Genomic DNA, 72,089 nt, shown 5'->3' on the forward strand with positions numbered 1-72,089 from the left:
CCTTCACCCATGGTTGATTTTCAATAAATCATCAATTAATTAATCAGCAATTGATCAAAATTAGGGTTTTAATCCAAAGCTCATAATTATGAGAAGGTTCAAACACTAATACTCTTACGTTGATCCTGTGATCACATTTTAATTATTATACTCGGCCCAGATGCCAGTATCTTAAATTAATATTTTTATTTGGTCCCGCTACAAATAATCATCAACGAGCAACATTTGCTCAGATGAGGCAATATTTTCCCAGACTAAGGAATTGTTTCAACTATCAATATCAACAATTCATCAAATGAGCACATTTTCTCACCTTAACTATCAACACTCATTCGACAATTACATCTCTGTCTCAACAAACACGTTCAATTCATGAGTCCTAGAACATTTGCAGATCGCGTTGACTCAGCAATACAAAGACTCGTCGTCTCATTAAGTCACAACTGACTAACTAAATACATGTCTGCCTTGCAGACTCCACAATCACGAGACATCAATCGTGTCACATGGGAGATATCAATTAGGGTTTTGGTCTGGCGGCCTACGACACGTGTGTTCATCCACGACGAGAATGTGACTAAGTCGTGCAAGAAGTTGAAGGATTTAAAGAAGTAGTGGGTGGACAATCATCCAAGTCTTTGCATGATGTGTGACTGGTTTTTACACGATTTCCACTTTCTCACTCCTTGACTTCAGCAACCGTCACACTTACTGGGATCAATGTGTCTACTAGTTCTTGCAATATAAATAAGTCTATGTACCCATGATTAAAACGACATAAGAATTCTATCCGAGCATTCATTCTCAAGAATTCGATCAATAAACCAGAACTTATTCGAACTCAAAAGTTCGTCAAACTTGCAGAAACCTAAAACACATTCACAATCCTTGATTACCATTGATCTCACACATTTCTCAGCTTCCCTCCTACAGATCGACCCATCCTATCTTGTGACCAAATTGAATCTGGAACGGCCATTGTCTTGGTTTAGGCCGGAGTCTTACATATTGATCTCTCGAATTCAAGCACTCCCTTTGCAGTGCATTTGTGTGAGGTTAAGCAGTTTGATCGGTTCGAGGAGTCTCCTCCGCACGGTCGTCTCCTCAATTACTTAAAATACAACAAATCGTTGTTCCCCGTCTACAAGAGATCTCAGCATTAACAGGACCAGCAGCAGTTATACTATAAATTCTATGTCTTTTTCCAAGTCTGTTATCTTCATCAGTATCATGATATTCTTTATTGAGCAAAGAATCCAAGTTAACCTTTTCTCCATCTTTAGGTGGCAAAGACAGCTGTTTTAAGAAATTTCTTTTGATTATTCTTAACAGCATGAGCAGCATCCCTAGTAGTAATTGAAATGGTTTTGCGAATGTTGTTGAGGTTGCCAACAAAGTGAGGCTCATCATGAGCTTTGTTAAGAAAAATGGCAGCTTCCTTGCAGACCCCTTTGGAATGATTGATGATATAACATTCAGTGCATATATTGTTTGGTTGACGCTCATAGAAGAACTTCTGCCATTTTGTAGTACCAACATTTATAGACTCCTCTTATTAAAGGCATGGAGAGATCCACATTCACACAAACTTTCACAGGGTCGCTTCCTATTGGAATGGCATCCTTTGGTCAATTGCAACTACTTCTCCCATTATTTCCCTATTTGAACATGTGAATATGCGGACGAAATGGGCGTTGCATGCTTAGCGTTTCAATCTACTTCCTCGCCCAGTAGATGGATCCAGATACACAAGTAGCATCACAACTGTTACATTGTTATCACAAGAAGATCGATTATTCGCACATCCCATGTATACATGCCGCGGTAACGATACTACCCACGTTAGTGACACCCTTTTGGTGTGAGTAAGAGGATATCAAAGCGTCACCCTTCAAAACGTCAGATCTCCTTATATTAATTATTTATTATTAGCCTTTAGATTTAGCAATATCCTAAAAAAAATTATGTCATAAAAAGAATCTTGTTACAAACTATTGTCTTGCGCCGTTGGATCATTAGATTATTTTTCTTTTATCGACCATCAGATTTTGAAGGAGTGCTATAAAACATAGTTACAAGGATTTAAATGTAAACAGATTAAAAACTACTCGTAATATTTATGAAAATGTCGCTTTTATAAAAATAAAGATAAATATTCAAGAGCTTCATATCTTTCAAACTATACTTTGGAGTTTTTGTAAATTTTAAATATTTGGAAACCTTTGAATTATCTACACAACGAGAATAAATAATAATATCAAATCTTTGTTTTCATCATTTTCTTTTTATTGTATTTCTCCAAATTTTTGTATGTTTTTTCTTAAAAGCTAGACATAATTTAAAATTAAATAATGTTGTCCATGTGCAATGTAATTTCTCATTTCTTGTAGCTTTTAAGCTATGTAACCATACTTATCCATTCAAGATCGTCTGTACCCAAACATAAAACTCTTAATAAAACAGATGCCAAAATTCTATTGGCGGGCCCAGAAGGCACACGCACATAGGTCTGGGTACGAGCGATCTATTAAAGCTATGGATCCGTTTTGGCAGCGATTTCAACCCTCCTACAGAAGTTTCCCGAGAAAATATATGTGATGCAAAGGGAGGCCGAGAACTATTCAACACTTACGTAAGTAGGAACAAGCCCTAAGGTATTGAGCCATATGAGGCGATTGAGTCACTCATATACCGAAGATGTGGATGAACCAATAAACCGCAAGCATACTGCTATTGGTAGACCATCAAGAAAATTGTCAAGAAAAAAAAAAGAAATCAAGAAACAAGCGAGTGAAGGTGAGGATATATAGTAAAAAAAAAATCGATCCAGTTTTGAGATATCCAAAGTGAGGTATGATGAAACACCGATTTCAAAGAAAAGGGAAAGTCGAAGAAGGAAGATGGTAAATTAAGTGAACTGCGACAAGATGAGAATTATGAAGCTATAACTAAAGGCACAAGTTCCAAAAAAAAGGAAAGGACCGAGAAAGGAAATTTATCATATAGTTATCTTCTTGGTGGGTTCTTGTTTATTATATGGTCTTTCTATTCTGATATAAGACCATCATGTCTTTGAAGATTGATTCTTGCATATCTAAGTGATTGTAGATATGTGAGATAAAATTACTGATTTGCCAACGTTAACAGACTCCGTTCTCTGAGAAAAATCATTGGTTGGAATCAAGTGCAAGTTATTACTATTGAAGAAAGTTATTACTATTGAAGGTTAAGAATATTGAAGAATTTGAAGACTTGAAGTTCTACTGTGTTTGTGATCTTGGTGTGATTATCTGGGACAAATTAAACGAGTTGTTTATCTTTGATAAACATAAAGCTTGTGGACAACGATAGGTTTTTTGCTTGCAAACTTGACTTGTAGAATCAAGATTTATTATTTCGATAATCAACATCTTGGTTAATTTATCAAGGAATTTCGAATCTATCATATCTTATTATCTTGATATCTTAGATCTAGAAGGAAGATCCTTGGCTCTAATTTAATATATAATATCTTTGCTATTTGTTTGATTCTTTTTTTTAATCCAAGCATGCGTGGAAGTCTATTCCAGAAGCAGTAGTTACTGTTGATCATGGGTTAAATGTTTTTGATAATAAGTCGAATGATCAACCTGAAAGAGAAACTGAGATTAGGCTCCACATTAGGGGTGAAGCAGTGAAGTACTTTGACGAAACTAGATTCAGAGCGAGCACTCATAATTTTACGTTTTTTTATATATTAACCTTTGCTCCTTGGTGTGATAGCGATTATATCCTATGAGTTGGCTTGTGCTCGGTGCCTTTGATTCCAGCTATTGACAGAAGAAATGAAATACTACATCATCTTCCTCATATCCTTATGGGAGGATAATGATCAAAGTGATGTTAATTGAGAGGAATTTCATAATTCCTAGCCGATATGGCTCTGCCTTCACAAGGATGTGAAGGAAACACAATATATAAACTTCTGATAATTCCCCTCTAAGGCAAATCGTTGTTATTTTGAAATTTGTTTGACTTTGTTTCTATAGGGTTGTGATTAATTCTAACTTAAATTGTTTATTCAATGTTTTGGTGGATACTAATGTGAAGTTTATCGATGTCTCTGATGAGAGGACTGAACTTCATAAAGATTTGAACAATAAGATAATGTTGAGCCAGTGGATGGAAACTCTGAACACTGAACACATTGATTCTATTAGGTTTGTGGACAATGGAATTGATGGTCTACCGGTTGTTGAGAGACATAGTTTAGTAAATCTACGTAACATTAAAAAAATCCATTTATTAAGAAGATGCATGACGACATATCTCTACAGATCCTCATGTACGAGCCACACGATCATTATTATAGAATAAAATAACTATTTATGACTTGCTATTTAGCCATAGATTTTATCATCCAAATAGAAGAGTTTAATTATAATTCTCATCAATATTTGTAAATTATAGATGTTTGCAACTAATTGCGAATTTATTAACATGTATCACCAACCATGTATTATACTAGATGACAGCTATCACGGTGGAACGGCCGATCGAGAAAATCGGCGCGAAAGTATCATTTTTCTGACACGGCGCAAAAATATCATTTTTCGTGACACTGCGGGAAAGTATCATTTTTCCTGACACAACGTGAAAATATCATTTTTCTTAACACGGGGTGAAAGTATTACTTTTCCTGAAACGGAAAATTAGCCGATGCATAAACCAAAATATGGCTGCATAATGTGTTATGCAGACTTTGTGGTGATTTGCATAATGGCCATGCATTCAATTTTCGAAAATTGTGCCTAAACTGAAAGTATCACTTTTCTTGAAATGGAGGGAGTACATCCTTTTATTAATTGCAGTGGAAAATAAGTTGATGCATAAACCAAAAGAGGGAGGATCCCCTCACACTCTTATTTTTACAACATCTCACACTTTTGACGACATTTTTCATAATAAAACTTATACCATAGCATATTTGAAGCTAATATTTAGGGAAGATGCTCGTTTTACAAGGCTCTACATACTCGCGAAAAATGAGCGCATTCCGAAATACTAAACCTCACCATTTACCAGTCTTAATTTTAATGATTGAAAATTAGGTGATTTTCGACGGTTGATTTTCAAAGTAGTAGATGATGGAGTTATACATTTCGGAATGTGGTCATTTTTTATGTGCATTTAGATCTTGGTAAGGAAGACATATCCCCAGAATGTTAGCTTCAAATATGATACCATTTATATTTTGTAAAAAAATTAACGCCAAATGTGTGAGATAGTGATAAGAGTGTGAAGGGATCCAATAAATAATTTTAATACAATAAATAATCATTTTTAGATCTAATAAAATCTTAAAATTACTAAACTTAAAATTTACATTTAATAAGAAAATGATCACAAACAACACCATTGGAGATGAATAATTTTTTTCACCTAAATTTAAGGAAAATTTGGAATAAAGGTGTCTTGTTTGTGTTGCCACATATGAAATACATATAACAACCATTGGAGAAGCTCTTAGACAGTGTTTCATTCATTCGTTTTCGAAAGAGAATTAAATTGATTTCTTTTTGGTGCATGTGCTAATTAAATATTTTTTTAGATTATTGCGGTAAGAAGAATATTCACGATTTGATTACTAGCTAATTGGAGAAGGATTTTAAATATGGATATATGTCTTTAAAATGAAATAGCACAATAATAATGATAGCATAGGCTTTGTAGAAAAAGAATAGTAGTCAGATATTACCATAATCTTTATATTTATGGACATTTAGCTTGCTTAATCGGTGGGACTAGTATTAATCCTCTTTGCCAAGAAAAGAAAATAACCGTTTGTTTTTCAGGATAAAAATCAATCCATATTAATCCTAAGATTTGGTTAACTAAGGTAAAAATTTAAAAGAGTTAACAAAGCTTTTAAATGTTGTGGTTGGTGGAATTTGAAGTTAAATTAAATAGGGAAGGTTAAAGAAAAATTAGGACCTCTAATTCCCTAGATTAGTTTCACGTGAATTTTTTCTCTCTCATCTATAAGATGATTTTTTTTCTCGTCAAAGGATTATTTTCTCATCTTTGTTTCTAAATCCTAATCTTCTTTGATTCTTTCATGTTGTGTTGTTTGTTTTGCAGGTTAATCAGCATCTTTGTTTCTCTCATTCCTGACAACTTTGTGTACGTCTCAACAGTTCTTGTGGGTTTTTGTTAGACCTGTTCTTCGACATCATCACATTTTCGAAATGGAATCAGATACTTCTCAGTCCTCTAACCCTGAATATGAAGATCTAGCCAATAGAATGGCTTCCCTACTGCATATAGAAGAAAAAGAATATGAGGTTCCAGCCGATCTGACTGAAGCAAGGAATGAACATAAATATTCTCTTGTTATCACCACTATTAAAAGAAGAGAATATGTCATCAATATATTTTATAATATGCTCCAACGTTCATGGCAACCTTCAGGCAACATAGAGATATCAAGTTTTGGTAAAGCTGTTTACCTTGTTCACTTTGGACTGGGTTGTGACTATAACACAGTAATAACTAGATCTCCATGGGGACTAAATGAAGATCTTCTACTTCTAGAGAAATGTGATCCTGACAAGATCCCTGAAGAATACGAATTCAAGTATGCAGACTTCACTGTCCAAGTTCATGGTCTACCAATGAGTTCTCAAACAACAAAAATAGTGGAATTCGTTGCAAGCAAGATTGGATTCCCTTACCCAATAAATCCATCAGAGCAAACTAAATGGAGGAGTTTTGCTAGAGTTCGAGTCAAAGTTGATGTTACAGAGCCTATCAGACAAGAACTGGTCTTCACTCTACCATCAAAGAAAAAGTGCAAGGCCAAGCTAAGATATGAAAGGTTACATAAAGTTTGTTTTTTCTGTGGTAGATTTGGACATATCATGAAACAATGCCCAGACCTGTCCAGAGAATGTGAAAAATTAGGGTTCTTTTCTCCAGAAACTTTCATGGAGAAGATGCAAGATATGAAGGTAGCTCGTTTTACTGAAGAAATCAATGTTAATTACTGGACAAGAATCACACAGTTTAACCAATCTTCAGCAAAGCAGCAAGAATCATCACGAGGCATGCAGGAAGATGATGACGTCAGAAGCAAGAACCCTGATTCTGCTTTTGGTCAAGACATTACCAATATTATCTCCACTTTTCACTCTCCGAAAGAAGATATCCATGCAAGGGATAATTCTGCTACCAAAAATAGCCATGCACGAGATAATTCTGCTACCCAAATTATAGCAAACTCTCAGTCAAACAAGGAAACCACAAAAAACCTTCCTACTATCCAGCCTGGAAAGAATCAGTCTCCAGCTCACCAAGCCAATAATACAAATTCTCATGCAGTTACCACCAGAGCAAAAAAACCAAGTATCTTTGAACCGATCCGAAAACCATCACCAATCACCATTACCCAACCCCCTAAACCCTTACCCACCCATGAGATAAATTCCCAACAACCCATACCCAACCACCAAAAACCATCAAGTTCAAACCCAACCTCCATCATCCACACCGCAAAAAAAACCACTTTGGGAATTACCATCAGCAACAAAAATCCTCGTCCATCCAAGAACCAACACTACACCCACACCAATACTCCACCAGATAACCTTCCAAAAAAATCTATCACCATCCCACCTCTAATCCCCCCATAAAAACCCACCAAAAAAATAGAGACAGTGGAAAAGGTGTTAGAAAAAACGATTAAAATTACCAATTTTTCCATGGACTATGTTTTGATCCCTAGACCTATTGCCCATTAATTGTTTTTTCTTTTGAATAGATAAAACAATAGTCCCACATTGACTAAAATCTAAAGAGTTTTAGACATAAATACCATAGAATGGCTATAAGGGCATGGCCCTTGGGTCATTAGACTTTTGTGCTTGAGGGAGGCTTAGACTAGGGCAAGGTTGCCTTTCCCGTACGCGCGGTGCTTCGCACAGAAGCACGCACGCCGCCGCCCCGTCCGTCCGTCGGGTCGTGGGTGTGGGTGTGGGTGTGGGTTCATTAGATCCTATCTTTTTGCTGAAATTTTTGGTACGTGTTTTCCACACAAGTAGAAGAATCTTTTCTTTTCTGAACGTGTCTTGTCTTGGCTTCTTTGTCTGCACGTGTTTTGTCCTGACTTCTTTGTCTGAACGTGCTTGTCTTGGCTTCTTTGTTTGTACGTGTTTTGTCCTGGCTCTTGGCTTGGCAGCAACACACTGCTCCATGCCTGACAAAACAACTTTTCTTGCACTATCTTTAACCCAACATACCAGTTTTTCTGTCATACATGGGTTTTCTTTCTTGTTTGTAACTACACAAAACTATATAAGAGAGTAGTTGTAATCTCAGAAAACACACCACAGAGAAATCTCTTCTACTCTCCCTCAGTTTTTCTGTAAACATCTCTTCTACTGTTTTAAGTTCTGCCAAGCTCTAAGGGTACCCTCATTGTATGCTACATTGAGGGGTACTAACTGTAGTTGTATCCTGGAGGTGACTCGCCAACTGCTGTAGCATCTCAGAGGAGTGGCAGGCGATATTGCCTTTAGGACAGCGTAGTTACGTGCCTCTACATTTTCTGTGCAGCAACATCAGCAACATTATTTTGAGCTAAGTATCTTCTTCTCAGTTACTTATTAGTAATTTCACCAACAATCTAAAGGCAATATCCTCTTTACTATATTTTGTAACAACATGGGAAAGAGTACTGTAGACAAACCCCCAAAGTTTAGTGGCAAAGACTTTAAACGATGGCAGTCCAAAATGTTATTCTTCTTAAAAGACCAAAGGCTAGATGAAGTTGCCTTAGAAAGACCCTCAAGAAGGCTTCATGACCGTGGTTATGAAGATAGACTGGATAGGTGGACTAGGAAAAATTACATGTGCAAAAACCATATTCTTAACTGTCTGGATGACTCCTTGTACGACTTTTATAATGCAAAAGAGAATTTTACTGCTTTTGATTTATGGGAAGCCCTAGAAGAAAAATATCTTGCTGAAGCTGCTGGAAGCAAGAAGTTCTTGGTGGCTAGGTTCCTGGAATATAAGATGACTGATGAAAAGCCTGTTGTAGAACAATTCGTCGAACTCCAGCTACTCATCAACGAAATTCTTGCTGAAGGCATGCATATTGATGAATCTCTACAAGTATCTGCAGTGATTGAAAAGCTACCACCCTCATGGAACGAGTACAAGAGGAGGCTGCGACACAAGAATCGTGAAATCACCATGGTGGAGCTGGGGAAAAAGATCCAGGTGGAGGAACTTCTGTGCTGCAAGACAAGAGCCTGATGCTGAGCAAAGACATGTCAAACAAAGCTCATGTCCTGGACGATAATGCTGCGTCAAAGAAAAGGCACGGAGAATCCAGCAAAAATGGTAAACGTAACAAACAACGTAACTCCAAAGGTAACCATCTTAAGCCAAAGGGTGGTGTCTCCAAAAACACCATCAAAGGCGACTGCTATAACTGTGGGAAAACTGGTCATATGGCCAAAGTTGCAGGGCACCTAAAAAGACCAAAAATGATCCTAAACAGAAAAATAAGGCAAACGTAGTAGATGATTCTGGATATTTTACTGGCATGGTGTCTGAAGTCAACCTTGTCTCTAATGTGACCAATGTGAGAGACTGGTGGCTTGATTCTGGAGCCACTAGGCATGTCTGTAAGTTCAGAAATGCTTTCTCCTCCTATAACAAAGTAGGAGACGATGAGAAATTGTTTATGGGAAACTCTTCTACCTCTAAAGTGGTAGGAAAAGGCAAGGTTGAATTGAAGCTCACTTCAGGAAAAACTCTCGCATTGAATGACGTGTATCACGTCCCGGACATATGCAAGAATCTTATCTCAGAAACCATCTTACTTGGAAAGGTTTTAAATTTGTAGCTGAGTCTAACAAGTTGTAATCTCTAAAGGTGGTGACTTCGTAGGAAAAGGATATGTCACTGATAACATGATTAAGCTTAGTGTACTTTCTTTGAACTTGAATGATAATGCATCTTCTTCTGCTTATGTTTGTGACTCCTCACATGTTTGGCATGATAGACTAGGACATGTTAATTTCAAATCTATTGAAAGACTTGCTAAATTAGGCTGCATTCCTAAAATAAACTTTGACAGAGGTCATAAATGTGAAATTTGTGTTGAATCTAAATATGCTAGAAAACCCTTTAACAAAAAGGTTGAACGTAGTACAACTCCCCTAGAACTAATCCACTCCGATTTGGGAGATTTGAAATCAACACCAACTAGAGGTGGGAAAAAATGGTACATCACTTTTATAGATGATCACTCAAGATACTGTCAGGTTTATCTTCTTAGAAGTAAAGATGAATCCTTAGACGCTTTCAAATTATATAAACTTGAAGTAGAAAACCAAAGAGGTGTTACTATTAAAACTCTTAGGTCGGACCGAGGCGGTGAGTATGTGATACCTATAGGAGAATTCTGCAAACTTAATGGCATCATTCATGAAACTACTGCACCTTCTTCACCTGAGTCGAATGGAGTAGCTGAAAGGAAAAACCGAACACTCATAGATATGGTGAACGCTATGTTAGCTAGTTCAGGGCTACCTTCGAACCTGTGGGGGGAAGCAATTCTCTCTGCTTGCTATATCTTGAACCGAGTTCCATTTAAGAAATCCGAAAAACTCCATATGAGTTATGGAAAGGAAGACAACCGTCCTATGCATACTTTAAAGTGTGGGGGTGTTTGGCCAAGGTGGCCACTCCTCGTTCCAAGAAAACCAAAATAGGACCTAAAACTGTAGATTGTGTTTTCCTAGGATATCCTGAGCACACTAGTGCTTATAGGTTCATGGTAATTGGTGAGAACACCATAATGGAATCCAGAGATGCAGTGTTTTTCGAACACATTTTCCCTTTAGGGTCTGGACCTCATAAAAGGGTCCGCGATGATCTCTCAGATGTTCCTTCGACTAGTCAACCCCCGTCTCTAGATGCTGAAACCGAACCTAGAAGAAGTAAGAGGGTCAGAACCGAGAAAGGTTTCGGTCCAGATTTTGTGACTCTTACGGTAGAGTCTGAACCCCAAACCTATAAGGAAGCTATGACTTCTCCGGAAGCTCCCTTCTGGGAAGAAGCTTCAAATAATGAGTGGGATTCCATTCAACAAAATGAAACTTGGGAGCTTGTAGACTTACCTCCTGGTAGTAAAACCATAGGTTGCAAGTGGGTCTTCAAAAGGAAACTTAGAACAGATGGAACTATAGAAAAACACAAAGCTAGGTTGGTAGCTAAGGGGTACAGACAACAGGAAGGATTAGATTTCTTTGATACCTATTCACCGGTCACTAGAATCACTTCTATCCGGATGCTGATTGCTATTGCTTCTATTTATGATTTGCATATACATCAGATGGATGTTAAAACTGCTTTTTTATATGGTGAATTGAATGAAGAAATTTATATGGACCAACCTGAAGGTTTTGTTGTGAAAGGTTTTGAAGATAAAGTATGCAAACTGAAAAAATCTTGTATGGTTTAAAACAAGCACCTAAACAGTGGCATGAAAAATTTAATCATGTAATGATATCTAATGGCTTCAAGGTAATGAATCTGATAAATGTGTTTACATTAAATCTGTGGATGATTCTCATGTTATTGTGTGTGTATGTTGATGATATGCTCATATTAGGTAGTAACCTTGATAGTATTAATATCACTAAAAGCATGCTTAACGAAAACTTTGACATGAAAGACTTAGGCCCTGCTGATGTAATCTTAGGGATGAAAATCAGAAAGATGTCTGATGGATATAGTCTTAGTCAATCTCATTATGTTGAAACTGTGCTTAAGAGATTTAATCATGAAAATGCTAAACCTGCAACTACTCCTTATGATCCCAATTGCAAATTGAAAAAGAACAAGGGTGAGGGTATTTATCAACTTGAGTATTCTCGTGTTATTGGCAGTCTTATGTATTTAATGAACTGTACAAGACCTGATATTGCCTATACTGTGAGTAGATTAAGCAGGTACACTTGCAACCCTGGGCAGGATCACTGGAATGCTCTCTACAGATTCTACGGTACCTGAGAGGAACTTCAAACTATGCCTAAGTTTTGGGAAGTATCCTGCTGTGCTAGAAGGGTATTGTGATGCTAACTGGATATCAGACTCAGATGAGTGCAAATCCACTAGTGGGTACATCTTCACACTTGGTGGTGCGTCTGTGTCATGGAAGTCTACCAAACAGACATGTATAGCCCGATCCACCATGGAGTCTGAGTTTATAGCCTTGGAGAAAGCTGGAGAGGAAGCTGAATGGATACGAGGTTTCCTGGGTGGAATTTCACTCTGGCCCAAGCCTGTGTCTTCGATCGCAATCCACTGTGACAGTCAAGCTGCTATTGGATGCGCAAAGAATAGTGTATACAACGGAAAGTCTATACATCTTCGAAGAAGACACAAGACAGTGAAACAACTACTCTCTACTGGCATCATCTCTATAGACTTTGTAAGGTCTAAAGAGAATATCGCAGATCCTTTGACGAAAGGGTTATCTAGAGAGGTAGTTAGATCCACATCGAAGGGAATGGGTCTCAAGCTCATAGAATAAATCGCCATGAAGGACACTCAACCTTGTGAATGGAGCTCCAAGATCAAGGTTCAATGATATAACTAATTTTTGGTGATGTCGAGAGAGAGCACTATCTTTGTCCCTCCCTATGGTGTAACCGTATGATAGTGCTGCCTGCATGTTTTAGGATGATCTGTCAAGATCTTAATGAGTTCCATGGCTTTGCTTAAAGCGGAGTGTGGCAGGACACTCTTAATGGACTCACCTATGTGGATGTTGGAAGTGGGGCCGCTTCCTATGAGAATTTGAGCTTTTTCTCTAGAGACATTCATTAAGTCCGGGATTTAGCCCACGGCCAAAACGGGCACAACGGCAAGAGCTTGGCAGCTTTCTTTTTCTTTGAGACATCAAAGTGTGGTTTTTATTTCTGAATTGCACTCACTGTTGACGGTTCAAGACATTGTGTTCACCGAAACAACAAGCAGTTCCGGTAACCTCTCACTATGTTAAGGTTCAATCTCTGGGACACCTTAGCCTAATATTGATGTATTATGTTTTCTCGTATTTCGTCGATATGTTTTATCATTCATGTGGGGGATTGTTAGAAAAAACGCTTTAAAATTACCAATTTTTCCATGGACTATGTTTTGATCCCTAGACCTATTGCCCATTAATTGTTTTTTCTTTTGAATAGATAAAACAATAGTCCCACATTGACTAAAATCTAAAGAGTTTTAGACATAAATACCATAGAATTGGCTATAAGGGCATGGCCCTTGGGTCATTAGACTTTTGTGCTTGGAGGGAAGGCTTAGACTAGGGCAAGGTTTCCTTTCCCGTACGCGCGGTGCTTCGCACAGAAGCACGCACGCCGCCGCCGTCCGTCCGGTCGGTCGGGTCTGGTTCGGGTTCGGGTGTGGGTGTGGGTGTGGGTTCATTAGATCCTATCTTTTTGCTGAAATTTTTGGTACGTGTTTTCCACTCAAGTAGAAGAATCTTTTCTTTTTCTGTACGTGTCTTGTCTTGGCTTCTTTGTCTGTACGTGTTTTGTCCTGACTTCTTTGTCTGAACGTGCTTGTCTTGGCTTCTTTGTTTGTATGTGTTTTGTCCTGGCTCTTGGCTTGGCAGCAACACACTGCTCCATGCCTGACAAAACAACTTTTCTTGCACTATCTTTAACCCAACATTACCAGTATTTCTGTCATAAGCATGGGTTTTCTTTCTTGTTTGTAACTACACAAACACTATATAAGAGAGTAGTTGTAAGCTCATAAAACACACCACAGAGAAACATCGCTTCTACTCTCCCTCTGTTTTTCTGTAAACATCTCTTCTACTGTTATAAGTACTGCCAAGCTCTAAGGGTACCCTCATTGTATGCTACATTGAGGGGTACTAACTGTAGTTGTATCCTGGAGGTGACTCGCCAACTGCTGTAGCATCTCAGAGGAGTGGCAGGCGATATTGCCTTTAGGACAGCGTAGTTTACGTTCCTCTACATTTTCTGTGCAGCAACATCAGCAACATTATTTTGAGCTAAGTATCTTCTTCTCAGTTACATTATTAGTACTTTCACCAACAAAAGGTTTGCTAGAAACTCTCACGAGAATGAAGCAACTGACAATGTTCTTCACGTTGGCAGTAAAAGACATTCTGAGTCGATGGACTGTGATACCCCTCTCAAGCAATATTGCAGCAATACCGAAGTGGTTGTGGCGACTTTTCCCAAAAAGTCGCAAGGCCAATATTAATACAATATTGGAACTGTCGTGGTCTGGGGAACGAGACGACAGTTCTGGCCTTAAACTCGTTCCTGAGAAGCTGTAAACCAGCAATATTGTTCTTGTCTGAAATAAGGCTCAATGAAGCAAACACTATAAGAATCTGCAGTTCTCTCGACTTTAGACATTTTGATTATGTAGCAGTAAACGGGAGAAGTGGTGGTTTAGCAATTTTGTGGAAATATTCATTGGACCTCTACATCATCTCAAAATCACGCAACAGTATTCATTGTAGCATTGCAGCAAGTTTGTTTATTCCCAAGTGGGATCTCTTGTGTGTTTATGAACCCCCGTCACACCCTCATAGAGATAGTTTTTGGACACAAATGAACAATATTATCTCTGACATTGAAGGTGTATGGTGTATGATAGGCGATCTAAAAGCTCTCATGCATCAATATGAGAAGCATGAAAGCTCTACTACTACAGATATTAGCTGTAGAGAGTTTCGGACCACGATTAGAGAAAGAGATATTCTGGATCTAGGATATGATAGACCGTCTTTTACCAGGCCAAACAATGCATCACAGAATACCCCAATTTTTGAAAGGCTGGACAGAGCTATTTGTAACTCAGAGAGGAGATTACTATTTTCTGATGCTGTTGTACTACACCTACCAAGGATAGAAAGTGATCATGCTCCCATCATTCTCAACACAATGAGAAGTCCCCCAAAAAGAAAACCAAACTATAAGTTTGAATTCTATTGGATAGTCATCCAGAGTTCAAGGAGGTAATGTAAACTAAATGGGAAGGTGTTACTGGTAATACAATGTAAAAGTTGGAGTCTCTTGGTCAAGGCTTATGGAAATGGAGCAGAAAGACTTTCGGAGACACGAGAAGGGAGATAGAATGTGAGAAACAAAAGCTGATTGACTTACAATCTTCAGCACACTTGGAAGATACCAGAGAGGAAGAAAGAGCCATCAGCAATAATATAATCAATCTTGAAAGAAGAGACATGATGTTTTTGCAACAAAGAAATAAATCTAACTGGATTTCATCAATCGATAAAAACACCCAGGTATTTCATGTATCTGTTATTCATAGAAGAAGCAGAAACAAAATCTTTGCTTTGAAAAATAATGATGGAGAGTGGATTTCTGACCATGACCAAATCAGAGACACTCTTGTAAACCACTTCCAAGATATGTTTTCTAAGGATACCAATGTAAACTCGTCCATGATTCTAGAAAATGCTAATATGATCAATCAAGATGATTGCAGGTACCTAAGTTCCATCCCTACTGCAGAAGAAAATTTTAAAGTGATAAAGAAAATGGGCTCTTTAAAGTCTCCAGGTCCAGATGGATACCCATCTCTCTTCTATAAAAGATGTTTGGAAGTTGTTGGTGAAGAAGTGGTTCGACTGATTCAAGATTGCTTCAGATATTCCTGAATCCCTCACGGTCTGAACCATACTTATCTGGCATTGATCCCAAAAAAGAAGCATGTTGAGACTGCTTTCGACTACAGACCCATAACACTATGCAATGTGCTCTACAAAGTTGTCACCAAAATCATCACAAACAGGCTAAGTCCTTTCTTAGATAGCCTAATTGATAAAACTCAATCTGCTTTTGTGCCAGGGAGACATATTATAGACAACATAGTGGTTGCCAAAGAATTATTCCCTTCAATGCAACATGCTAATACAACTGAAGGCTCTTTTGCATTAAAGCTGGACATGAGTAAGGAATATGATAGGGTTGGTTGGGGTTTCTTGAGTCAAGCTCTCACCAACATTGGCATTACTGACAGAGCCCATGCTCTCATAATGAGTTGTGTTAAAACTGATTCTTTTTCAATCCTCTTGAATGGACAACCTGAAGGCTTTTTCACAGGGAAGAGAGGCATAAGGAAAGGATGCCCATTATCTCCATATCTATTCATTATCCGTGCCTATTCTCTATCTGGTATAATCAATAAAATGGAGCAGGAAGGTTTATACAGTGGCTACAAGATTAATAGATGGGCACCAAGTGTGACACACATCATGCTTGCTGATGATGTCATGTTGTTTGGCAATATTGACACAAAAATAATCTCAACCATCTCATCTGTGCTACAACAATACTACAGTATGTCAGGAAAACTGGTTAACTATGCCAAATCTTCTATACACTTCAGCAAAAGTGTACCAGAAAGATATGCAGAGGAAATCATAAAGGACCTGGGAGTCAAAAAAAAATGGGGAAGAAAGAGAAATATCTAGGAGTAAAAATTCTTCAGTAAGGATTCAGAGTCTCCAACTTCAATTTTCTCATAGAAAAAATCGATGAAGCGTTAGTAGGATGGAGAAGAAACACCCTTTCTTTTGCAGGAAGAACTGTATTGATTCAATCAGTGCTCTCCCTAATCCCTATTTTTTACACAGCAACTACAAAGATCCCTAAAACTGTCCTAGACAAGTTAACTCAGATTATAAAGGACTTCTGGTGGGGACATGATAGAGACAAGAGAAAAATGCATCACCTGAAATGGGAATGGTTCAACATATCAAAAGAGAAAGGAGGTTTAGGTCTAAGATATTTATATGATCTGACAATTCCCTTACTGCCAAATTAGCTTGGAGATTTCTACACGACCAGGATTCTCTATGGGTTAAAATCTTAACAGCTAAATATTTAAGAGGATGCTCTTTCTGGGAGGTAAAAAAACCAAATAGTTGCTCTACCACATGGAGTACAATGTTGGATAGCAGAAGTGATCTCAAAAAAGGATGTCTCTGGCTTATAGGTGATGGTCATTCAATATATATTTTTTTAGATCCATGGGTACCATCTGTAGTTTGTTTGATCCCTGCAAGGAATGAAACAAGTTTAACAGAGATTTCTAAAGTCCACCAGCTACTGGACAATTCTACAGGTCAGTGGAATATGAGCATGTTAACACAAACATTAGATGATATCTCCTGCATTCAGATTCAACAAATCTCTCCCAACATTTCCAAGGAAGACAAACTCATCTGGCGTTTAATCAACCACAGAGATTTTACTCCTCAATCGTTCCAGAAGATGCTTGAAGAACAACAAGGTGAATCATCTCAACTAAGAGGGAAAAAAATTCCATGGAAAAAATTTTGGGCAGTCAAGAGAGTTGCGCCGAAAATCAAATCCTTTTTGTGGCGTGCACTTCACAATGGAATCGCAGTCTCTCAGAGAACCGGTAGACATGTTGAAGGAGTTTCTACAACTTGCAACATCTGCAACTCTGAAGATGAAACTATGAACCACCTACTGATCCATTGCAATTTTTGCTCAGGCAGTTTGGTTCGCATCACCTATTGGCTTTCGCATTCAAGGTAACTCCAGTATGACTCTCTCAAACTTAATTGAAGCCTGGCTATCACAAAATGATAATAAATGGTCTGCAGTGATGGGTATGGCAATCTATTGGGATATATGGAAAGTCAGGAATGCTAAAGTGTTTGAGAACAAAACTCCAACAGTGCAAAGTGCCCTTGCCATTGCACAATACTGGCACAATCTTTTTTATAACATCACGGATAAAGATGAACTTATGGCAGTGGAAGTCAACCCTAGAACTAACACTGAAGCAATTGTTTCAACTTGGGAGCCGCCTTCACACCCATACATCAAAATTAATATTGATGCAACATGGAAAGATGGTTCTTACGCTTGTGCGAAAGTTGTTAAAGATAACAATGGTTCTTGTCTGGGTGTAGGTACCAGAACTGGTAAATCTGACACAGTTCTATTTACTGAAGAAGATGGTTTTAAACTTGCCACAGAAGTGGGAATTAAATGGAACTTAGGTTCTACCATCATAGACGGGGACAGCCAGCTTGTTGTGAAGTACTTAAAAGGAATTCTGAAACATATTCCATGGAGAATTTGGAGGATATGGGAGGACACTATCAACAATATGATTACTCTCAACAGTTCTAACGCTTATAAGTTTGTGCCAAATCCAGCTAATGTTGCTGCTCATAATTTGACCACTTTTGCTTTAGTTCATCAAGTCCAAGGTTGTTGGACTAGCTCTGAAATCCCAACTAATATTGTAATGTCTGTGAACAATATTTAATTGTTTTGACACATGTCTCTTAACTATTGGTTGTAGCTTTTATTATTGGAATGAATAAACTTAATTGTAGGATAAGTCGTTTCCTTAGTTAATTATCTCACGGCAGTTGATAGGGATTTTGTTGGCCGAGTTTAACAAATGGAAACGAAAAAGTAAATGTCATCTGTTTGGTCGATATTGGTCCTTAAAACCATGTGCTACGTTAGCATATAAGATTGCTAGAATTTGGCTGGAGTTGTTTTGACCGAGTTCGATAGATTTTCATTACTATAAATGCACAGACTATTTTCTTTGAGAAAAAAAAAACTCAACCATTCTAGCTGCCATCCTCCCCAAGAGAAAATAAAATTACTTCTGGTAAAGAAAATGCTTTCCCTTTTCTTTTGTCGCTTGAGATGATAGAAAACCTGGAGATAATTAGAAGATATTATGTTACTGTTCGTTAGGGTTTTAGTTCTTGCATCGATGCTTTATATTTATGGTATTGCATTGCGATTTCAGGTAGGCGCAACACCAATTCTTAAAATTGTTTTGATCAAATTCTTTTTAAAGTTATTGACTCATGATTTTAATGTGATTGCTATTGTAAGTGTGATTATCTTTAACATACTTTGACGGGATACGAGATATCCTTACAAATGGTTTTGTTTTCCTAAACCCATGTGGGGCTCCCTGGGGTGAACAGTTGTTTGTTTAATTCTTTTATTGATATTGGCTCCCTGGGCGAGCGATTAATTTATTTGATTCTTTTGTTGATATTAGTTCCCTGGGGCTAGCGGATGATTAATTTTTATCATATTTGATGGGATACGAGATATCAATGGAATGGTTATTTCCCAAACCCACGTGGGGTTCCCTGGGGTGAGCGGATTATTTTGTGTTTGTTTTTAAACAAGCTCTCAAAGTGTGAGCAGGCTCACAAAGGCGAGTAGTATTATAAATGGGTCGAACAAGTATCTCGGGTAAGGTTAACCTTAATGGTTTGACCATATTTAGATTGATGATTGCGTATTTGGTGCATCGTCCGATGAACTACAATCGTGCTTGATCCCTTTGGGTACGTAGGAAGCCGCTTGGCGGTTCAACACGTGGAGTTATAGAAATTATGGTTTTTTTTTATATTACAAGTTTCTTATAAATTAGCTGTGATTATAGTTGCTTAATAATTTTGGCGAGTCCTTGTTGATATTTGTTAACCTCACGTTAGATTAATCGTGGTGAAGGGAAAGAACGGTTTTGAATCTTTAATTAGTTCTTTATGTTTAATTATGTTTTTAAGATGTAAAAATTCGTAATAAATTAAATATGGTATAATGTTGAGTTGACTATAGATATACATTAATTATTAATAGTTTTTAGTATGATTCTTTTTGCAGTAAACGCTAAACATCTTCAGGAATCTTTGTTGTAAATTTTAGAATTTTATGAGTTTTGCAAATGTTTTTAAAATAACACTTTGTACCGGTATTGAAGCTAGAAAATATCCGACAGTTTCAAATGTCTCATAAACATCCTATTTTAAAATTATGATTCACTGATTTTTAGACCTTGGTGCCTCTTAGAAAATAAACATCCATCCTTTATCTTTCTAAACTGATAAGTCTCATCCAATTTTGAGTTTTGCGTGATTTTATATAATTTTTGTAAAACAGAATGTCACAGTTTTGATTTTCTGCAGTGCTGGTCAACTACATGTTTGACCCTGGTCTTACGTTATTAAACTGAATATCAAAATTCTGAAAAATTGGTACTTAATAATAATATAAGTCAGTGTGGTATCCATATAATTATTATAAATTTCGGAACTCATATGGAGCCTATAAAATTTGAGGAGTCTAGCTTTGTCAGTTTTCAGTTTTACAATTTCGTGTTGAAATCTTTATTTATTAATTAAATCCTAAGACTTGATGGTGTTAATATTTTTTATGTGAAACTAAAATATATTTTGTTTCCGGTGGTTTAAAATTAGGTTAAATCAACGGTTATATTTTTCCTAAATAAATTTCTAAGTTTCCTCTGCGATAGAATTATCAAAACGAACATAACTAAATTAGCCAAAATGAATTATTTAACGAGCTTAGGCTTAGTAGCGGGGCTTCGGCTATGATATTTACATAGCACTTCGGGTTCTCGGGAAATGGATTCGGGCAGGATCAGCGCCCGAAAATCGGAGTGTTACAGTCTTGTTTTTGTCCGTTTGTTTTTTGTTTTGTTTTATTACCAAGGTAATGCTCTAACAGTGTCGACCACGGTTCTCGTTGATAAGTCATGCTGTTATTGAAAGTAGTTTGTTGTGTAACAGCATCCTACTTCCCAATTCCATTTTGCCAGTACTTTACTTTCTGTAATAACAATATAATTCATTACATTATCTCTTTAAACTAATTTAAATATCCTTCTTCCTGATAAATTCATTCAAAATATGATGAATAACATAAAGGGAAGATCAAAATTTAACAAAAGAAATTATGCATGGGTGTGTTATCCTTACACCCATGGATTCCCAATTACATATTGTCTTCGAAAGCACATATTATGTTCCCAAAATGTAGTTTCAGGAAATCCTTTTTAACTTATATCTACTGTCTGACTTGCTAGTGCATCCGCTGCCTAGTTGGCCTCTCTCTATATGTACTGGATTGTATGATGCCGAATGGATTTTCTGACTTGCTAGTGCATCCGCTGTCTAGTTGGCCTCTCTATATATGTAGTGGATTATATGATGCTGAATGGATTGCAGTAGGTCTCTCATTTTGATCATATGTCGTAAACATCATGGTGCCTCGATCCGTCTGGTGATGAAAGTGACTAGGTTTTGTGAGTCAGACTTTTTTCTATTTTATATTTGTTGTTCTGACGCTATAAACAATGCCCCATGCCTCACCACTAAAGTCTTGGTTATTTCCAGAAGTTGTGTCGTTGCTATGATCATGGAAATAAGCCAATAACTGAACAAAGATTACCGAACCTGGTCATCCATTTAGATTAAAAAGTACTTTATGATGGATATCAACGATAAACAATCGAGAGGAGATATGAAAATGTAGTTTTGTATATATCTGATTCGATTTTCATGATTATATATATACTAAATGCTATTACATAGTTTTTAGTAAATAAGAGATCAATTCATCGAGACGTGGATGAATCAATTATTTTAATTGAGATTTAGGGCTTGTTTTTTTATGAGGAAAACTATCATATGGAGAACTCGGGGATTTTTGAAAAGGACAAGAAACATGAAAACTGTATATCTGTAAAAGAATATAAATTGTGTATTTTTCAAAGAATTAAGAAGACTTATTATAGGAGATATCAGTGGTATCAAGCAGAAAGCGAGAAGGAAGTGTTATTTGATTTTCACTACGTAGATAATGATTTTACTCTCTATCTAAATAGAGGAAGCGCTTAATACAAACATCTTTTATTGTGGATCCCACTACTACATAGTAGTAGATACTGAATATCTACTATATAGCTAGCGAAAAAAACAAACATGTTGTTACATATCTATATGTACTGATGTTTATAGTTTTAGGCTTGAGACACTATTCATGTCATAACTTGTATGACTGAAAAATAAATTCGGTCTTGTTTTTTTTTAATTAATTTAGCACTAAAATTTAATCATCATCATCCTCATTTACAAAAGAGTTGGTTGGTAACCGAGCAATAAGCTGGGCACCAATCCCCTTCAAAATAACAACCACAATTCTATGAAAAATAAAATTACTAACTTTCGCATTGAAGTCGTGGCTAGCTATATAGGACCAGAGTCTCTTTAGGAAAGCAACAAAATCCTCACCTAGCTCTCAAAGTGTAGTAAAGGCCAAAACCCCTAAATTGTAACCCCGAGCTCTGCATTTATCAAAATATTTCTTGTGTTTCCGGGTAACTGCATTCGAGATAACACGGCCAGGCACAAGCGCACCACCACCAACAAAGGGAGAGACTTCGGTAACATCAAAGCAGGTATTTTGACCATTATTTTATCCATAGACCATTATGTCTGTCGGTCTTAAGGTATAACCATCATCAGCCAACAATCCCAAGGCCGCCTCCTTTCTGGAAGGCACACCTGCTCTGTAACAAGCATATGCTAAAGTATCACGCATTAAATCATGGCGAAACTTCAAACCAACTTCTTTGGCACAATGTAAAGCGTGATCACCGTGTATATATATATATATATATATATATGTATATATATTTTGCATACAATATTTTTATGAATTTTTTGGTAAGTATTTAAAAAAAAATATTTTCTCTAATTTCAGATGATCCCTATAAGAAACAAATATCAATTTGAAATGTTACCTTCTCTAAATACGAAGAAACGAAGATAACAATTTTGTATATATTATATATATACATAAGAGTGTAAAAGTAGAATGTTGTTTTGTGGAAAGTTATATGCATCCTCATATTCTTTTTTTTTTTGATAAGAATTCCTTTTTTTTTTTTAATAAAGAGAAATTTATTGAGATTTAGCAGGGACTGTGATCTTTTGCCAGAAGGCCACAGAAACCTGAATCAAAGTTTTCATAAGATAAAACTGACCTTGTTGTTTGCCTAACATGTTTTGCAACAGCATCTGCCACTTGATTATCATCACGGCTTACATGAATAAACTCACAAATTAAAAAGCTAGAGATTAAGTGTTTGATCTCTTTTATTAAGTTTCTATTTTCCCATTGAATGAGTAAGGTGTTCCCATTAATGGTGTCAATGACTAGCTTCGCATCAGCTTCAATTTGAATGCTTGTATACTTCAGTTCTTTAGCCCAAGAGAGTGCCTCTCTGACTGCCATACATTCTACTACTTCTGGATTCAGTGCTCCATCTCCATTGCTCCCTTTGATTCCAAAGCATGAACTTGTGTGATCCCGCAGCACAATACCAGTGCCAAAAAGATTAGAACCGTGAATATATGATCCATCAACATTAAATTTAACCACACCAGCAATAGGATGTTTCCAATTAGAAGTAGGATTACTAGCATTTAATATTGCAGACTGAGATGGATTAATGCAATGCATATGGGAAGCTATGTGGTAGTGAATTTTATGCACAATAGGGTGAGGGTTTAGAATTATTCCCTGAAATACGACGTCACATGCATCCTCATATTCATTGATACATATTACGATAATATGTAAGCATGTAGTTAAACATACTTCAAAGTTTCCGTATGCAAGATTGTTAGTTTCATATAAATATGACCACTAAATTTCTTTTAAGAAAACATTATAATGTACATTTGGCATTCAAAAGGCCCAGATTTTGAGGTACGCCTAGAGCCTCCAGAAACTATGAAACGACCCCTCCTGCTCTTAAAGTGATACCTGTATCGGTTAAGAGTCAATCAGACTGATGCGAGTGATTTCAGGATGGCAGAACGGAAGACTGGAGTTTGCAGAGTTCAGATTCACCAGTTATGGGTCAGCTTAGTTTACCTTCGTCAGCCGCTCTGATTGAAAGAGGGACAATCAATCCATTGCACTTTCGATCTCGGTTGACTAGTTCCGGCTGTTTCAGAATTGACGTTTCATACCCTTCCCACGTGACTCTGGGGTGAGCCATTCCCATTTCGACAATAAGGCCATTGCACTTCTGATCTCGGTTGACTAGTTCCGACTGTTTCAGAATTGACGTTTCATACCCTTCCCGCATGACTCTGGGAATCCATCAGGTGAGCCATTCCCATTTCGATTTCATCAAATAGAACAATTAGTAATCAACTGGATATCCTTAATTTCACTTGGCAAAAGACTAGAAAATTCATCATCACTGACTAGACAAGAAAAGCTCTTGCCAGTATAGAACGCAATCTCTTGTGTAAACGGTTGTTTTCCCCCGTAAACATTGATGCATTTTAACTTTTAAGATGGTGATAATGGTTGATTGCCGCTATTTGACTATTGAAAATATTAAAAACTGAAGATATTTTTAGACGTGGGATTAGAAGAATCAAAATAGATAAATTTATTAAATTCCAGACTAGATGACTAAACCATTCCCAGCTACATGGAATGTATTGTCCCTTCATGAACCTGATTTGCAATCCTCTATGGCGAATGAGAGCGACTGATCCTTAATATTATACAAAATTCGTTTATTAGCTTGTTGCATCGCTCCTAAAGCAAAAGCTACCCAATTAGTATCTCCACCGATGATGCCTAAACAATAAATTCCATTAGATATCATCACGAAATTAGCTTTGTAATGAGGAATAATGTAGTCGGCATGTTGAAAGTGAAGTGTCATGAAAGGAAATCCGACAATAGTAAATGCTTCTGGTATTTGGAAGCACAGACCAAAATCTTGTCGGGAACCAATATATTTAACGTCGAGCTCGTGAAAATGTGCCTTCACCAAATCTGCAACTTTATCGAAATGATCTTTATACATAACGGATATTATAGTACCAGAATCAATGGAAGTACCGCCTCCCCCTTGTTTGTTAATCTCGAAAGTCCCCTTAGAAAATCCTACTCTTTTATTACCTACACTAATATCTTCTAGATTTAAGTAATATACCCGTGTCAAAAAATTATTCACAACAATGGGTGTTGTGTGTACTTCTTGATCTCCGCCTCCGATTGTTGTATCTGCACCAAACCTTAAATACGTATTCGATCCCTCAACATTCGGGTCATACGTCTCCAAGCAGTAGGAAAATTTACCTTGTCCAGCATCTCCTAATTGATTTACAAAAGACTATTCTCCTGATCCTAGACCGAGTATTTCTGAAATAAGATCAGGCTTGCCACGTAAATGATTATTACCTAAGAATTGATTGAAATTGTGTTGGCGAAACCCATAACCCATTTTTAAATCAATACTTTCAAGGACACCAGTATTGGAGCCTACAGTGAATTTTTCTTTAACAACAATACTAGACGTAAATGATCCAGTTGCATCATCTTCTACATAAGTGCACTGGCCGTCAGCATTGCACTTACCCTCGCAGAAACGATGCTTATTACAAGAAAGAGGACGATATGTGATTGATGAATTCCAAGGATAAATTGGCGTATCTTGAGTGAATGTTTTAGTGGCCCCTTCGCATTGAAGCCACGTAAAACTACTACCCGTGTCAACCATCAAATAATAATTTAGGAATGGTTGTTGTTGACCTTGAAAAGAACCTATACGAATCTGTGCAACATAATACATAGATGGTTCGAGAACAACATGAAAATGTGCAACGTCGGGGTTTATGGACCGTGTTGCATTGATTTGGAATAATATATGTGACTCCATATAACGTGCACGAGCTTTAGAGTGTTGAACGAGTCTATGAAGCCTTTCTTCTCTTGTTAAATGCTCACCTGGATATAAAGATGATTCTTTGCAGTCTATATGAATCATCTTGATGCTAAACCCTTTCTTTTGGTTCACGCCAATGACCGAAACATGAGTGATTGACAAAAGAAATAAAATAAAAAGAATACCTCTCCCCATTTTTGAGCTAAGAAGGATTTTCATTATACATCACAATTACAGTATGTGCAATACTGAACCCTTTAACTTGTAACACTACATTTTTCATAATGAGAAGATATATAAAATCTTACGGAATTTTCGATATTTTTGAAATTTAAAGAAAATATTTTCTTAGCCATTCGGAGTCGTCAGATATAATTTTGTCATGAATTTTATTAAATTACTAGTTTGAAACCCGTGCTACGCATCTGGACTGCTGGATTTTTTTTTTTACATTGTTGGTTTATGTCCACTGAGGCGGGGCGACCGGTCCCAACAAGAATTCAAATAGGCCAATATAGAATTACTACCCAACAAATTGACAATTAACAATTAGAACTATGTAATTGTAAATTTCTAATAAGTAAAATGTGTAATATTATTCTATTCTAAAAATCTCACATGACTTGAAAGCTAATTTCAAGCAATCGAATAAAGCAGTAACCAATTCTTCAAATAAACTAAAATAAATCGATCTAAGTAATCTCAAAAGTAAAATAGTTTGAATTATAAATATTAAAGCGTAATTAGATTATTTCTTTTTTAGTATGTTACCAGTGCTACACACCGGGTATGATGAGGATTGTCCCATTTGGTGAGGCGGGTTTTCGCCGCGCACCTGTTTAAGAAGGGGTACCAATTAACAAATGCAGTACACCAATTATCATTTTAAATATTAGAACTAAATTCACCAATTACAAGTTGTTTAAACTTTTGGAGATTAAAAAATCCTCTTAAAAAAATACAATTGAAAAATTACACTAACCTTTGAAAAATTACAATTGAATAATTCGTAAGGCTAGATTTGTAGTTTGCTACTCAAAATAGCACTGCACATATCATTATTCTTGCTAGATTTTAGAATACATATTTCTTGGCTAATTAACTTTTGCAACTTAAAAGTAAAAAACAAAGTCGTAATAATATTCTACCTTAAAATCCTAATAAGGACTTCCAGTTCGGCTAAATCATGATTGTACTTCACTATCAATACACTCCACCATCTGCCTTACGTACCATATCACATAATTCTTTTAAGAATCAAGCATCCAACTCAACTACTCTTCCAGACTCCAACTCGCCTCAGTAACAAAACAAAAATTACACTCACTATATAGTTATATTAATAGTGGGTATAAGAGACACTAAAAAAAATGATAATATAAAATATGTTGCAAAATAGTGCAAAACATATGAAGTGCTTTCCTTCGAAGATGATGTAATCAAAAAAATGTACTGATATGTCTTTGTTCAGAAATCATATATTAAATATATTACAACCTCTAGATCGTTCAAAGTATATGAAGTGCTTCCCGTCAAAGATGATGTAATCAAGAAAATTCACCGATATATCTTTCTTCATAAATCATATACTTGTGTTAAGAACCAATAAGCGACCAAATCAATTGCTCCTCCTCTAACTCTCTGTAATTAAACGAAAAATCACGCTCACTATATGGTTGTATCAATATATGATATCAGAGACACTATAAACATGATATTAATAAATAAAAAATAGATAGCCAATTCTACATATTGAAAAGCATATGAAGTGCTTCCCGTCGAAGAACATGTGATTAATATATCTTTCAGAAATCATGTATTTGAGATACTAAAAAAATGATATCAATGTTACATGTATTGCAAACTCTAAATAGTGCAAAGTATATGAAGTGCTTCCCGTCGAAGATGATGTAATCAAGAAAATGGACCGATATATCTTTCTTCATAAATCATGTACTTGTGTTAAGAACCAATAAGCGATCAAAACAATCGCTCTTCTAAGATCCAACTCTCTAACGAAAAATCAGACTCATTATATGATTGTATCAATGTATTGGAGACACTATTAAGAAACATAATATTAATAAATAAATAATAGATTGTCAACTCTACATAGTGAAAAGCATATGAACTGCTTCGCGTCAGAGAATATAAAACCAATGAAAAGTGCTACGATATCTTTCTTCAGAAATCATATACTTGCGTTAAGAATCAAGCAGCCAACTGAACTGCTCCTTCAGACTCCAACTCCGTATAGTTAAATGAAAAATCACATGACTATATAGTTGTATCAACTAAAACTTTTAAGTTCCATTTTCATTTATCTTGAAAGCAGGTTATTTCCCCTTCTCACTCAATTTCAAGTCCATCATATGGGTGTGACCTTCTTTAGTTTTAGTAATGAGTTTTGATTAATTTGTGTTTTGATGTTCGTGTTATTTTATGATGATCTTCTGAATTAAACCCAATGATTTCACTTTAAATTGTGCGCTTCAGCTGGTATTTGATCTTTGTCAATCCGAGAAATAACACCATGGACTTCTTGTAGAACATGGTTTATGTTTGTGGGGTGTATTGTTGTTGGCATGTTTTGTAAATCTGGACTCATAAAAGATGCTAATACAATGTTTGACTTGACGAAGTGCCTAAACGTAATATATCTCCTCGAAAGGTTTATATGATATATTACAATTATGGTGGTTGTACCAGCCCTGCTGGTTCACAGAAGTATAAGGTTGCAATTCCACAAGTTTGCTACAATGCTTTGCAAGCTATTGAGAAGATTGCAACAGAAATGTGTGTTGATCGATATGGGAGTTCATTAGCGGTTTATTTGATATCTCCTGATGGAAGAAGAAACCAAAGAGGATTTTAGGTTTGATAAAAAAAATGAAAACATGTAAAAGGGGGTACTTTTGAAACAAAAATTCTCCATGAACTGCTGAAAAATCCGTTAAAAAAACTCATCCCCTCACAACAACGACAACTTGTTTTTGCGGGAGACTAAACCCAACTCCTACAAATCCGAGTCTGAATTTGTACACACTCCTTAACGAGTGTGCACGTAACATTTCAATATCTATCCTTGATTTAATTTAGGGAGTTATGTAAGGCCAAGCACTATGGTGCAGGGCTTCCCTTCCCTATTCCTCAAATAAAGTGATGGAATACATGTCACAAGGCAGCCCGCCCACTACGGTGCCCTTTTATCCCTTCCCTACATGATGCGAAAATTGAGTTTCCGTGTGAACGGTGCTATACGGAAATTGAGTTTCCGTTTTTTCTTTTCCCAATTTTTCTTTTTCCGCTGGAATATATTTGTTTAGGTAAAGAAAGATAATTTAGAGAAAAAAAAGGAGATATAATAGGTAAAAAATAGATATTATATGTAAAAAAAAAGTTTTTATAAAAAGAAAGAGTGAAAAATAAAGTTTTAGGATAAAACTAAAAGAGCCAAATACGGAAACTCAGTTACCATCAAATATACTCGGTTTCCGTAAGGCATAAATTTTGACGGAAACTGAGTATCCGTCTCATTTCCCTTCCCTACTATCCGGATCAGATGTGATCCACCTAGTAAGGAAGGGAAGGGATTTTCTTACTTTTATAGGGATATGAGAAACCATAGTGGTTTCCAACTTGGATTTTTCTATACAAATGAGGAATAGGGAAGGGAAATGGACACTATGGTGCTTGGCATAACGAGGATCGAGATTCTAAACATGAAGGGTAATAGGGACAACGTTAAATAATTAACCAATCAAAAGAGTGTATGTTTGGGGAGTGTGACTGTGAACAAATTTGTACTCTTACAAATCCTGACAGGAGGAGTCCATTGTTGTGTGAGGGGCGGACGATTTTTTTAACCTCGCGTTTTTAGGGGCCAACCGAAAGGATTTAGGGGTCATCAATTTATACCCATCCAAAGACTCTAGTTAAGGGGTACCCTATATGATATTGAAGTTACATAAATGCCCTTCTGGTAAAACTGTATAAAAACCAAATCAAAAAAAAATTCTACTCATTTCAACTCTTCTTCTTCCAGTTTCATATTATCTTCCGATTGTGGAAGAAAAAAAAAACTTTCCCTCGTTCTTGTGTTCAACCGAAACATCGCCGCGAATCGTAAAATCAAAATATCGTCGATTCGTTTATAAAACAATGGATAAGGGAAATGAAACCCACATACCTAGAACCAAAAACGTTGCTCGGGGTATCGATCCAAAGATTGGAATTTTAGCAAGAAATAAAGAAATTGTTGCTGCAAATGAAGAAGAACGCGAAGAACAAGTACCCGTCGATGTAGTCGGTGGTGGCGATCAAACACTTCGTCAACTTCAAATGGCCCCAATTAGGTAAGAATCTACCATTTTTGGGGTTTATTTCGCTTTAATTCAACGAATCGAGAAAAAAAATTTCTAGGGTTTTCGGTTATTTATCCAGATTCGGGCGATATTCATGCTTATTTACTTCCGAATGTAGTCGTGTTCTTCATTTCTCAAGAACATCGACAGTATTTGGGAGAAATATTTGATGGTTATCGGCCGAATATTGTTGGCCATATCTTCCTGGATACAAACTGGTAATAATCGGTAGTTTAATGATTTTTTTGGCTCCCGAATATATTTAAGTAGACACACAGTATTCGGAAGTACACTCACTACCGAATATATATATATATATATATATATTGAAAAAATCTCAAAATTTTTGATATAGGAAAAATCCCACTTTGGGACCAGTATTTATTCGGAAGACAATATAATGTTTCATACCTCCGATTGTGTAGGATAAAATTTTAGAGTTTCTGAACTCCAGTTGATGAATATTCGGTTGTAAACATGTTTAAATATATTCCGATTGTTTTTCATTCGGGAAAAATATGTGTCTTCTTACTTCCGAATTTGTTCATTCGGGTTATAGTTGTGTACTTTGTCTTCCGATTGTGTAGGATGAAAAATTTAGAGCTTCTGAACTCCAATTGATGCATATTCGGTTGTAAATATGTTTAGTTAGCTTTCGATTGTTTTGTATTCGGGAACAATATGTGTCTTCTTACGTCCGAATGTGTACATTCTGGTTATATTTCCATACTTTGTCTTCCGATTGTATAGTTTGTAAATATTGTTCCTTTCTTTGTTGTTTAGACAAAGTCGAGAAAGGAGGAAGAAAGTGACAGCTAGTGCTAGGAGGGAAAGGAGTGCCAAAGATAATTCAAGTGCTCAACAAAGCTTACAAGAACAAAGCAGTCAACAAGGAGTGCAACCAAGTGCTGAACAAAGTGTAGAACAATAAGGCAGTGAACAAGGGGTGTAACCAAGTGTTGAACAAGACGCTCAACAAAGTGCAGAACCAACTGCTCCACAAGTTACACCCCACCATGAAGTTGAACCAGTTGATCCAGTGCCAAGATTAGAAGAAGAAGGATAACCAAGTGGTACCCAAGAAGCCAAAAAAGGAAAAGATTGTGTAAATAAGGATATTGCTAAGAAATCATCACATCTTGTCCCTCAGCACTTGAAGAAGAAGGGTATTCCAGCAGGCGCAATCCTTGGGCTACCGGCGGATGGAGGAAAATTGCTATTTGGATACAAAGACTCATGGGCCAGAGAAATATACGAAACCGAGGCAATAAAATTACTATTTTTTATTAATGTATTGTCTATGTGTTATATCGTAATATTTGTATTAAGGATTTTTTTATGTACTTTAATAGGATCATCAAGATGCGGTACGTCTACTCAAACCTACCGCCGCACCAACAAAAATGCTTGCGTGGCCTTTATCCGGTGAATGTGAAAGGTTCAAGTCAATTGTTGCCAACTCGGGGTTAGCTAATGCCACCGAGAATTCATTGTTGGAACATGATCTTGTGGCCATATCGGCGTTCGTGGAGAGAATGTATCCTGAGACCGATATTTTCCATATGCCGTTTGGGGAGATGACGATTACCCCGGATGATGTTGTGCAGATTCTTAACCTTCCCGACCAAGGCACAGCTGTGAAGTTTAACTACACAAAGCAGTTAAGTTGGGCACAACTTTATGCTCTCACTAAAAAGTGCTTAGGTTGGGATGAAGAGACAACAACAACAGATTTTAGGAGGCATGCAAGTTACAGAACAAGACAGATTAACATTACAGCTTTGATGAATATGTTCCGAGGCACCTTGGAGAAGGAAAATAATGGAACGTTAACTGATGAGCAAGTGAACCACGCTGCCACCGCATATCTCCTTTGTGTATTGGGATGTGTCATATTCCCCAATACTTCTGGCAACCGGATCGACGCCAACCTTATACAACTTTTGGATCCTCTCCATGAAGTCGGTGACTATTCTTGGGGCACGACATGCCTAGCATTCTTGATGGAAGAGTTGAGAAAGGCTTCGAGGCTAGGAACCTCCCAAGTTGTCGGGAACGTGGCTCTATTGCAGGTTTTTTCTTTAACTCTATAACTCACTCTAGTTATTCGGTAGGCAATACATATGATGCATATTCATAACTCCAAACTATGCATATTCGGGAACATGTTACTTAGTTTTACTTCTGATTGTTTAGAATCGGAGTTTAGTCTTGGGGAGTTACTGCCGAATATATAGGCCAAAGTATTATAGGTTACTGAACTCCAAATGTCACATATTCAGTACGAAATGATCCATCTCTTGTTCCGAATGTTGGTTATTCGGTGGTTAGGTACTTATTTTGTTTTATAATCGGAAATATACTTTTGATATTAGAACCGAATATACAGGCCAGAAAAACTATAGGTTACTGAACTCCAAATGACGCATATTCGTTAGGAAATGATCCATATCTATTTCCGAATGTTGGTTATTCGGTGGATAGGTACTTAGTTTTATTTCCGATTATATATAATCGGAAATAATGTTTGGAAATTACTACCGAATATACACAATCTATTTACTAAAACTTGGTTTCTTATGTATATAGGCATGGATCTATGACCACTTCCCTATCCTGAAGTTGGACGAAGAGAAACCGGGGTGGTGCAAAGGTACTCCTAGAGGAACAAAGTATATATTTGAAGACAACCGTTCTAGGACAAAAGAGCAGCAGTTGATTCGCATGAGGGAGATTTTGGACCAATTGAAGGCCTCAGACGTATGCTTTGATCCATACAAGGAAGATCGAGCCAGTGGGCATATAAATGTTCGGTCGGACTTGTCCCTTCGAGACTGGTGCGTGTTCTTATATTTTTGTTCATTTTATATTATTCCTATAAATCTTAGGTAATTACCGTTTGATGTTATGTCATTACGTATAAAAAACAGGTGAATAGGTTCAAGCGTGTTTCCAAAATGTTAACTGCATGCCTGAAGAGAGGAGATCCCATGCCAGCTGAGAAGATCAAAGAGGCTAGAGACCTAGTTGATAATATGGATAACGAAGATTATGCTGCCCAGTTTGGGGAGAAAGTCACGAAGAGGCATCCGCCCAAGGTGGCAGTATCAAAGACGGGTAAAAGAACTCGAGCTTCATCGAGCACTGAAGGTGCTCCAACTGAAGGTGCTCAAACCCGTGGTCGTGCAAGACTGGGAGGTAGTCACTGTCGTAAAGTAAAGAAGAGCAGATAAATGACAATGATTTGTGTTGTACATTCGGGACTTTACAAGGGCCAATATAGAAGGTTAGACAACCCATATTCGGAAGTTTGGGTAACTGAGTTGACTTCCGATTATTGCAAGTTCAAAATTTGAAAAGTATGAGTTTTTCCCAAATTCTGATTTTTGGGCCATCGTACATTCGGGACTTTACAAAAAAAAATTATCCTCCGAATATTACAAGTTCAAAACAAACCATGCCATGGCTCTAGGTGGTTCCAAGGGCCAATATAGAAGGTTAGACAACCCATATTCGGAAGTTTGGGTAACTGAGTTGACTTCCGATTATTGCAAGTTCAAAATTTCAAAAGTATGAGTTTTTCCCAAATTCTGATTTTTGGGCCATCGTACATTCGGGACTTTACAAAAAAAAAAATATCCTCCGAATATTACAAGTTCAAAACAAACCATGCCATGGCTCTAGGTGGTTCCAAGGGCCAATATAGAAGGTTAGACAACCCATATTCGGAAGTTTGGGTAACTGAGTTGACTTCCGATTATTGCAAGTTCAAAATTTGAAAAGTATCAGTTTTTCCCAAATTATGATTTTTGGGCCATCGTACATTCGGGACTTTACAAAAAAAAATTATCCTCCGAATATTACAAGTTCAAAACAAACCATGCCATGGCTCTAGGTGGTTCCAAGGGCCAATATAGAAGGTTAGACAATCCATATTCAGAATTTTGGGTAACTAAGTTGACTTCCAATTATTGCAAGTTCAAAATTTGAAAAGTATCAGTTTTTCCAAATTCTGATTTTTGGGCCATCGTACATTCGGGACTTTACAAAAAAAAAATTAGCCTCCAAATAATATAGTCGTGTTTAGAAATACCAACCTAATCGGTAGATAAAAATTTAAGTTCGCTACCGAATGTCCTTTTCGGAGGAAATACGTATATCCTTAGCAACCGATTGTAGTGCATCATTGATATGAAACCTCAACGGCCATATTTTCAGAAACCTCAACGGCCATATTTTCAAAAATTAGAGCCGTTGGAACTCTAATCTATATAAGGAGGGTAACCATCTCAGTTATTATTGAGTAAAAAATCAGAATGAAAAACCTTTTCAATGGCAAGTCCATCATCAATCGACAACATACTTCGAAGATGCAAGCGAACAACTACATCAATTACAGCAATGGAAGAAGAAATACAAAAAAGGAACAAACAACCCAAAAAAATTAAACCATCGTTAGTGGCAACGAAGGAGGAGGAAGAGGAAATCAAGGCTAAGAAGTGAGGTCAAGAACAATTCCATCAAAGAGAAAGATTAAAACAAGTTGAGGAAGAGACCGAATGGATAAAAAATTATTACATTGTGAAAGATTTACCCAAAGAACAGCAGGACGATCGTATATTTTGGATTAACGTTTCATTGGGTCCTTTTGTTGGTAAGTACAAGAAGCCACGCCACAATTATGAACCATCCCATATTTCTTCAAGGGTGCACCATGTTATAAAATTGTGCACCGAGTACAACCGTATTCTTGCTAGGCACAGAGACGAAAGGTTTGCGGCACAAGATGCTTATTCCAAGTGGAGAGGAGAGTCGTTTCTACATTTCGAATCCGCGTTGATTGTTGCATCTCGGACTGGGAAAAAAGAATAACATGTGATGTTTGAGTGCTGTAAATTCAAATTTTTAATATTAATCGGCGGTTTGATAAAATATGGAATTCCCGAATATGATTAATCAGATTGAAGTGTTATATACTGTTGTTCCGATTCCATAGTTTCAAAAAAAATTATAGCCGTGCCTCGAAATACCCACCAAATCGGTAGATAGATATTTAAGAGTTCTACCGATTATAATATTCAGAATCAAAACGTGTATCATTACCAACCGATTATAATATTCGGAATCAAAACGTGTATCAAAGAGCCCGATTCCTGCATTCGGGAGACAACATTGTATTTTTTGCGACCGATTAAATCATATATCTTCACAAAAAAGTTTCCAAAAAACTTGTACAAATTATATGTTCGAAAAAAAAACGATCAAACATCGTCATCATCCGAGGGGATCAATTCGAGTAACTCAGCGGGAAAGTTGTTGTCCATAACGCAATCCCAATCAACCATGTTGGACTCATATTGTTTCACCCAATCCTTGCAATGGTTCATCGGGAAGTAATCGTGCCACTTACTCAACGGAGGTAACAGACAATCTTTCTTTACTCTTAAACCGATAAAATGCATTTCATTCAAAAATGCCATTACGATTCTTCTATCTTTAACCGACTCGTCGCAAGCCGTTCATGTGGGTGCAAACGTCATGCTAAGTCCATACATAGGAGGAACAAAGAAATGTACCACGCAATTCAAAACGTCCGCTAGGAGATATCCAAATTTAGGCATTGTCATCCAATACTTGGATCCGATTGTCTTCAATCCCTTTCGGCACTTCACACGCGCAACTAAGTCTTTGAACTCTTGTTCTTTGTCGTATCTATCTCCTCGCCCCATCATCTCCATATAAAAACCCTTGTCCTTCACTAGTTGTACCACCATCTTATTTCTTAAATATTGGCATTGGGTGACATCTTCGATATCCGCCTCTCTAAAGTAACCCATTTGTTCCGTAGCAACGTGAACCCCGCAATTTCCATCCCCATCAATCTCGTCGGTCGACAAAACAAATGGAATGATAAGTGGAGGGAGTTGTTCCAAATACTCTTTTTATATTGTATATGTGGATCGATTTGGTCTTCCATTAAGATCTCTAGGGCAACGAAGAGTACCTTTGTTCTCTTTTATAGTAAGAATTTACATTGGTTGGGTTTGTTTCGAGGCGTTCATTTGCTCAACAACTTCTTCGACAACATTGGGTTGACTTACTTGAGAAGGCTCTGTAGAGATCTTTGGCCTTACTTGTCGGGTGGTTGGTCCACTTTGATCATTTCTTGGACGACCTCTTTTCTTAGGTTCCGGCTCATCTTCAAATTCGGCTTCCGAACGCTCATGCCTAGACAATATTCTTTTATAAGACAAATACTCTTTTGAAAACAGTAAAAGAAAAAGGGATTTAGAAAACAGTAAAAAAATGGATTTAGAAAATAGGCTTTTATGTTCCTCCATAAGTTGACTCCTAGTGATCTGATATATCAGTGAGGGGGCAAAAGCGAGTTGAACTTATCATTCCCACCAAAATCTTTAACAGATTGTCGCCAATTGTTCTCAGGGTTTTGAGGATGTCGGATTTTATCTTTTGATTTCCTGAAGAAAACTATGTTATTGAGGAATCCAGCAGTAATTTTTTTAACTCTTGAGCTGATTGTTGATCAGAGTTGGAAAAATGATATCTATTTCCAGGTGTATTAGGGTTTGTCAATTTGCCAAACCCACAGGAGGAAGACCAAATATGAGTGATTATAGAAATGCATCGTATTTGTGCCGTTTCCACAGTCATTTGAGGCATTTTGTTGTTTCTTCTCAAGAGAGATGTTTTAGTAGTGGTATTAGAAGATTAAAGTTAGAAAAACATCCATTTTATGGCGAATTCGGGCGCAATCAGATGAATTTTGCAAGAAATAGTGGAGTATACAAAGAGATTAATGGTTTTTTATCAGATACCCCTTCACCTTTGGGGAGCAAAACTTTTAGAGAACCTGTAAGTACAAATAGTTTCCCAATACTCCTTTTAACATCTGTTTATGGAAGTTTTGATTCAACTTGGGTCTTTAGTGTTTTAATTCAAATGCGTGTTTATCTTACAGAATTTGATATGTAAAGGATATGCGTTCTTCTCTTCATCAGCTGGGGATACATCGAATGGTAAACCAGTTGAAAAGAAAATCGAAAATAAAATTGTGCAGAAAGAGAAAGAAGAAGCGGCAGATATACGTATCTTAAAGACTCTTGCAAAGCATTTATGGTTGAAAGATAATTATGAATTCAAACTGAGGGTGGTATTAGCATTGGGTCTTTTAATTGGATCAAAGGCAAGTTCAGTTTTTCAAGAAATATTTGCTTTGGATTTTGAATGTGATGCTTAGTTGTTGTTCATTTTTAATAAGATATGGACAAATGTGTTTCAGGTTTTGAATGTTCAAGTGCCTTTCTTATTCAAGTTATCTGTGGATTGGTTATCAAATGCAACTGGGACTGCTGGTTCACTAGCTACCTTCTCAGCTGCGAATTCTACTTACTTAGCTCTATTTGTGAGCCCTGTAGCTGTTCTTATTGGCTATGGAATAGCACGCGCTGGGGCATCTGCTTGCAGCGGTATTGCTCTATGAAGTAACCCATAACTCTTGTCTGTATATTGTTTTGATAAGTGAGTTATATTTTGGTACCATATGAAGAATGTTATGTTTATTTGCAAGCTGACAAAGCTTCTAGCAGTTTTATCTGTATTTCTTCGTGTGTTTATAGTGTGAAGATTTTCTCTTGTGTGTTCGTTTATGTGTTATTGTTTAACTCTTCTGTTGTTTTGTTTTATCTTAGTTCTTATTGTCAACTGTGATTCTCCCAACAGAACTGCGGAGTGCTGTATTTTCTAAGGTAGCCTTGAGGACGATTCGCACAATTTCTACGAAGGTACACAAGAGGCTTATCTCTCTATCACCTTTTGCTTTGGTCACTGGCTATTTGTTTCTATATTTTGGAGTACACTGTATTCCGAATAGCATAAATTAATGATAGTGATATAATTCTCGACATTCACGTGGAATGGCGAACTGTTTCCAAAACTATCATCCTGAAATACAATTTTCAATTTTTTTCTTCTCAAGCTAAATAGTATTCCATGAAATGCATCAATTGTCCCTATCTGTAACTATTTTGGTTCAGTGGCTAATGTTATCCATGAATAACCTGAATTATCTCTAGTTTTACCAACATGACTTTATGCATATGCATAAGTCAAATTGTCAACAATCTTACTGGTACATAATGAAAGATGGATCTAACTTGTGTAGGTGTTTTCACATTTGCATGATCTTGACCTTCGTTATCATCTCAGGTACATATATAACTAGAACTACAAGTATATGGTATCTGTCTTTTTACGACAAAGGTCTCTCTAAAATCAGCTATCAAACTAGTATATTGTATGACGCGAGTTTATGATAATTTGTTTTCTGAATAAGAATCCCTTGTAGCATTTTAATTTTTGTTTACAGTACCGCACCAAAAAAAAAAAAAAGTCTTGCAGAAAGCTCGTGTTTGCTTCCTTTTTTATTCTTATTCGGTGTTGAATTTCTTTGAAAATGTGTTCATTTTCGTTGTTTCTTTTCTTCTATTTTTGATTTAATCATAATTGAAAGTCTAACCAAAATTCGAGGTGTCACGGCTATTTTGTACTCATTTTTTCTTTGGGAATTTTCCGCTGTTGCGAGTTATAGTCTTGACTTTTATAGCGTAGACTGTCAGAATTTGGACTAATAATAATGCACAATGTGCTTTTGCTACATATTGATCAATTTCCTTCCCCATATACCAGCTTCGTTATCTTTGTTCGATAAATTGAAAGGCAATCCCTGACTTGGCTTTTGTATCTTCAGCCGGCAAACTGGTGCATTGAACCGAATAATTGATCGGGGCAGCCGCGCAACGAATTTCATTCTTGCATCTATGGTATTCAATGTCATTCCTACCATCTTGGAGGTACTATTGTACGAGCTTTTAATTTGTTATTTCACTTTTAGATTTTTCATATCCTTTCTAGTTTGCGTGGCGTTTTCCTTTGGGTGTATTTTCATTTACTAACTTCAGTATCTCTTTCTTTTCCCTTTGAAAATAATTATTATCTTTACAGATTTCAATGGTCGCAGGCATACTGGCGTACAAATTTGGAGCACCTTTTGCTTGGATTACATCCTTATCAGTTGCTGCATATATTGCTTTCACGATATCCGTGACGCAAGTAAGTTTTTTTTGTATATCGTTTGCCACCTTTAATGTTCAGTAGTGTGGTTTTTGTGTTGTTTGTTATACTACATTCTCGCAAGTTATTTCTTATTATCACGATGCACGATTCTTAGTTGAATTTTTGTTATATTGCGAAGTCTATCTAGGAAAAAAGAAAAGTATAACAATCATATCTTAAACTTTCTCTTTGTCTTTCTAGTGGCGAATTAAGATTAGCCAGGTCATGAATAAGGCTGATAATGATGCAAGCTCCAGAGTGATTGATTCACTTGTCAATTACGAAGTGAGATAACCTTCTTGTTTCGTCGTTGTTTTTCCGAGTTTCTTTAAATGTAGATATACAATTTCCACTAGCATCACTTACTCGTGAATGCTATATAACTATTCAGACTGTGAAGTATTTTAATAATGAGGAATTTGAAGCTGAGAAGTACGATGAGTTCATAAAGAGTAAGTTGTTTAGATTCTACAACTCATACCCAGCTTTACTTTTAGCTTCGTAAGTAGTTCATAAGATATTGCCAGTGTCCGGCATTTCTCGATATCTTATTGTACCACTTTTAGTTATTAATGTTAGCGACTTGAGGCAATTATTACTACCTAATGCAGAGAATCTACCCACATTCTAATGGAGATTGCATATCATTACTTTCTTTCTACTTTTGTTGGCTGTTTCGTGATGTTAGTACTGTTCTTCAGAATATGAGGACGCGGCTTTAAAAACTAGCAGCAGTCTTGCTTTTTTGAACTTCGGCCAAAACGTGATATTTAGCACGGCTCTTGCAATGGCCATGGTATTGTGTTCACATGGAATTATGAGTGGGGAGATGACAGTCGGTGATTTGGTTAGTTTTCAGTTACATTTTGCTGATCATGTTTTTATATATGGTATCCCTTGTTTCATCTCTTTGATATGAATGTGATGTTGGAATACCAGGTTATGGTGAATGGGCTTCTTTTCCAGCTATCTCTTCCTCTCAATTTTCTTGGCGGTGTGTATCGGGAAACCAGGCAGGGTCTTGTTGATATGAAGTCCATGTTTCAGTTGCTAGAGGTATCTCATGAACTTTTCTACTATAGTTGTTCCTTCTTAAGATTAGGTACTTATACTAGGCAGTGAAAAGTTTCCATATTGGAGCACCATCTGTTTAACTTGATTTTGGTAAAACCATAATTTTTGCTTGGGTTTGCAGTAGTGGCAGTCCTCTATACTAATTACAAAATCAATCTGTGCCTGACGTATTATGTATTCAGCTCTGCACTTAGATTGTTTCAAATTCTTGCTAGATGATCGTAAGATTGATAACGGACGCCTGTCCATTCTTTTTTAATTTCGAACCAGCAAAATGAATTTATACTAGTATATTATAGATCTTCAAGCTGTAGTCTCCACCCTCAGAAACAAGAAATGACCACAAGGCACGCGCTATAATACACTAATACTGCTAGTAATTTGAGTTGCTTGATTAAGACAATAATTTGAGTTACTACTTAATTAAGACAACAATTTGAAATTAAAGATAATCAGTTTTCAATTTGATTGTCCCAAACTTTGAAACTTCAATTTGAGTTAGTTAATCAGTTGTTATTAATTACCACTGCTGGTTAATTGAAAAAGTGTCTTTAATAGTAGATACACGTTAAGATGATTCTGTAACTTAACTTTCAATTTAGACAGCTAGCCAAGTCCAACAATAACTTTGGAAATTGGAGTTTCATTACTATATATTTAGTATGTTGTTGGTAACTTCAACATGGGTTACACAATCATTTCTAGCCTAACCCAACTTGTTTGGGACTAAAGGCTTGGTTGTTGTTGTGTTTTTAATATGTTTTTTGTTTGTAAGACTCTCACTTGATCTTAATTGTTCTAACTTCAATAGTTGTTATCTCAGTTCTCTTTACAAATCGGTCTTAAATTGTGTGTTTTTATTACAAATAAAGAATAATAGAAGTGTAGGAAATATTGTTTAAGCTTTTACTCCCGTCTTTTTATTAACAACCATGATTGTGAAGTGCATTAATCTTGAGGTTACTTTAATCTCTTGAAGGGTTTACTGTTTCCATGACTACAGGAAAGGGCAGAAATTGCTGATGCACACGACACGAAACCTCTAAGATTGAGTGGAGGAAGCATTGAATTTGACAATGTACACTTTGGGTAACTACTCCATATACCTAATATCACGTACATATTATAAAATCAGAGAGAAAGTGAGTGAAAGAGTGTAACTACACCCATAGGAGAGGCTCCCTTTTGTATACACTTTAGGGTTAGGTAAAATATCCAGTTACGCTGTTCTTCATAGTTAACACTAACACTAACTGTGCAGTACAATCTAACCATGAAACTCATTCCACATGCCATGTACCTCCCCTTTCCACCACCACCCACCACCCCCACACCAATGAACTCAAGATCTTTATGTAGATACCTGGTTGTACCAGCTTCGTAATTCACTATAAATTTTAGTTACAAAGAAAATCACTGGACACTGGTCTATCTATAGATGCCAATCATCTTCGGTTCTGAATTTGTTTGTGATCTTACATGTGATACTTGTCCACATTAAAATCCTTATCTGCAAACTGCAAGGATTTTTCAGTTCTGGCAATATCCTTTCAGACTTTTCTTTATTAGATGTTTCTATTATTTTAGCCGATGATTGGTTTTTGATGCCTTTTTTTCTTTTTGTTTTGATTTAGATATCTAACAGAACGAAAGATCCTCGATGGGATATCTTTTACTGTGCCTGCTGGAAAAAGTGCTGCAATTGTAGGAACTAGCGGCAGTGGTAAGTCTCTAGAGGTGCTGAATTTAATCTACTACTCCCTCCGTCCCACATATAAGGGCGGAGAAGAGGTTTTTTCTTAGAATTAGAAAAAGATTGGTTTTCATAAATGTCCTCTTACTTTTCTAATTTACCCTTATCTTATCCCAACAAGGGTAAATGTTAGATATACCTGCGCATATCTAATGGGACTACAAAATTCTTAAACTCCGCCTCTGTAATAGGGACGGAGGGAGTATATTTGTTGTAAATTATGTGTTGTGTCAGTGTTATCTATTCTTGTGTGTATCATTGGAAGTTTTTCCTGTGGTAAATTTTTGTGCTTTGAACCCGTAATTGTTCACTGTGAAATATATTTGCAGGTAAGTCCACCATACTTAGATTGCTGTACAGATTTTTCGATCCCATCAATGGAGCTGTAAGGACCGACACTTCCTTTTTAGTTTCCTAGACACCTAGTGTAACACATGATACTGGTATCTATATCCTTGAAAGGCTGCTGAACATTTTAAATTCTGTCAGATAAGGGTAGATGGCCAGCATATTAGGAATGTGACTGTTGGGAGTCTACGGAAATCTATTGGCATTGTACCACAAGATACTGTAAGTTTGGAAAAGCAATTCATTATTTTTTTACTCTATTGCTGGTTTTAGAACTTTGCCTTTTTTGTTTTTGAGTTCTGATCTTATTATGAACGCTATGTTCCTTGGTTGAATGATCAGGTACTTTTCAATGATACAATATTCCACAATATTTGTTATGGACGGCTGTCCGCATCAGAGGAAGAGGTCTGTCATGATTTAATGACAAGTTTAATGTCTTCTTTTTACAGCTGTACCCTTGAATTACTCCAAATATCTGATGAATTTCAGGTCTATGATGCAGCTCGACGTGCAGCCATCCATGATACTATCATGAAATTTCCGGAGCAATACAAAACTATGGTCGGTGAACGTGGACTAAAGGTTAGTTTGTTATTGTCATGCAAACAAGTTGGTTGTCCCCATCCATTTTCCAGAGAACAATACCTCTTCTAGCTTGCTTTAAAATATTGCAAGGTAGTGAAAATCAATGACGAAAAGGAAGTAGTGGAGTGTATATTGATGACAGATAACCAAAGGATTACTAGGAGCAATAGTTGCATTTAGAAGTGTTTGGGTCCACCTCCAGTAGTTGCTTTTCGATTTGTTTAAGTCAAAATGCAAAAGGTTAGTATCCGTACACCCTCTTGGAATGCAAATCAACTGCTCTTATTTCTTCCGATGTCTTTCTATGTAATAATTAAAGAGAAGCTCACTGTAATCTCAATATGGCTGGGTACTAGAGAATATTTGCTCATACAATTCCGTTAATTGAGGGAGGTTTAGACCATCAAGCTAAGTTTGACTTTTATGCTCCACCAATATAGGTGACCATTGCTCCTTGTGTTTAATATTAGTATCCCGCGCTGATGTGTGTGTAGTTTCTCCCGGACCTCTGGTTTTCCGCAGATGACAACTACCTACCTTATTACTCCACCTGATGGATAAGTTATGTGAACGAACATCCCGTTTTGTGAAACCCAGAGCAATTTCACTTGCAGTCATTCGCATTTCCTCTCTATCAAGGAATTCCACCATTATTATTCCTTAAATAGTTTCCTCACAATTGTTCTGAATTTGTAGATAAAAAGAAATAGATGTTTTAGCGTATGAAGATAAGTGTAGATGTGTAATTCACCTAGTCAGGGATTGAATTGTCTTGATTGAGTAAATTTATTTTCCTGCAGTTAAGCGGTGGCGAAAAGCAGCGAGTGGCCCTTGCTCGTGCATTCTTGAAAGCACCTGCAATCTTGTAAGTAGTTGAATAACCTGCATTTGTCACGTCAATGAAAGAACTATGTTAAGAGTTGAAACCCTTCAGATGAATGCACAGAACTGACAGTATATAAGATATGGAGGAGCCAACCCTGTAACACACTTAAGACTTTGTATTTGCTCCATTTAAGTCTGTCTTTATCTTTAGAGAAATTCATGTATCTCCACTAGTCCCTATAAATACATGAAGATTTCCTTGCCTCCAAATAATCCAACACGAAAGGGAAAATCTTCTTTAGAATACTCAAAGAGGAGCTTCTGAGGTTGTGAATCCATCTGATAGCGATAGATATCGAAGAGCTAGACAGGAAAGCCTTCGTGCACGTAACTGTATTATAAGTGAACAAGCTACTTCACAGGAGATGCCTTTACTAGATTTTTGGAATTGTAATTAGGCTTAGATTGAATAATATCAGCATTCTGCATTTTGGTCCATTATTGTCTTTGTATCTGCAAGATAGGAGTGATTGAACTCATGTGTAGTTAAGATGTGACATCATATCTCCCAGTTGACACCTGCTGCAGTTTCTTTTCTATAGGTGCATAAAAATGAAATTAGGTTTTTGATGGACTATTTATATTTTTGCTGCTAGGTTATGTGATGAGGCTACAAGTGCTCTTGATAGTACAACAGAAGCTGAGATCCTAAATGCGTTGAAATCCATAGCACATAATCGTACCTCAATCTTCATTGCACATCGACTTACCACTGCAATGCAGTGCGATGAGGTAAATGGTTTCTTTCTACTGGCAGCTAGTATCTCCATCTTTTCCTATTTTCTTTTGTAATCTCCTCCTTCCTATTTTTATTATTGTGGATGTTGCAGATTATTGTTTTGGAGAATGGGAAGGTGGTTGAACAAGGTCACCATGATGCTCTTTTGTTAAGAGAAGGGAGATATGCACAGCTCTGGGGACAACAAAACAACGCTGTTGATGAAAGTGATTCGACCATTAAGCTAAAGGCTTGAGAATGATCTGTTCAAGTTTCCCAATAAGTAACCGTAGGCTCTGGAGAAGTTGGACTGGAGCTCTCACTTGCTGGATCTCTTTCGTGCTCTCTACTTGTATCATCACAGCAAAAATAGAGGACATAGAAGTTGAGGAGCTGGAATGTCTGGCATTGAAGGAAGCAGTTAGCTGGGCAATTTCAAAGAATCTGAGTGGTATATTTTTTGAGTCAGATAATGAAACATTAATAAAGTCTGTTAATGAGCATACATTTTATGTTAATTGGAAGAATCAAGGGTTAATCCTTGATATTATGTTTCTTTTAAATAAAATTAGTCAGTGGAAATGTATCTCTGCTAAGGGAGTTAGTAATGGTGTGACCGATAAGTAATTCATATCCCCCAATTAGTTTTGATATCCCCCAATCGTGCGTTCTAAAAATGAGCTTGTATATTTACTGTACTATATTTTATGATTAATATAAATTACTCTTTCAATCAGAAAAATAAATAAAAGGTGGCAGTTTAACAGTTTATTCATTTATTTATTTTTGGATAGAATATGTTGTTTCAATCAAAGGTTTGCTTAGACAACGTATGAATAGTTTATTCATGTTTTTATTTTATTTTTTAAAGAAATAGTTTATGCATGTTACTTAGAGGCAGCAGTTCATATAGACTCAACAAATATGAAGTTTGTTCATTTTGTTCCCAGTATGAACTCAACGAACATGAAAAACGGATGGTCAAACTAATAAATTCGTCAGTTTGTTGAGTGAGGTAGTAGAAAAAACGCGCGGTTGATCGAAAACCGGGCGATTGAACCAAACACGCTGGCGTGTGAACCACAAACGCTAGCGTGTGATCCAAAACCACCCGTTTTTCCTTCACACGCCAGCGTCTGAGGTGAATCCTTCAGCGTTTGTTCCAAAACCTCCAACAACTAAAATCTCTTGTCATCCAACAGCTAGAATTTTGAGTTCTATAAATACTCCTCATTTCAACTCCAAATTCACACATTCTAAATATCTTAACTCGCAAATCATCTACAAAAATTCCTCCCAGAGTTCGTGGTGTTAGATTCACTTAACAAGAAGATTTAGGTATTTGTATAGCCTTTGTTTTTCACACACAAGATGTTGTCGTTAGGAATGTATCCGAATCGACGTTGTGTTTCTGGTAGAAAGTTTATACAATGTTCGCCGCTGAAACGGGGAACATTTATGGGCGTGATTCAATTGTCGCGTCGTTTTAGTGTAATTAGTCGTCATGTATCGGAATTCCTAGATTTACTAGCACAATCACAAAAATAAACTCAACGGTGAAGCTGTAAATAAAGTGGAACCCGGAACACTAGCGATGTGGGAAATATCTCATGGTGGACGTCTTTCGACTTCCAAGATTGTTTCAACATTCTTAGGACGCTCAACAGATACGATTCCTACATTGTTTTAGGAATTCCACCACCCGACGAGAATTGACGCCTATGTAGTAGTTGTTTTAATCTAATGTATTTCTTTTATTCTCATGTATAATGTAGTTGTTTAATCCAATGCAGTACGTTTATATTTATGATGTTGATGGTGCACTGTTTAATCAAAGAAAACTTTAAATTAGTTATGATATTGATGGTGTAAATGTGAAGACATCCACATGTTTGGTTTAGATAATCATAATAACACAAAATAAACACCAAATTAAATAACATAATACCATAGTGAATCGATTTGCCCTTCAATTTTGATCAACCCACTCCACCAAAAAACACCTAGGACATTTCCAGAATGCCTTCAATATGTGTCTTCTTCAGTAAAAGTGCAAAAATGCATAAAAGTCCAGCAACCGGGATTTGAGCATCCACTGATTCTCCGTGGACAATGTTTGTATTCGTGATCTCCGTCTCCATAATGCTTGCAGTTTAATAACTTCTTCTTCAATTTGGTTTTACGTTTGAAGTTTTTGCGAAGTGTTGCAAACTTTTCTTCTTCTTTTTAATCTTCATAGCATCATCTAGCATATGTGGTTCCTCTGGACAGTTGGGATCTTGACATTGCAAATACCTGAGCTTTTCTGGTTGTAATTCAATCACCATTTTGATGCGTGAACAACCTTCTTGCGGACACTTTGAATACATCCAATGGAATTGCATAAGATTTTTGTTATCCATGAAACATAATGGAGAAACCTCTTTTTCTTAGACACGTAATATTTACTTCGCTTTGCCTTAAGAAAACATAGTAGATTGGCTTAAAGAAATATGTTGGTTTGGTTAAGAATCAAACCAAGTGCTTTATTTATAACAAAATTAAACAAATAGTCGTTGGTAATTCAAACGGGAGGTTATGGTAAAGCCGTGCAATTTTACTACAAACGCCAACGACTCGGTTTTATCTCTCACCCTCTAAATCTCATTCTTCCCATCTCCAAATTCCCATCTTCTTATTTCTTTCTAAAACTCTTAATCTCTCTCTCTACAGAAATATCTGCTAGAATTCGTGGTCCCAAGTTTATTGAAGAATGGGATATAACTATATGCAAAGCATATTTTTTTCATAGGGTAACTGTTGGTATGGGTTATCAAGACGGTTCTTTTTGGGAGAACATTTTTACAATGTTCCAGGAAACCGAGATGATTGTCGATTGTATGCTTGTTTTCAATTTATTAGGCTTGCAGTCCAGCCATTTCTTGCTCTGGTAAGGGTAATTGATCGAAAAAATTTCATCGGTGTAACTGAAGCTGAAGTGATCCAAACAACTCTTGATAATTGGGAGGAAGCTCACGATAAACCTTTTCTTTACAAAGCTTGTTTCAACATTCTTAAAGATGGTCCATATCAAGCACATATTTACTGCACTTGAATGCCTCTCTCGGTCTTTACAATGGAAGAAGATGTTACTCTTGTTCGATGTTGGTTATATTGTATGATGAGACCAATGAACAATGACTATTTCTGGGAAAGAGTATTGGACATTTTGTAGCGTCGCGAAATGAAACCATAAGAAACATCCATTCATCACTAAGGATGTCAAACATTATACAAAAGTTTTGTGGATGGTTCACCATAGCAATTATGGATTATCTAACGAAGAACTGGTGAGTATCTTATACTTTTGTCCTCACTGATCAACTGCATCATAATATCTTAACTAACTTGTTGTTTATCTGTTTTACATAAAACCATCGCTCAGACCAAGTTTACTGAAGAAAACAGAAGAGAGTTTAAGCATATTAAATGCTATGAGTTCTATAGAGATAATGTCGCTGGATTTAATGTAGTTTGATGTTATTTTTTTCGTTTATTAAAATGTAGTTTGATGTTATATGCAAGTTTAAAATGTAATAAATATCGCTTAATATGAAGTGGAAATTTATTTTAAATTCTAATTATTTTCATTCATTATTATTACTACCAATTCTTTTACAAGATATAAACTTAGACAATAATAAAAAATACTAAACAATTTCAATAAAAATCAAGTACAAGCTTTAGTCTCCTGTTTATCTTCATTTGACGTATCTTCCATTCAACGCGCTCTTTGACAGTTTCGCCTTTGTTTTTTAATTTTTTGTTGTTAACTTTCAAAACTGGAGTGCTTCTCTTCCTTTTAGCGAAACATTTTCTTGGAAACTTCAAAAACTTGAACTTCCCTCTTACAATTCTCAATCTTTTTAAAACTTCCACATATCTTATAAACAACAGCTTCAAGTTTTGCATCGCAAAAAAGTGTGATCGCCTTTTCAGCCATTTCACCAACAATAAAACTGAAAAATCGAAATAAATTTAGAAGAGAAAACTCAAGAGAAGTGAATTTTGGTGTGACTGAATTGTTTGAAGATGGCGGTAATTTATAGAGGTAAAAAACTGAACATTTTTCAATTTTGAAAAACTAGTTGTTGGCGGTTTTACTACAAACGTCATGTTTAATCTTCAAACGCCCATGGTTGAGGATCATACGCCAAGTTTAACCTACAGACGCGTGCGGATATATGTTCCTAGTCCTGACGCTTGATGATCAACCGCCCACTTCTTTTCCCATAGTGGAAAAACGTGTTTGGCCATCCACCTGGCTCAATAAAACTTTTAGTTTGGTCATTTCCATAGGAATTGCCCTTATGTACCAATAATTTTGTTTCTACTTTCTTTTTTGGAAAAAAAAAAACCATTATAGTGAACAATAAGTCCAAGGAAAAACAAAAAAAAGTTAACTAGAAAGAAAAGGCGTTGAATGCTCAGACAACACTTTATCCCAACGTAACTGAATCTTAATAGCTTGAGGTGTATCACTTCATCAGATTGCATTACAGTTATTCATTCAAAAACTATCAACTTCTTGTTTTCTAAAATACGACTGATGCAAATTTTAAGATTAGCTGGACTGATAGCTAACTCCTTAGACTCTTCTACTAGGTACTGATCCTCCAATATGACTAATAAAGCTACCCCATTCATGCTTTCCTCCACAACTTGTTATCACTTCAATAATTAAATTTTGCGGTTAAAGTTGAGATGCACATTTCACAGCTTCCAGCATAACTAAGGCTTCAACTTTCTCAACATCTATTATCATTAGGGATAAACCCATATTATGGTTGTTACCAATAACATATGTCAATGTTCATTTTAATTCACCTTATAAGGGGTCTAGTCCATCTGATGTTTTTACTATTGTTATTGTTGTCTTTAGTATTAGTTATACTGTTAAGGCTTTCAGCTATGCTAATCTTAATGTTATTTGCATTTTATTCCACCTTATAAGGGGTCCAGTACATCTGATGTTTCGACTATTCTTATTGTTGGCTCTAGTATTAGTTATAATGTCAAGGTTGTTAGTTATGCTTATCTTAGTGTTGTTACAGAATTGTATGATTCTATGGAATATGTCAGTAAGGGTTTTTCTGGTGTCTTCAAAAACCAACTCACATTTGGATTTCCTGATAAACCACATAATAATTGCAACCAGGTTTATATTGTGAAGCTTGTTGAAGAACATATCAGCATTAAAAAGGAGAGGGTTCCAAGTACGCCACCAAATTTTTCGTTCGACAACCTAGTTGGACAAAACCTAATACAATCACAAGTAGGTCACAACAAAGACCCTTGAAGAAGATTGTATGTAGAGTTTTTCTCTATCTCTTACACAATCAATATGTAAAGACCTAAAGGTCATTGAACCTGCTTGTGTAGAAGAGTTCTTGGAAATCAATATCCAATATCAATCTAGTCATATTCGAATTAAGAGGATCCGAATTCTAACACGTATGAAACTTGCAATCTATCTTTCAAGATGTGAATTCAACAAGACCAATTCTTGTTTTTTTATCTCTAAAGACTTAAACTATCTAGATTGGTTCACGTACTACTTGTGATATTCATATTATAAAGATAAACAATATAACGCGGAAAAGGAAAAACACAAGACACCAAAAAAATTGTTAAAGAGGAACATGCACCAGCTGAAAAACCATGGGTTCTCGTCCAACTTTGAATACCACAGAGTATTAAACCGCTACAAACACTAGCCTACTATCATACTTCAGACTGGAGTGAAGTTGAGACCGAACTAACCCTTCAAGCAATTCATATGCAGTCGTATTCCTTACGTCTTTTGAAACTCGCAAGATTCAACGCAATTAATTCCTTAGTTGGCGTCCTTTACATCCTAAGAGTTTCTTCAACCTCAATGAAGACTTTTGATACATATCTCCCTTTAACATACATACTTATTTGATATCCCTTTTAATATTTTTCAATCTAGGTTTGGAAGTCTGTTTGCGGTATACTAAGTCTAGCAAACCTCACAAATCTGAAATACTTACACTCAGTTAGTTGAGAATCCTGAATTACTAACCACCTCTCAAGAACAATCCAAACAAATCAAATAAAAATTAAAATATCTAACTTGGGAAATCACAAAGTCTGGGACCAAAAATCCTTTTTGATTTCTACCTATCTTTTTCCTGATCTAAAGTCAGTGAACTTCAATAACTAGTAAAACAAGATCCGGATACAAAAATTTATTGGTAAAAAGATAGTCTGCCCAGCCTTGACGAATCCCTAAGTGAAGTCTTCAAAGTCGTAACCTAGAATATAGTTCTATGAAGAACCTAGGTTATTGAGGGTGATTCTAGATTTGCAACTAGGACACGAGTGTTAGGGATTCAAATATCCTGTTGAAAGAGTCTCTCTTTTTATATATTTGGAAGGGTCTATGTAGCTTTGAATTCAATACATTTTTGCAGTTAAGATGAAACTTTTATTAGGAATTCATGTAAACTTGTGAAAGTTTTCCTTGAAATTACACAAAACAATATGCATAACGGTCTAGGGTTCCGGAACGCGCACAATAATAGTCCAAAATGAAAAATATAATTTGAACTTACAAGAACTTAGGGTGTTCGATAACACTCAACACTAAACAATAATCTACAAGTCCAAAGTGATTTTGTGAATAAAGTTGTCTTATAAGCATCCATGAGAGTTTTAGCAAAGGCGAATATAGTCGTATAGAATAGTTCATGTGTTTCTCCCAATACCGGAACTATATAGGTTTACAAACCACTAGCAGTTCGCGAAGTCAGGCCCAAAGGGTTTGCAAATCTTGGAAGTTCGCGAAGTCAGATTCAAGGGGTTTGCAAACCTACCCCCTATTATTTAACTCACATGTAAAGGGTTCGCAAACCGGGTTTGCAAACCTCAACAGTCTACGAAATGCAGTCTCACTTAGGTTTTACATGCAAGTATGTTTACCTTGCGCCAAGTAGTTCTAACTCTCATAATTAAATTTGAAACAGTCCCAATAGCCATAGTCAATATCCACTACTGCTTGGGAAATTTCCAAAATATCAACTTGAAATAAAAATAGTTTATGAACAATAATTGGTCTAACTATATAATTGCTAATAGCGTATTTGGATACACATCCAGAAGTAACTTTTTGACTTCTAGAAGTCAAAAAGTAAGAAGTCAGTTTGGGTATAGAGTTTCAGAATGACTTCCAGAAGCAGAAAAGTCGACTTTTTGTGAAGCAAAAAATCTGGACTTCTGACTTCTGCTTCTGGAGAAGCACTTATGACTTCTACTTCTGCATCCAAACAGGCTATAAGGATCTATGAACATCCATTGCTTGAATCATATTTCGAGAGTTTGACTAAGACAAGCTTGAACTCGAAATTTCTTCTTTGCAATATTAAATTTGTTAAAATCGTACGACATAGTCTCATAAGATAAAATGGTAATTTTTGTGAGTAAATAGGATAGGTCAGTCTTCACATACCTCTTTGTTGATGAAGCTCTTGCAAAAGTCTTTGCTTGTTCTTCAGTCTCCAATCTTAGAGGGTTATTCGTTGATGTATGATACTCAACTACCATACTCTAATCCTAGTCCGAGACTTGACTTTAACAGACTGAAAAATCAAGATATAATTCTGGAAACAACTCTAACAACCAAGTTTACTTATTTCGTTTAAAATTAAAGCTCATGTTACAACGATCTCCGTGATCCTGTAACCTCATCAAAACCTAAATATATTACACCAACATTGGGACCTCCCCGACTGATCTCTCGATACTCCATATATTTCTATATAATGCTCGGCTCAGTATTCACTTCTATATGTAATCGAAAACGATTGGAAGAATCCTGAAAAGATTACTTGCTAGTGTAGAGCGATAACGTCTTCAGGATGCCACAATGTTCCCTGACTATATAAAATACATGTGTATAGAATCTTAATGACTGGATGGCTATACAATATTTCATTACTTCACTTCACGGTTTTTCTCATAAAATTCCATGGATTAGTAATAAATATTCACTTTTCGGGAATATGGGCCACCACCGAGTAAGCCCGGAGGAAATGATGCGAGTATACTTGGCAATAATGCACGAACGAGCACCCAAAAATGTGGACGAACGAGGAAATACAAAGAGATTAGCAAAGTTGGAAAAGAAAAATATAATAATAATAAAAGAGGCATCATGGGACCGGGCCGACCGGCCGGCTGGCCGTGCCATGGCCGGTCCCACGCCTCTCCAACTCTTTATTTATTATTATTAATAATTTTTATTATTAATTATTAGATAAATAGTATTACATTAACTAGTTGGAAGCCTAACAGGCTAAGCTCCAAAAACGTACTATTACATTAATTGAACAGGTTGCCGTGCTAGCCTACCAGTGAGCCTCATGGTTAACCTAGCCAAGGGAGCCGAAGCGGATGGGGGGCTGAGATTGTGTCACAAGGGGGGCAAGCTAACTCTACCTTCCATGTTAATTCCTGCAATATTACGTCATTGGGTGCTCGAACCTAGAACCTCCTAGAGCGCATGAAACTTTGGGAAATAGGGATGACCAGCTGATCTAGATGCTCGCTTTTTTATTGGATTTATTATTATTATTATTATTCCCTCAACTCTTGAATCTCACTCATTCATGCAAAATTTCTAGTTTTCCATATTTATTCAAATATTGTTCAACTCTCCAAAAATCCTAGTCCCACAGCTATTAGGTCTTTTTCACCGATAAATATTATTTTAATATTCTAAAATATCGGACGTGCGAGTAAAGTCGTACTTTCTCATTCATGCAAAAATTGAGAGTTTCGGTCAAGATCAAACTCTTCTAAAAATACAAAATATTACACAAGTGTCCAACCAAATACCTAAAACTCTCACGAACGGACGCATGAGGGACATGGTGGCCCGTGCACCACCATGACCGGACCTGGCCGGTCCCTTGGGCATCATGGCCGGCCCGTCCTTCACTTCTTCATTATTTTTAGATAACTTTCCAACTTTGGATAATTCTATTCTAAGATATTTCTCAATTGTTGGTGAATCTTTTTCCACCAATTGGACAGTTCTGCATACACGCTCAGTCGTCTATCCACCTCCAACGGCCGACTCTCATGCCCATTGATTGGTCGTAATTTCTCCACCAATATTGGACAACTCTCCATCTCATGGATCCATAGTTCTCCAAAATTAGGGTTTCAGATTTATGATAATTCTAATAAACGTCAATGGTTTCCAAATTGATCCAGCTATCAATATTTTAATTAATATTTAATATGCGGTCTTGTTACCAACATCTTGTTGCTTGACCGTCTGAAAGCAACATGATTTGGACGGACGTCCACTTGGCCGATCATCCAATATTTCATTGGACAGACATCGATCATCCAATATTTACCAATACTCTAATTCCTACTTTGTCATTCGACAATTCATGACAAAGTAGATCAGGAATGAGTATCCTACATAACTCATCAATATCTGATTTCCTATCAAATGCTCGACATATCAGAATAGGTCCACGATTGAGCAATCTTATTAAACCAACGTTCGTCAATCCAAATTATCAGAAATTTATTATTGCCTCAACTGGTAAAATGATATATCACAATTCATCAGACGTCGATGCATTATTACTTTCCCAGAAGACACCTTATGCTCAATCCATGAGTCACAGAGCTGATGCGCGTCGTAAGTGCAACAAATTAATCAAGATATTTCTCACTGATTAACTGGTTATATAGCGGTAGTAAGAGATCGTTTCCACAGAGAGCTGTGTAATTGATAGGTTATTTAGTTCAGCAAAATAATAAAAGACAAACGGGGATTGTTGAATTAAAGTAATGAAAAAAACAACGAATAACAAATAAAAGAAAGAGATGATCAAGGAATCCTTCGTCGTTACCAAGCGATAAATGGATTAGTATACTTATCTACTGTTAGAACCATTCATCACCAACCGTAGAACAACAACTAGCTCAGTGCTATCCCCAAAACTCCTTATACCACGGATATGGAAGCTCTCCAATATCAGATTCTATCCAACCGAACCACCAAATAGTAGCTCATTCAAGGTGTAATCCAATCGAACGCTTTAGGCTTTGTGAATTAGGTTGATCCCAGTAGTTAAACTCTTAGCTTAAGGTCCACTTGCTGGTATTATCTTCACTCGCAATTTCTCCACAGAATCCCTCAGTAAGGTCTCGCGATTTCTACTTATGTATGAATTATTCGACGATTACTTATCTCTTAACTCAATACTAGCAATAGAACAATCAATAGACTAATCTAGTATGCATCCCAAATCAATCTAAGAATCACTCATAAACATTAGATGTAGTGAAAACAAACGATAAGATGATTAAAACTCATAACAAACCTGTATAATAATAAAGCTTCACGCCAGAACATTGAATTCATCATTAATCAATGAAGTTTAGCCTCTCATGATTACACAATTACCCTGTTCCCCTTACAGGGATATACCCTAAAATATTGATGAAGAACAAAAGTGTATTATGAGATGTGAGTTTTCAGGGTAAGAAGTGTTTCTTTTATAGTCTCCAAATTGTATATACGTCCGTGCCAAATCCGGTGCTAAATTGGTTGCCAAACTTGGCCGAATTTCCAAATACAGTTTACGCTCAAGTCTCGTCTGTGTGAAGAATCTCTTGTAAACTACTAGCGGGCTTGCCTAGAGCTGTAGGAACCCATCCCCAACTACTCACTGGCTTGTCAGTCTTCCGGAACTGACAACAGAAACTCAATCCAATCTTTTCCCGGTCACTTCCCTGTGTTTAGATACGGTGGGAAAACAACACCGTAGGCTTCCCTGAGAGTTTCTATGGTTGGGAATATCCCACCGTAAGTTCACCTGAGTTCCAGTACGGCTGGGAAAACCCATACGTAGGTTTTCCTGTAACTCCAACTCCCCAAACCAGACAATCTCGTTTTCTTCATTCACTCAGACTCAACTCTCTCCCAGTATGTAACTCCATCTTCCCTGCTTTACCTTCTACCATGCAGCACCACAGTTCAACTCCATCTGTGTCTCATCACTTCCCCTGCTATTACTCATTCCATCACTGCCATTGTCTCTGTCGTCATCTCCAGCAACATTTCCCTGTATTTGTCGTCAACTCCAACAGAAACCATGCAAACTCGAGTTCTCTCTGTTCTTTGCTACGCTCAGCCAATACCCAATTCCGGTTCTTCTCGTCTGCAAGTCTCCACTGCTTCATCCATCGAGCTGAGCTCATTCCATCTTTAATTAACTGGCAGCAAACACCATCATCTCACTGTACTATGCAACCATCGTTGATCAATATTAATCCATCATCACTGCCAATACCTTTCGGCTCCATCTCTCGGACTCGGAACGCTCAAGCTCACCTTCATTCATCATCACCGGCAAAGCATCGCTGCATAACTCTGTTAACTGCCAATGGCAGCAACAAACGAAAACTATCGACATTAATGGCGTCAACCTACTTCAAACCTTAACTGATTTCGAATCCCAACATCAAGCTTGTCATCCCCATCAGTTACCGATCATCACTTTCCTATTGGAGCCACAACAGCACCCACCATCGATCACTGCCATCATCTCAACTCTCTTCTCGTCAATGACAATACTCTATATCCCTTTCGAGCTCCATCAACACCACAGACTACTTCATCCATCGCTGCCAACCCATGCATATACCTGCAAGTTCCGATTACTATCAACGTCACAGAACTCAACCGGGAAAACTGGCCGTGAACCGATGAGAGGAGGAATACGACTGTGTTGGAAGAAAATGACAGCCCCTGATAGAATTTCCTGGTGCCTTTAGTAACTATATTCAACTATCAGTCCTAGAAGACTGACAATATAATTTTCTGCATAATTCTTGTTTGGCGCATAACTTCTTTGTATGATATCGGATTGACCCCATTCTTTCGCCATTGGCTTCGTCTTTTCGTCCTCTTCGGGACGATATCAAGGACTCCTAGATATGAACAAGTTCTACTTGGTATTTGACCCTTCTCCACTTGTGGCTAACTTCTTTTATTACACAGTTACGTGCAAATTTACTTCTTTTAGACGATTCACCTAATGTAACACAGATAAGAGATAACAAATACTCCCTCTGTTTTTGGAAAATTGATACCTTCACCTTTTCATTTTAGCCTAAAAATAGGCCAAATTGAAAAAGTGAAAGTATCTCTTTTCCAGAAACGGAGGGAGTATAATATACAATAATTTGCAAGAATAAAAGAAATTACTAGCATGGAATTGACACTAAATATATGTGAAATATGCACTTATCAAATTGATGGGTGTCGTAGGCTCAACAAATTATTTATCTTATTTCCACACAATTAACTGGTAATATAATGGCAGTAAGGATCGTTCCCACGAAAAGCAGTGAGTTTTAGTTGTCAAAGTGTCACAAAGGGGGGTTTTGTTTTAGATAGTGAACAAAATAAATAATTAAAGCAAATAAAATTAAATTGTAATCAATAGAGAGAGATATGATCGAGGAATCCTTCTTCGTATATAAATCTTCCATGAGTTAATATATTTATCTTTCGTCATTAATCATAGATTATCACCAACCGTAAAAAAGCAGCTAGAGCAGTGCTATTTTCTAAAGTCCTTTGGTCATTGGGTACCGAAGCGCTCGAATACCAGATTCTATTCGTCCAAACCACCAAGTAGTAGCGCACTCAAGGTGTATCTTATCGAATGCTTTATATTTTGTGACTTAGGTTAATCCTAGTAGTTAGACTCTTAGCGCAAGGTCCACTTTCTAGTGTTGTTTCTACACATGATTGCTCCACATAATCCCTCTGCAAGGTTTCACGTTTTCTACTTGTGTAGGAGTTATTCAACAATTACACGAATATCCTAACCCTTTACTAGCTTTAGATTAATCAATAAACTGATTTAGTTGGCCACCTAGACCAATCAATCAATCAATCAATCATAATATTTACTTATAGTAGAAACAAACGATAATCATATGAAGAAATCAAAATAGATTCATATATTAAATCAAATCAAGTTTACAACTTAGAATTAATCCTCAATCAATAGTTTTTAGCTGCTCATGGATGTAGAAGCATCCATGATATACATATGAGAAAAGTAAGAGATAACGTTACGATTGATAATCACTCCGTGTGATGCTTATTCTCTCCAAACCCTAACAATTTCGTGACCTTATGATATGATATCATTTCACATAACTGTTCGAGGGTGAAAACAATTTCTGCTGATTTTGGTAATTTCGAGTGTGTGGGTGAGAAACGAGTCTAAACCCTAAACAATGTACTGCAAGGGAGTACTTTGATTTGAGAGATCAATCTGTACAAATCTGGCCTACACCAAGAAATGGTCGTTCCAGACTTGTTTCGGTCACAAAATGAAGGAGAAGGGTTGGTCTAGGGAGGAAAGCGAAGAGAGTGTTGAGACCAGAATAGTTGATTCGGGAGTAGTTGTTTGACGACTTGTATCAGAAAGTGGAAAGCTAACAGATGGAAAAGCTAACAAGTGATTTCCGAGTGTTGTATTCTCCTGACCAAAAAACTTGTTTTTGGTGGAAATAGGTGAGACCCATTTATACAAGTCGCAACGAAACGTACCCTGGTCTCGTAAGAAGTGGAAACGGTTGAGTAAATGGAAGAAAGCGGTAACAGGTAACGCCTGGAATTGATGTTTCCATAGTGAAGGTAACGTTTCACCATTACTCCTTGTATTTACTAACCGCTTCACTCTTATGACACTTTCTTGTAACGGGCGTAGTGTGCGTCGCACGCTGTAAACCTCCAGACCAATACCCTGATGAGCATCCCCCAGTTTGTGACATGTTTTGATGCCTCGAGTGTTTTCGTGGAAAACGTGTAGCATTTTTCTATTGTTTGACAAGTTAAGATTGAGAGGCTTGCCGGTTCGGTGGTGATTTTCGACGACCGAGATTTCGCATCTTGAGAGGAAGGTTAGCCGTTGATTGTGGTTACCTTCCGTTGGTAGTCAGTGGCGTGGCCACTGTGCTGTCATGGCTTGCGCATGCTCTTGGCGTGGCTAATTAGGGTTTGGTTTCGTGACCAAAGAATTGGCATATCTAAGTATGTGCCATTTCCAAAGAGTTGGCAGCGTAGCCAAAGGTTTCCACAAGTTGTTTGGTTGCAAGTTTGTACGGCTGAGATCTGCATCTCAGGAGGAAGGATAGCCGTTGATTGTTGCAACCTTCCGTTTGGCAGCCAGCGTCATGGAGGCATGGCCGGCATGGCTTTGGCGTGGCCAAATTAGGGCTTTGGCACCGTATCCAAGAGATTGCCACAAGTTGTTTAGTGGCAAGTTTGTACGGCTGAAATCTGCATCTCAGGAGGAAGGATAGCCGTTGATTATTGCAAACTTACGTTTGGCAGCCATCGGCATGGAGGCATGGCTGGCATGGCTTTGGTGTGGCCAAATTAGGGCTTTGGCACCATGGGCAAGAGTTGGCACCGTAGCCAAGAGATTTCCACAAGTCGTTTGGTGGCAAGTTTGTACGGCTAGATCTGCATTTCAGGAGGAAGGATAGCCATTGATTGTTGCAACCTTCCGTTTGGAAGCCAGCGGCATGGAGGCATGGCCGGCATGGCTTTGGCGTGGTTTAGGCGCGACCAAGCTAGGATTTTGGCATAATTTTAGGCGCGGCCAAAAATTAGGGTTTTGGCATAGTTTTAGGCGCGGCCAAAATTAAGGCTTGGCATTGGGCCAAAAGTTGCCACGCGTTTGGTGGCGAACTTTGACGGCTGAAATCTGCATCTCAGGATGAAGGATAACAGTTGATTGTTGCAACCTTCCGTTTGGCAGCTAGCGACATGGAGGCATGGCCAGCATGGATTTGGCATGGTGTAGGCGCGGCCAGGCTAGGATTTTGGCATAGTTTTAGGCGCGGCCAAAAATTACGGTTTTGGCATAGTTTTAGGCGCAGCCAAAATTAGGGCTTGGCATTGGGCCAAAAGTTGCCACGTGTTTGGTGACGAACTTGGACGGCTGAGATTTGCATCTCAGAAGGAAGGGTGGCCGTTGATTGTTGCAACCCTTCGTTTTGCAGCCAGCGGCATGGAGGCAAGGCCGACATGGCTTTGGTGCGGAGGTGTGGCTGGCATGGCATGCCATTGGCACGGTGGTGTGGCTGGCATGGTTGGCATGCTTTTGGCTCGGAGATGTGGGTAGCGTGGCATGCCATTGGCACGGTGGTGCGGCTGGCATGTTTGGCATGCCTTTGGCGCGGAGATGTGGCTGGCATAGCATGCCATTGGCACGGTGGTGCGGCTGGCATGGTTGGCATGCCTTTGGCGCGGAGATGTGGCTGGCATGGCATGCCATTGGCACGATGGTGCGGTTGGCATGGTTGGCATGCTTTTGGCGCGGAGATGTGGCTGGCATGGCATGTCATTGGCACGGTGGTGCGGCTGGCATGGCATGCCATTGGCTCGGTGGTTATTAGGGTTTAGCGTATCGAAATCCTAGTTCAAAATATGTGGCACGCATGATTGGCACGTCTGTCTAGCATGCACGACTGACATGTGCAGAGATGATGCCAGTCAGTATCGAGGGCTTTGTCGTGGAGCATGGCATATAAAAAAAGTATACCGGTAATTTTACGCAGACATGTTGAATGGTTCAATAAATGTGCTAGTGGCGACATTATTACTCAAGTGTGACGTCACTGTCTGACTAAGGTTTTACGATTTTAACCCTAAGCTAAAAACCACCATCAATATTAAGTCCTCAGCTTAGCTCGGAACAGGGGCATTGTTGCGGGGTAAGCATAAGATGGTGACATATAAGGACAAAATCTAAGCGGCAAGTCATGAAAAGATGGTTATGAAGATCCTTCTAACCTTTTTTCGAGAGGTAAGGAGAATTCGTGATTCTTGTGTTGGTCGCTTTGCGTAGATTCTGCTCGTGGTGCTGCCAGCTAGGCCGCAAAGTGGTAGTGGTGGTTGTTGGCCGGTATGCAAACAGTTGGCCTCAGCTTGGCTAGGCTAGGGAACGCAGAGTTGTTGGCGTTGGTCGGCTCGGAATGTGAACCGCAGGTATTGTGCGGCTTGGGATGGAGTCATTAGCATTGGATCGGCTTGGGATGGGCGTTGGCTTGGCACGGTGCTGGCTTGGCGTGGCGCATACTATTGGCTTGGCATGGCGTGGCGCGGACTGTTGGCATCGTGCAGCCTGCTATTGCGATCCTGGTTGCCTTTTTCATACGTGACTTCAAATAGGAAATCCCTTCCTTATTTAAATTCCAAAAGAGATGTGACTACAAAAGGGGACGTGATTCTCCCTCCCCATGTCATATCGCTGGTTTTGCTTCCGAATCTCGGTGTTGGCGGTGGAGTGGTAGCAATAACGCTGGCAAGCGTGTTCCCAGTACGTATCTCCATTTTTCTTTACTCCTGATTAGTGTTTTGACGGAAGATTTCACTGAGGCTGGGTTTTCGGCTGTAATGTAGGCCCATCTTGTCTGCTCAGCATCCGTTTCTCTTTCCCTTTAGGGTTTCCACAGTATATATGCCGGTGAAATTGTATCATCTCCCTCTTTCAGTATAAAGGTTTCTTCTTGTCGAGTCCATATTTCTTTATTATGTAAATCATAAGAGGATCATCCTCGATCCATCTAGATTCTTCAGTCAAGCGCGTGAGGTCTGACTCTCGTAACAATTCTCTTACCCGGTTCATCCGAGTCAAGAAGATTATACCGGTATGCTTTCATTGATCAATAGGTGTTTCATTATTTGCTGACGAGTGACAAAAGATTTTCTTCTGTGCAGAGATATCCCGTTGGAGCATGCGTTACTATCGTTGATGAGGATGACTTGGTTTCCCCCCTTCCTTCGAGTCTGATCCTGCCAATCGTTGTAGATATGGAAGACGCCAATTTAGGAATTTCTTGTCATGAGTATCCCAATGCAGGTTTGTCGTTTGAAATCCACATGAAGTGTTTATCTTCTAACTACCAGAACGTTGGTGGGTTTCTGGTGCGTAAGGAATTCGTGACTCTTTACACAAAGATATGAAAAAGATACGACCACATTGCTACTAGGAGTATGGTGAAACATTGCTCGTCTGCCTTGGTTTCCACGGTGAATTGTCTCTTACCCATGGTCGCTGAAATGGAAAGTATATCCATCTGTGCTATCGTGGAACCAACTATTCAAAAGTGGGAGAACATGGTGTCTACCTGTGAATCCCTGAAGTTAAACATGAGTTGGTTGCGACATCGTGAAGGTTGAAAGAACCGGTATTTTCACCGATGTCGTTCCTGCTGCAAAGGCTATTTTTGAAGAGGAGAAGACTCTGGCGATGGAGTCATAGAAGGTGGAAGAGTCAATTCAGAACTTGAAGAGCAGGACTGAAAGATATCAAAACCGGTTGAAGATGATGCTTTGGAGGAACTACGATCTGTTGGATGGGATTTTCTGAGTTATGTAGTTGCAAGATGTTTGGTTTCTTTCTGGGTCTCGAGCGTGTATTTTTTTTTCTTCGATTTTTTGAAGAAATAAGAGAATTTTATTGATTTGCTTCATTTAAACAAAAGAAAAGAAACTTGATAACTGAGATTTGTAAGGAAGCGGAAAGATGCCTGGATAGTCGTGCTATGATATGGAGAGGTGTGAGGCGATGGTCAGGCGTAGTATGCCTTGAGCCACTTTTCGTTGATGACCGCTTCCAGTTTTCCTCCGTCTTCTTTAATGACCTTGTAGTACCCGCTGTTGTACGCTTTCGTGACTATATAAGGCCCTTCCCATTTTGGGGAGAATATTGGTGCGATCGCGTCTTGCTGGATGTGTTTGGCAGTCTTCAGTTGCAAATCTCCCACTTGAAAAACCCGAGGCTTCACGGCTTTCTTATACACTCTGGAAACCCTATTTTCGTACGCTTGCGCGTGTTCTTCCGCCCTGGATCTTCTGAAATCCACAGTGTCCAACTCTGCTACCCTGGCGCCCAATGTTTCAGCTTCATTCCATCGAACTCCGCTTGCTTCAAAGATCCTAGCTGATGGGATTTTAACTTCTGCTGGGAGGATGGTGTCTGCGCCGTAGACGAGGGAGTAGGGAGAGGCGCCAGTGGAACTTCTTGGTGATGTCCGATACACCCAAAGTGTCATTGGTAATTGTTCGTGCCATGTCCGAGGATTATCGTGCACTGTCCGACTGAGGATTCAGATCAAAGTTTTGTTAGTGCTTTCAGCCTACCCGTTTCCTTGGGGATAGTACACGGTGGAGAAGACTTGCTTAATTCCATATTCCTCAAGTAATTCTCGTACTTGCTTGTTGGAGAAAGGAGTGATGTTGACGGTGATAATATGTTTAGGAACGCCAAGTCGGCAGATGATGTACTCCTTAATGAACACTGCGATTGTGGCTCCAGTATTTCATCGTAAAGGTATGGCTTCGACCCATTTGGTGAACCACTCGGTTGCTGTTATTATGTACTCGTGTTGTTTTGAATACGGCGGGTTGATCTTTCCAATGATGTCGAGTCCCCAGCTATAAAAGGGCCACAGACTTCTTATTGAGTGCAGAGGAGTCGACGATACATGGATAAGGTTTCCGTGGATTTGACATTTTTGGCATCTCTGAACAAAAACAATTGCATCATCCTTCATGGTTGGTCAGTAGTATTTCTCGTGTATCTGAAGAAATAGCTTTTGTTTTCCTTGGTGTTCACCTTCGTGCATTTCTTTCAGCATGATTAGGATTGATGCCTCGTTCAAACACCGTAGAAAACTTCCTCCAAAGCTTTTACGATATAAGATTCCTTCGTGGAATATGAATCTCTTGGACCTTTGTTTTATCTTGGTCGCGTCCTTCTTGTTAGTGGGGAGTACGCCGTCGTGAAACTAACTGATGTGGCTCCTGCCAGTCCCCGGCATGGACGATATTGAAGACTTCCAATTGATGCGGCGACGCTTGACAATTGGAATAGGTTCTTGAAGCAACCGAGATTGAGCCTCCATTTCTGGCCAGTAGTAGCCAAGGCGTTGCAAACGGCGATAGAGTGTTACCACTAGTGTTAGCCCACAAACTTCACCGTGGACGCGGTTGAGTTGTTGTTGCGCCTCTTCCTCTCCGAGGCATCTTGACAAGGAACCGTCTGGGTTCCGATGGTACAACACTCCTCAGAGCATGAAGAAATTTTGTAAAGTTTTGAGACTGACCTTTCCCTGGGAAAGCGAGCTGTTAAGCTCTTGGATAATCAGTGTTCTCCAGTCGCCGACTTCAGCCTCCTCGGGTTGCGAAAGCCATGTTGAAGCCACGGTTCGTCTCTTCACTGTCAGGGTTTCCTCAAAACCTTCGAATTGCAGTTTTGATGCTAGTGTGGCTAGACAATCAACATGTTTTTTGCCGCTGTGTCCAACATGCATTATGGTCGCGTCGGCGAAGTAATTTAGTAGATTTTGTGCCTCGGCTCTATAAGGGGCCAATGTTACTTCCTTCAGTGCATATACTCCATTCACCTGGTTGACGAGTAATTTAGAATCCCCTCTTATTTCCAGACGCGTGGCTCCAGCTTGTTTAGCCAATGACAGTCCGATGAGAAAAGCTTCATATTCTGCTGAATTGTTGGTACAAGGGAAGTCTAGCTTGAAAGAGTGCGAGGAGACTTCACCGGCCGGGGATACTAGAACCGCACCTGATCCTCTGGTACCGTTGTTAGTGGTGGCGGAGCCGTCGAAAAATAGTAGCCACGTTTCTTCTTTGATGAAATAGATTTCCGGAAAATCTCCAGGGAGGTCCTCGTGTAGTGTTATGGTATTCTCTCCCGGGAACGCTGCTAGCAAATCCGCAACGGCTTGCCCTTTTATAGCTTTCGGAGAAGCGCATGTTATGTCAAATTCTGACATTCGAAGGATCCATTTGGCTGGCCTTCTTATCAGGACCGGTTTTGAGAGTAATAACTTCACATGACCGGACTTAAATATCAGCACTACTTTGTTGGAAAGCAGGTAATGTCTGAATTTCTGGATGGAGTGAATCAGGGCCAAGCACGCCTTTTCTGCTTTAAGATATCTGAGTTCGGCATCTCTTAAAGTTCGACTGAAGTAGTATATGGGATGTTCAATCCCTTCGTCATCTTCTTGGGCGAGGAGAGCTCCGACGGCAGTGTCACTAAAAGCAGTGTAGAGGTACAATGGTCTTCCTTGTACGGGAGACTTCATGATGGATGGGGAAGACAATATTTGCTGAATCTTCCGAAATGCCTCCTGTTGTAGCGTGGTCCAGACAACTCTCTCTCATTTATTCAGCAAGGGGGTAAACGAAGCAACAAGTTGAGCCAATCCCGGTATAAAGCGGCGAATGTAGTTTACTTTACCCATGAAACTCTGGAGTTTTTTCATAGTTCACGGTGGTGGCATTGTGAGGATGGATTGGGTTTTGATCGGGTCGACTTTAATTCCCTCGACGGTTACCTAGAAACCTAGGAACTTGCCCGAAGAGACACCAAAAACACACTTCAATAGATTCATCTTCAGTTTGTACTCGCGACACCTTTTAAACACCTGCCACAAAATCTCCACATGGGCCACCCGAGTTTTTGATTTAACCACTATGTCATCTACATAATCTTCGACTTGCTTGTGCATCATGTCGTGAAAAATGGTAATCATGGCGCGTTGGTAGGTGGCGCCATCATTTTTCAAACCGAAGGGCATCACAGTATAGTAAAAGTTTCCGAGAGGAGTTCGAAAAGCCGTCTTACTTGCGTCGTGCTCGTACATCTTTATTTGACTGTAGCCGTTGTACCCGTCCATGAAAGGGAACATACCGTGTCCACAAGCATGTCAGTGTTAGGAAGTGGAAAATCATCTTTAGGGCAACATTTGTTCAAATATCTAAAATCGACACAGCACCTGATTTGTCCGTTCTTCTTTTTTACCGGGACTACGTTGGACAACCAAGTAGGATGGTTAATGGGTTTGATGAAACCAGCAGCCAGTAGCTTTTGAATCTCCATCTTGATTTGTTCTTCAATATCGTGTCTGAACTGTCTCGGGGTTTGTTTGACCGGTTTGGATCCGAGTATTATGTGTAGATGGTGAGTGACCAGCTTCTAGTCCAAGGCAGGCATTTCCTCGTATGTCAATGCGAACACGTCTTGATATTCTTTGAGAAGGTTTACCAGCTTTGCGCATTCGTCTGTGCACAGAGTCGAGCTGATTGAGACGAGTCGCGGAGATTCTTCACTCCCGATATTGACAACCTCAAGTTCGTCCATGGTAGAGTTGGTTCCGTCCTGTAGCTGTCGTGGTGAATCAGGTACTTCCTCTTGCGGCTTGTTATTGTGTTTACATTATGCTGGGCGGAGAGACTGTGTGGTAGTCTCCCCTGTTAATTGATAACAACGGCGCTAATATATGGTTTTCCCTTTTTCATAATAACTCATGATAAAAACCCGTTCTCGCTTGGTAAGGGAGCGAGCCAAACTATGGTTTGGCGGGTGGAGACTGGCGCGCCTCTCTTCCGAAGAGGTGGTGTGAGACCGGGTTTCTCTGTGAAAAGATGCAATCCCATTGCTTTCTTTAATTTACGCTCACTTTGGCAGTGGAGTGTGGTGAGTTTTTTGGCTGCGCCTCGCGGGCTCTTCCTTGGCTCAAACATCTCCATGCCACAGATCGGCGCATAGGGAGATAACGATGCAGAGATGCGTATGAATTCTCCGTTTAGCATGGTTTTCAGGCACTGGTGATATGTCGAAAAAATGATTCTGTTGTCGTGGAGCCATGGCCTTCCCCGTACCATGTGGTAATATGGCTCCTTTTCGAACCTCACCTTTGACTGGACCGGCCCTACTGACAGATTCAGGTTGATGTATCCATACGTGCTGGTTTGGTTTCCTTCAAAATCGGTCATTGTAGTGGGATGTCGCACGACTTCACTTGGCCGCACCCTGGATGTTCTAAGCATCCTGAGGGTAACGACATTGGAGGACGCTCCTGTGTCGATGAGGGCCCTTTTGAATTCCACATCCTTGATACGGGTCGTGACGTGTAGGGCCCGGTTATGTCCTTCTTCTGCCATCATGTCATCGTCAGTAAACGTGACATTGTTGATGGACATCTCCGACATTCTTGACGTTTCCAAATGCGAAGGAACCAGGGATGCGTTTAACTCTATTCAATTGATGGCAATGAACGTCTCCATCCGTTGATCCTTTGAAAGATGTAGGAGTTCACATAAACTTTCCACCAACAAGGCCGCTTCCTGGCCTACTGGTTTCTGATTGGTAGTGAAGCTGTTGACTTGGGAATGATCGTCTGGGACGCCAGTCCCCAGTCCCGGAGTTTCTGGGACAGGTGGGTCACTCAACTTCGATGTTAAGCTGATAAGGAAGTCGAGTATGTTGTTAATCGCCTCTTTCATCATATCCATATTCCTGGTGTGGATATCCTGAACCCGTGCCAAATCGGCTATCCTTGGAACTTATCCGTCGATTGAGTTGTTGGATGTTGCGCCGGGAGAGGAAACATTGCCATTCGTCTGAGTGGAACTTGGGGGCACGGATTCAGCCCTAAAACCGACCATCTTCCTGAGTTGGAGTTAAAAAGTGTAATATGAAATTGGTATTGCAACCGAGAGATTAACCTCCCACTGTGGTCGTTAATTATTTGAGGGTGAAAACAGTTTCTGCTGATTTTGGTAATTTCGAGTGTGTGTGTGAGAAACAAGTCTAAACTCTAAACAATATACTGCAAGGGAGTACTTTGATTCGAGAGATAAATCTGTACAAATACGGCCTAAACCAAGAAATGGTCGTTCCAGACTTGCTTCGGTCACAAAATGAAGGAGAAGGGTTGGTCTAGGGAGGGAAGCGAAGAGAGTGTTGAGACCAGAATAGTTGATTCGGGAAGATTAGTTGTTTGACGACTTGTATCAGAAAGTGGAAAGCTAACAAATGGGAAAGCTAACAAGTGATTTCCGAGTGTTGCATTCTCCTGATCAAAAAACTTGTTTTTGGTGGAAATAGGTGAGACCCATTTATACAAGTCCCAACGAAACGTACCCTGGTCTCATAAGAAGTGGAAACGGTTGATTAAATGGAAGAAAGCGGTAACGGGTAACGCCTGGAATTGATGTTTCCATAATGAAGGAAACGTTTCACCATTACTCTTTGTATTTACTAACACTCTTATGACACTTTATTTTAAAGGGCGTAGTGTACGTCGCACGCTATAAACCGCCAGACCAATACTCTGATGAGCATCCCCAGTTTGTGACATGTTTTGATGTCCCGAGTGTTTTCATGGAAAACGTGTAGCATATTTCTATTGTTTGGAAAGTTAAGATTGAGAGGCTTGATAGTTCGGTGGTGACTTTCGACAGCCGAGACTTCACATCTTGAGAGGAAGGTTAGCCGTTGATTGTGGTTACCTTCCGTTGGTAGCCAGTGGTGTGGCCACGGTGCTGGCATGGCTTGCGCATGATCTTGCCGTGGCTAATTAGGGTTTGGTGTCGTGACCAAAGAATTGGCATAGCTCAGTATATGCCATGGCCAAAGAGTTGGCAGCTAAGCCAAAGGTTGCCACAAGTCGTTTGGTTGCAAGTTTGTACGGCTAAGATATGCATCTCAGGAGGAAGGATAGCCGTTGATTGTTGCAACCTACCATTTGGCATCTAGCGGCATGGAGTCATGGCCAGCATGGCTTTGGCGTGGCCAAATTAGGGCTTTGGCACCGTGGCCAATAGTTGGCACCGTAGCCAAGAGATTTCCACAAGTCGTTTGGTGGAAAGTTTGTACGGCTGAGATCTGCATCTCAAGAGGAAGGATAGCCGTTGATTGTTGCAACCTTCCGTTTGGCAGCCAGTGGCATGGATGGCATGGCTTTGGCGTGGCCAAATTAGGGTTTTGGCACCGTGACCAAGAGTTGGAACCGTAGCCAAGAGATTGCCACAAGTCGTTTGGTGGCAAGTTTGTACGACTGAGATCTGCATCTCAAGAGGAAGGATAGTCGTTGATTATTGCAACCTTCTGTTTGGCAGCCAGTGGCATGGATGGCATGGCTTTGGCGTGGCCAAATTAAGGTTTTGGCACCGTGACCAAGAGTTGGAACCGTAGCCAAGAGATTTCCACAAGTCGTTTGGTGGCAAGTTCGTACGGCTGAGATCTGCATCTCAGGAGGAAGGATAGTCGTTGATTGTTGCAACCTTCAGTTTGGAAGCCAGGGGCATGGAGGCATGGCCAACATGGATTTGGCATGGTTTAGGCGCGGCCAAGCTAGGATTTTGGCATAGTTTTAGGCGCGGCCAAATATTAGGGTTTTGGCATAGTTTTAAGCGCGACCAAAATTAGGGCTTGGCATTGGGACAAAGTTTCCACGCGTTTGGTGGCGAAATTGGACGACTGAGATTTGCATCTCAGAAGGAAGAGTGGCCGTTGATTGTTGCAACCCTTCGTCTGGCAGCCAGCGACATGGAGGCATGGCCTTCATGGCTTTGGTGCGAAGGTGTGGCTGGCATGGCATGCCACTGGCATGGTGGTGCGGCTGGCATGCCTTTGGCACGGAGATGCGGCTGGCATGGCATGCCATTGGCACGGTGGTGCGGCTGGCATGGTTGGCATGCCTTTGGCGCGGAGATGCGGCTGACATGGCATGGCATTGGCACGGTGGTGCGGATGGCATGGTTGGCATGCCTTTGGCGCGGATATGTGGCTGGCATGGCATGCCATTGGCACGGTGGTGCGGCTGGCATGGTTGGCATTCCTTTGGAGCGGAGATGTGTGTTAAGTGCATATTTTGCACACATTTAGTGTCGAATCCATGCTAGTATTTGCTACATTTTCTTGTGAATTTTTGTATATTACGTTTTTTTTTCTTTTATTTGTGTTTTATTAGGTGAATCATCCAAAAGAAGTGAATTGGCACTTAATTGTGCAATAAAAGAAGCTAGCTACAAGTGGAGAATGGTCAAATACCAAGTGAAACTCATTCAAGTACAAGATTTCTACTTTTCTTCTTGAAGAGGACGAAAATATGAAGCCAACGGAGAAATAATGAAGTAATTCTGAGCTCGTATGAAGAAGTTATGAGCAAAACAAGAAGTTTGAAGCATAAAAGGGAAAAATGGCCATTTTGCGGGCAACTACTATTGGCACCTCGTCGAGTGTTGAGGGGCATCCAATCTGTTAAGGGGCGGTCAGTTTTCAAGGGATGTGTTAAGCACAGTCCAGTCTATTACAAAGGGGAAACCAGCATTTTACATATTGTTAAAAGCAGGCGCGCGTATTTCTTCTTCCTCCCGACGAGACTTCTGCATGGATATTTGTTGCTCGATATTTTGCTTATATCATGATCATCTCGTAAAGATGGAGTGTTGATTTATTACTGATTTCAAATGGGTTCGTCAGGATTAAAAAGATTGAATAGATACTCAGGATTGTGGTGTTGTTATCAAATGCTGCCATTGGCAGTGATGCCGATGAAGTTTGATGTAGATGGAGTGATTGTTTACATTGATGAAAAGGAGATGAGTAAACTGAAATGATGAAGTACAACAGAGAGAATACGAAGGAAAACGAGTATTGGTTTGCTGCCATTACCGAAGGAAGAAAAGAGCTCAGCAAAGAACAGATAATGGTGTTGAATATCATGATGACTGGTCGTGATAGGATAACGATGATGAACCTCTGCCATTTCCGAGAAAAGAAGATGGGTCACTGGTAAAACAAGTTAAGAAGGAGACTGCCAGTATTGATGATCCGATGGAGCTGTGGCTGTTAGCATGAAGGAGTTTTGCTTGAGAACAAAACACAGAAGATGCTGCTCGAGAATATCAATGGAAGTGAGACTCGAGTTACTGCTAATGATCACGGGATTATAGATGGAGCTGAGTTTCCGATGAAGTTTGATCGAGATGGCAGAGATGGAGAACTCGCAACATTTGAACTATATACTGTTGTCATTATCGGTAGTAGATGATGTCATTGATTGATCATGATCATGGCAGTAATGCTCGGGATTTGTTGTGACTGAAGAACACGACCAGGCAGGAATGAACTCAAGCTGGTAGTGAACGTTGCTTCCATTGTTGGTGACGAGCTCGAGTCCGAGAATAGGTCGATGTTGAATGATAAAACAAGAACTCGTGTTTGATTTGGAACCAATTTACTTGACCACAAAACAGAGGTGAAACAATCTTGTTGCTACCGTGAGTAGTATGGACTCTATGGAAGATCTGTAGGTTATTTCCGCGTCTAAGATAAACATGAATCACTCGTACGCAGCTGTAGAGATTAGGTAATATTGGGAAGTTGAAACTTGACCGAGAATTCAGAGTTTGGATGAGAATAGGGTCGGCAAAAAAACAGTCACCAGGCCAAGCTTTCACCGTCGATTTATAAGATGAATGGTGGAGATTTGAACGTGTTTTAGGATTCGAGTCGGCTAAGGTAAGTTTGGTGATTATCAGATTCGAAATATCAGCTACAAAAGGCTATAAATAAAGGCTCGAATCACCACAAAGAAGTATCTCCTCAACCTCACTTTCACGTCCAGAAACTGTTCGACATAAGTACCCAAAGAGAGAACAGAAGCATTAAGAGTTCATATATGAAGTAGTAGCTAAAGTTTTCTTGCAACAAGGCGACAGTGGCTGATCTCCTGTAACAGAAGCAGCAGTAGCTAGAGTTCTTCCACAACTACAGTTTGCTTTCTATAAACTCCATTATGTCTAGCTAATTTACTTATTTGATTGAGGATGAATTCTAAGTACTATATATGATTTGATTTAGTATATGAATCTGTTCTGATTTCTTCATATGATAATTGTTTGTGTTTATTATTAAAAATGAATATGATTGATTGATAGATTGTTTAGGTGGCCAACTGAATATATTTGTTAACTCAATCTAATGCTAATAAGGGTTAGGATATCCGTAATTGTTGAATAATTTCTTACACAAGTAGAGAACGTGAGACCTTGCGGAGGGATTCCGTAAAGAAATCGCGTGTAAACACAACACTAGAAAGTAGACCGAGCGTACTGAGTCTAACTACTAGGATTAAACCTAAATTCACAGACTTTAAATCATTCGACTGAATTACATCTTGTAAGCGTACCTCAAGGTGGTTCAGACGGATAGACTCTGGCGACTAAGCGTACTTGTTGTTCAATGGCTTAAGGGATTTTGGAGATAACTAAGCGTATTTGTTATCTTACGGTTAATAATAATCTATGATTAATGATGAATGGATGAATATACTACTTTGATGAATATTTAGTTACGAAGAAGGATTCCTCGATCATCTCACTCCATTTTGCTTGCAATCTTAATTACTTCTCATTGCTTTATTATTTATTTAACTTTTGAATCTAAAACTAAAACCCCCATTTGTGACATTTTTGACAATTAAACTCCCTGCTCTTCGTGGGAACGATCCTTGCTTCCATTATATTACCAGCTAATTGTGTGGAAATAAGATTATTAATTTGTAGAGCCTACGACACCCATCAAATTTTGGCGCCGCTGCCGGGGAGCAGTCGGTAGCTTTAGTTGTTTCTTTT

At 38.4% G+C, this 72,089-nt stretch overlaps 2 protein-coding genes across 3 annotated transcripts; one reads left to right on the forward strand and one right to left on the reverse strand.

Annotated features, from left to right (window-relative positions):
* Window positions 1-24,426: 24,426 nt before the first annotated feature.
* Window positions 24,427-25,755, reverse strand: LOC113291337 (aspartic proteinase nepenthesin-2-like). Its single transcript, XM_026540883.1, has 2 exons — window positions 25,170-25,755; window positions 24,427-25,082 (listed from the first exon to the last, which is right to left on the reverse strand). The coding sequence occupies exons 1-2, from the start codon at window positions 25,753-25,755 to the stop codon at window positions 24,427-24,429; spliced, it is 1,242 nt and encodes a 413-aa protein (XP_026396668.1).
* A 10,606-nt stretch (window positions 25,756-36,361) lies between these two features.
* On the forward strand, window positions 36,362-45,266 carry LOC113288918 (ABC transporter B family member 25, mitochondrial-like). Of its 2 annotated transcripts, XM_026538070.1 has the most exons (20): window positions 36,363-36,890; window positions 36,997-37,221; window positions 37,318-37,504; window positions 37,758-37,819; window positions 38,200-38,243; window positions 38,785-38,887; window positions 39,039-39,146; window positions 39,351-39,434; window positions 39,541-39,601; window positions 39,851-39,996; window positions 40,089-40,205; window positions 41,227-41,312; window positions 41,858-41,946; window positions 42,306-42,361; window positions 42,466-42,546; window positions 42,667-42,732; window positions 42,817-42,909; window positions 43,713-43,777; window positions 44,394-44,529; window positions 44,628-45,266. In XM_026538070.1, exons 1-20 carry the CDS (start codon window positions 36,576-36,578, stop codon window positions 44,769-44,771), a joined length of 2,268 nt encoding a protein of 755 aa, XP_026393855.1. In that variant the 5' UTR covers window positions 36,363-36,575; the 3' UTR covers window positions 44,772-45,266. The 2 variants fall into 2 exon arrangements, 1 of the variants encoding a protein (XP_026393855.1); XR_003330768.1 differs by lacking the exon at window positions 44,628-45,266 and having other exon boundaries at window positions 36,362-36,890; window positions 42,830-42,909; window positions 44,394-44,470.
* The last annotated feature ends 26,823 nt before the right edge of the window (window positions 45,267-72,089 follow it).

This window comes from Papaver somniferum, chromosome 6, assembly GCF_003573695.1.
Source record: "Papaver somniferum cultivar HN1 chromosome 6, ASM357369v1, whole genome shotgun sequence".
Taxonomy (NCBI): Eukaryota; Viridiplantae; Streptophyta; class Magnoliopsida; order Ranunculales; family Papaveraceae; genus Papaver; species Papaver somniferum.

Bases quoted from the DNA above. Each gene is read 5' to 3' on its own strand.
- LOC113291337 (XM_026540883.1), bottom strand. From the start codon at position 25,755: ATGATTCATATAGACTGCAAAGAATCATCTTTATATCCAGGTGAGCAT. The intron at 25,083-25,169 runs GTAATAATCATT...TAAATCAATTAG, and splicing joins CAATTTCAATCAATTCTTAG to GAGATGCTGGACAAGGTAAA.
- LOC113288918 (XM_026538070.1), top strand. From the start codon at position 36,576: ATGATATCTATTTCCAGGTGTATTAGGGTTTGTCAATTTGCCAAACCC. The intron at 37,222-37,317 runs GCAAGTTCAGTT...AATGTGTTTCAG, and splicing joins GTCTTTTAATTGGATCAAAG to GTTTTGAATGTTCAAGTGCC. The intron at 39,997-40,088 runs GTTAGTTTTCAG...TTGGAATACCAG, and splicing joins AGATGACAGTCGGTGATTTG to GTTATGGTGAATGGGCTTCT.